This window comes from Triticum aestivum, chromosome 6B (assembly GCF_018294505.1).
Source record: "Triticum aestivum cultivar Chinese Spring chromosome 6B, IWGSC CS RefSeq v2.1, whole genome shotgun sequence".
In the NCBI taxonomy this organism is placed as follows: domain Eukaryota; kingdom Viridiplantae; phylum Streptophyta; class Magnoliopsida; order Poales; family Poaceae; genus Triticum; species Triticum aestivum.
Window position 1 is genome coordinate 472,740,288 of NC_057810.1, and position 72,089 is coordinate 472,812,376.

Consider the following 72,089-nt stretch of genomic DNA (forward strand, 5'->3'; position numbering starts at 1 on the left):
GTCCCTTCATCATCGACCAAGTGCTGACTGGCGGAGCATACCCTCTACGTAACGCATCTGACAACCGACTCGAGCCGAACCCATGGAACGCAGCCCGTCTCTGAAGATTCTACGCCTAACGCCGGACTCAGAGTTCGTCTCCCTCCTCCGTCCACCTTTTACATTTTCACTATCTCTTGTCCCCCTCCTTCTTCCCACTTTTTTTTTCAATGCCTTTGATATGCTGATTTGCGCATTGTTCGCACACACTTGATGTGCTCCTAGCACTCATTATACCTGGGGGCTTCTTTAACAGAAGCTTATTTATACGGGCTTCATGCCCAACACATGTGTCATACTTCCGCATGTACATTTTATTCACCATTATATGCATCGATATGACTTAAGTTTTGGCCAAGCTGGGTTGCCTGGCTCTTGTGCTTACCCCTACGTTCCCGATTGTTCGGCTAGGAGGTAAAGGGAGCACCTCTGGGATTGTTACTGCCGGGTCAGCCGGATGTGTACCTCAGACTGGGTGAAGCCGAAAGCTAGCATTCTTAAGGGAATATTGGGTCGGTGACTTGAAAGATGATTTATTACTTATTTAACGTATCTGCCCCCAGATGCTTTTTCTGCTCTTTTCGTAGTGTGGGCATGCACTTTAGGGCATGCCTCCCATGGAAAGGAACCCCTAACGGAACTATTCTCCCTGGAAGATGTTTCTTACTAACCATGTAATATAACATAACTAGTTGGGCACTTGTCTTATAAAGCACTAATGACCCTTACGCCTGTTCTCCATGCATGCCCCGGTTTTTTCATAACTGAGAAGGTATTCGGACACACTCCGGACTCTAGGGTCCCGAGGTTGAAGCGAAAAGGTCGGCAAAGACAAACGATCTACAATCCGGCTAGAAGGCATTTTACATGTCATTTTAAAATACATCATCAAATTGACTCATTGTACTCCTCTTCAATCCTGTCTAGCAGGCTGTCTAATTTACAATCCTGTTGGGAATACTTAGCGGCCAACTCTACTTGGCCATACATCAAGCTCACAGGGATCTCCTTCCCATTGGGCCCCACAGGCCCTACCTCGGCCATATGGTTCGGATCCGCCTTCTTGTACCACGTCTTCACCATGGCCCAGGCCTCCCTGGCGCCTTGACGGCAGGCCGATATCTTCCACAGACGGAAGCGCTGCCGTGCTCCCTGAAGCTTCTCGGCAAGCCCTTCAAGGCTTTCGGGTAGGGAGACGGATGGCCATAAGCCCTGAGCGACGCCACTCATCGCTTGCCGAACACGTTCGTGCAGTTGCATCAGCTCGGGGAGTTGGTCACCCGTTGAACCGGGCATTCCCTCCGCAGGGCGACCTGTGAGCACACCTAAAGACACATTTCTGTCAATCGACTTCCTCGCCGAATTCTTCTTTTCAAAGGAATTTGCTCAAGCACTTACTATAAATGCCGCGACGAAGCCGCTGATTCTCCTTCACGGAGCCAGACAGCTGGGCCCGAACATCTTTCAGCTCTTCTCCTAGCTGGGTCTGGGCATCTTGGAGCTTGTTCCTCTCCTGCTGCACCTTCATAAGCACCCTCTCGCTGGCCTTTAGCTGACACAGTAGCTGTTGCTTGTTCAGATCTAGTCCGGCGCCCTCTGCAATATTATTGTCCGATTTACACACACGCTGCACTTTGTCAACTACTTATCTTTTTGAAGTATGTATTTCCAGTGGGGGTCTCTATGGCTCCCCCTGTGGCGGCCAGTGCGGCCTCAAGTTGGGCCTTGCACTCTTGAAGCTCCTGGGAAAGCTGGGTATTCTTCTCCGTAAGATCCTGCATAATAAATGATCCTTAAATTAGTTATTTTAACTATTTTAAGTCTCGGGGGCTACTGGCATATATAACTATTAAAATTACTTACCCGTATGTCCTTCACATACTGCTCCGTGGCTCTGGTTAAACCATCTTGAGCGGCACGAAGGTGCGCGTCTCCCGCATCAAAGGCATTCAACGCCTCCGGGGAGAAACACGCGTCACGAAGAACTGTCCGGCGACGCCTGTGATTCATGGCGCTCTCCACCTTAGACCGGGTGGCGGACAGCCTGTCGGCATCCTCCGTTGGAGGAGCATCCGGCTCATGCCTTGTGTTCGCCTCCCCTTCCGGACCACGCGTTGGAGCATGGCTGGCGGAGGCTTGATTGGCAACCTCTTCGGACACTGTCCGGCGAGCGCTCTTTCTCCTGGAAAAGTTATGAGCATTAATATACCTCCTAGGGATCCTTCCCTTAAAAACAGTGGTGCGCCGTACCGTTGCGGCGACGTTTCGATTCGCGTCGCACTCCTCTTCCGCCTGCTGGGCCGAATTGACCCTTGCTGGTCAGCCGCCGCGGGTTCGGCTTCCCGCCTTAAAGGCGCCTCCTGCAATGCACCATTGGTATAGGATGGTCATAAATGAGCATGGATTAAATGATGGTGTCAAGACCTCGGTCGTAGTCACCTAGGAGGCCGGAAATAAACCGGGGTAGTCAACCGTGATGGCGACTAGAGCATTGTCCATGCAAAGTTGGTGGAACACCCCGTCAATCAGCTCCACCTTTATGTCCGGATCCTCTTCGGAGGCCGGATCAAGGGATCGTTCTGGATCCTCGGGCTGTGGAGTTAGGCTTTGTATGCCCTCCACGTCCCGGCGCAACTCCTACATCAAAATCACAAAGTAAGATACTTGACTTTGGAAATATGGATCGGATAGATAAATGTCCGCTTACCCAGCTCCGAGGGTTATTCATGGAGAATCCATTCAATGGACTCATGCGGAGGAAGTCCTCCTCCTCCCCCTTGTACAAGCCGGACAGGATCTTTACCAGATCGCCTTCTTCGGGGTGCCGGATAGATATCCGGTCCCGGTGATGCGCCATATTTTTGCTCCGCCCACTTGATATATCGACCCCTCGTGAGAACGGGATACGAGGCAAAACAATCTCTTCCACAGCGCAAAATGGGGCTCGATGCCCAAGAACAGCTCGCAAAGAGCTACAAAGCCCGCGATGTGCAAAATGGAGGCAGGTGTAAGGTGGTGAAGCTGGAGTCCGTAGAACTCCAGGAGCCCCCAGAGAAATGGATGTATGGGAAAATACGAGTCCCCTTATTAGATAAGGGACGAAGCATACCCGCTCTCCTTTGGAAGGGTTGGGGACACTCTCCGCCTGCTTTCCACCCCTGAAGGTGGCCAGTCTGGCTCAAACCGGAACCATGAAGGCTGGGGGAAGATATCCCTCGGTTTGGAGCACCACTAGCTCACTGTGTGCACCTGAGCATCTCCCCCAATCTCATGGCTGAGGGCTGGGAGCGTGAGAGGAGGAGCCGCGTCGACTATCCATGATAGAATGGATTTTTGTCAGAAGCGCTTCGATGAGTACTTGCGGAAGGAGGATGGTGTGAGTTGGATCTAGATCCTCGCCTCTCTTATAGGCGGCTCGTTCGCACGGCTAGGGGGTAAAATGTAAAAATACCCTAGCTTTTCGCATTCATACGACACGTGAAAGAGGGCCATTATTGGATGTAGAAGCCAAGGAGCGCAACATTTATAAGGAAGCCGAACATTATTCGATAGGAACATGAAGTTTGAACGAGAACCCGCCTTGCAACTCCGGAGACAATATACGCGCCGGACTCGTCGTCACTGAAGCCTGGTTCGGGGGCTACTGAGGGAGTCCTGGACTAGGGGGTGTCCGGAATAGCCGAACTATCATCATCGGCCGGACTCCAAGACTATGAAGATACAAGATTGAAGACTTCGTCCCGTGTCCGGATGGGACTTTCCTTGGCGTGGAAGGCAAGCTTGGCGATACGGATATGTAGATGTCCTACCATTGTAACCGACTTTGTGCAACCCTAGCCCTCTCCGGTGTCTATATAAACCGGATGGTTTAGTCCGTAGAATGATAACAATCATACCATAGGCTAGCTTCTAGGGTTTAGCCTCCTTGATCTCGTGGTAGATCTACTCTTGTAATTCCCACATCATTAATATCAATCAAGCAGGATGTAGGGTTTTACCTCCATCAAGAGGGCCCGAACCTGGGTAAAACATCGTGTCCCTTGTCTCCTGTTACCATCCGCCTAGACGCACAGTTCGGGACCCCCTACCCGAGATCCGCCGGTTTTGACACCGACAACAGTCCTCAAAGGTTACAAGCGTCGGTTCCACACAGGAACAATCTCTTCAGTGATGCTCAATCACTTCCGGTTTGTAGGTTTCGGTTTGGGATTTGGGTTTTCCTCACTTGATAATTTTCGCTCAAAGTTCTCGGAGGATGGGATGCTCTCAATTGACAAGTGTCAGTTTCTCTTGGAGCAGCCAACCAGCTAGTGGTTGTAGGGGGCGGCTATTTATAGCCTAGGGAGCAGCCCGACATGATAAGACATAAAGGCCCTTCAATGATATGACCGTTAGGTGATAGGATATTTTGGACAGCTGGCGTGTGGCACAGCAACTGTCGGATTTGAGGTTCGAATTCCTCAAGGCTATCATGTTCCTTACTGTGTAGGCAATTCGCACTAGTGAATTCCTAACTCCTCAGTCAGAACAAATTCCTTAGAGACCATAAGATCTTTGTCTTTGTCACTAAAGAAATTGACTAAACTGATATGAGATTTCCAATGGCTTTACTCGAAAGGATTGGGTAGGTGTAGGATTTTGAGATGAGCATCACTTGGAAATCAGTTTCCTTAGTATTACCTCGACCCCCTTTAACAGTATGGTGTTTCCTATGACTCCAGAAGAAGAAAATGAAACTACGAAAACAAAAGTCTTCACACTTCATAGTTCTCGCATGAATATCCAAGTCTTCACGGTCACACCAATTTCTTCACTTTCAAAGTCTTCAGGAGAACCAAAGTCTTCAGCTGAAGACATTCATTTTTAGGGGTCGACTTTCACTGTAAATATCAAACTCCTCATCGACTAATAGAACCTTTGTACACTCACAAACATATTAGTCCCTTAACCTATAAGTCTTCAATACACCAAAATCACTAAGGGGCACTAGATGCACTTACAATCTCCCCCTTTTTGGTGATTGATGACAATATAGGTTAAGTTTTCAACGGGGATAAACATACGAATTGAAAGTGCTCAATATTGAGGACTTTGATTGCAAGATATAGAAGAACTCCCCCTGAATATGTGCATAGTGAGGAATTCGCTTTTGAAGCAATGCACATTTGAAGAGTGGAATCATGCAGATCTCCCCCTATATCTTGTAATTCATACACGCATTTAACATATCGAATGATGAATTTGAAATGCATGATGAAATGTGGTGACTGATGTAATTCAACATGCGTGCATAGCATATATGAGGAAATAGCATGTATATAAAAAAAGCAAAAGTATCAAGTCACCACCAGACTTAAGTTTACAACTCAATCAACAAACACTTCAGAAGAGCGAGAGTTGCAACTTAACAAAAAAACGGCCATATAGATAGACCCGCTTGAAGACTAACTCAAATTTCACCCCCTTTGTCATCAAATGACCAAAAGGGACGAAAAGTGAGGACTAACGCCCTTGAAGAATTTCATCACGAAGTTGATGGAGGAGTGCCAGCATTGTTGGAGTCAGTTGTTGGAGTAGGGCCTGCCGCAGTGTCGTCCAAGTCTTCATTTTCATTAGTCTCGTGCGATGAGGAATATGAACTGGGCACCAAAGGAGGAACTTCAACCTTCTTGAATTTCTTTGCCGGAGGCTTAGACCAGCTGAAGTCCTTCTTGAAGCCCATCTGCTTGAGATCTTCATCACCGTAGAGATGAGTCAGAACAGCCCAGGTGCGATCAAAAACTTCATTGGGGTAGTAGTGGTTCTTCTTCACTGAATTGTATGTGGCAGTCATGTTGTGAAGAATAGCACCAAACTGACGCTTGACCCATTTATGATTGTGATCCACCTTCTGATGAAGACTGAGGAGAAGCTCACGATTAGTCATCACCCTTGGAGATGTGGCTTGAGGAGTCATGAGTAGCAGAGTCATCATTGCTGGAATATGAGGCAGCTTTGCGAAACTGTCCATCCAATGGATGAATGCCCACATCAATAATTGCAGTGGCCTTGCCCTTTTCATCAGCTGAGGAGAATATCCGCTTGAGGACTTCAATAGGGGGCAAGAAACTGCCATGGTTGAGTGTGTCAGCTTTGTAGTTGAGTGAAAACCTTGTGAGGAATATCATAATCCAGGGAGCGTAAGGCTTCAACTCAAAGGGAGACATTGCAACATTTTCTAGAGTCCTCATGAAGAAGTCATGGTAGTTCACTAGAATACCATGCATGATATTGAAAAGCAGATTCTTCATGATGCCAACAGCTTCTTCATCATTCGAGTCGTGGCCTTTGATTGGACTTAGTGTATTGGTCAGAATGCGGCATTCAGTCCTAGGCACATATTGCAATTCCTTCACAAGGAACTTTGTCCTTGAGGCTTGACCAGGCTTCAATGGCTTCATCAGGACTTGCATGAAATGATCAGACAGTTTGGTTTCATTGTAGATAAGACGCGCACCTTCTGGGGGAGGACTAGCAGGCATGGCATGAAGCAATTCAGTGGTCGGTGCTTTAAAGTGAGTATTTTCTGTCATCCAGTCCAACACCCAAGAGTTCACATCTTCAGCATTTCCAGTGATGTGCAACATTGCTTATAACTGAAGAATGAGTTCTTCATTCGAATCGCAGATGTCAGTGCAAAAGTTAAGCAATCCAGCATCATGAATAACAACAGTGAGGACTGGTGCGAAGCATGGCAGTGATTCCATATAAACATGAGGAATGTGCTCATGGTCGAAGACTTTGTCTTTGTTGAAAAGCACTGAAGAATAAAAGTTTGCTTAGCTGGCAGTCCAGAAACGCTTTCTTCTCAGACTAGCAGAGTCATAAGGATTGTAGTCAGTGAAGAACACATGCTCATTGAAGAAGGCATTAGCCTTGAATTTTGGACTCTTGGAGAATGGATTCTTCGGCTTTGGCTAAGGAGTATCAGTCAGTTGCAGCACAACCTCAGGAATCTCAATCTCTGGAGTCGCGGGCTGAGGAATTTCATCTTGTGCTTCAGTAGCAGCCTGGGTCTCCAATTCATCAGCAACTTTGTCATCAGCACTAGTGGCTGGAATTTCTTCATGAATGGAAGGGGCATTATAAATTTCACTAGAGCCCATCTGAACTTCTGTAGAGACTGGGGACTGAGGAATTTGTTGAAGTGGTGTGAACAGAGGAGACTTGGGGTGCTAATTGTCTCAAAAATCATCGTTCATCACAGGTGTGGTGCTCCCAATGTCCACATCTTCATCTTCTTCCATTTCTTCAATGCCTGCCACTTCAGCTGTGAACTGAAGCATTGGCGATGATACCATGGGAGTTGAAGTGAGAGTGTCCACTTCAATTTCTTCATCCATCTGCTCTGTCGAAGCAGTAGAGGGATTTTCTTCATCATATTCATCAGGAATCTCATAATCCTCACCAAAAGGAATGAGTTCCTTTGATGGCATGCTTGAGAGAGGAAAAGCATCAATAAAATTCTCAATTGAGCTTGTCAAAATCTTCGCCTTCTTGGGTGCATAAGATTCTGAGGAAGCAGATGCTTTCCTTTTCTTCAAAGCGGCTCGCTCCACAGCTTTAGTTTTCTTCACTTCCGGAGCAGAAGGAAGAATTGGGCTTGGTGTTGGTACAGGAGGAGCAGAGGAAATTGGATCAATTTCTTCAGGCACAACTGATGCAGTTGGCCTGTCTTGTGCAATTTCTTTAGGTGCAACTTCAGATGCTTTAGCTGGCCTGGCTTGTTCTTCAGGCGCAACACTAGTGGTTGCCCTGGCAGTTTCTTCAGCGGCTGGTATTTCTTCAACTCTGGTGCTTGCAGTTTCATCAGCAGCCTGATTTTCATCAGCGGTGCTGGCATGTTCTTCAGTCGGCTGAGGTGATGCTTCAGCCGAGGGAATCTCAATGTGTGACGGGTCAGCAACATTGGAAGTGAATTTCTTCGCCATTTTTACGAATCTGACCTTGGCTCCCAGCCATTCTGCCTTATAGGCGTCAAATTCATCACCGAGCTTCTTGATCTTAGTTTGTATTGCAATGAGTTGCTCAGGCGATAACCTCAGAACGTTATCCTTCAGATAGCGCTGCTTCTTGTACTGGGCTTTCTTCGCAGCTTTGGCTTGATCATATTTCCATTTTTCTTTAGCTATGAACGCCTTCAACATGTGACTTTGTCCAGGAGTGAGATCCAGCTCTGGCAATGGAGTGTTCAGATCTTTGTACCAGAGGTCAATGAAATCCGGGATCTTCTTCGGATCCAATAGAAGAGGCACAACACTTCCCTTGGCTCTAGCGGCCTTTTGTTGTCTATCTTTGATGATATCAGCTAATTCATCATCATCAGCCTCATCATTATCAGATGGTACTTCAAAAGCAACTTGTTTCTTGTGAGGACTTGGTCTAGTGCCTCGTCCTGCAATGGCCTTGGTCTTCAACAAAGTTGGGCTCTTTGAAGACAGATGAGGAACTGAAGAACTTGCAGAAGCTCCTGAGGCAATGGAGATGCATGTGGTCCTTTGGCAAGTGGCGAGACGCACGGGTGCTGAGGACTGATACATCTCCAACGTACCTATAATTTATGAAGTATTCATGCCATGTTTACAATAGTTTTATATGATTTTGGTATGACTAGATTAGAACTAACCCAGACTGACGCTGTTTTTAGCAGAACTACTGTGGTGTTGTTTTTGTGGAGAAATAAAAGTTCTCGGATTGCGCTGAAAATCAATGGAGATTTTTTTTGGGAAAATATAAAAAATACTAGAACAAAAATCTACCGGAGTGGAGTCCCGTGAGCTCCACGAGGGTGGGGGCGCGCCTCTGTGCCTCGTGGACTCCCTGTAGGGCCCGTTGACTTGTCCTTGACGCCAACCTCTTCTATAAATACCCAAACCTCCAGAAAATAACCTAGATCAGAAGTTCCGCCGCCGCAAGCCTCTGTAGCCACGAGAAATCAATCTAGGCCCTCTCTGGCACCCTGCCGGAGGGGGCCATCATCACCAGAGGCCATGGGGAAGGTTCTCGGAGGGGCCGTCATCGCCATGAAGGCCAAGATCCAGAGGGAGAACCTCTCCCCATCCAGGGGGGAGGCCATGGAGGAGGAAGCACAAGGGGGAGAACCTCTCCTTCTCTCTCTCGGTGGTGCCGGAGTGCCATCGGGAGGGGAATCATCGCCGTGGTGTTCGTCTTCATCAACATCACCATCATCATCGCCATCCTCATCTATTTTACGCAGTCCACTCTCCCGCACCACACTGTAATCCCTACTTGAACATGGTGCTCTATGCCACATATTATGATGCAATGATGTGTTGCCATCCTATGATGTTTTGAGTAGATATCCTTTGTCTTTGGGTTGATTGATGATCTAGATTGGTATGAGTTGTATGTTTTATTTTGGTGATATCCTATTGTGCCCTTTGTGTCGCGCAAGCGTGAGGGATTCCTGTTGTAGGGTGTTGCAATATGTCCATGGTTTACTTATTGTCTGCATTGCTTGAGTGACAGAAGCATAAACACGGATAAGTGGGTCATGGTGTATGGGAAAAAAGGGGACTTGATATGTTAATGCTATGGTTGGGTTTTACCTTGATGATCTTTAGTAGTTGCTGATGCTTTCTAGAGTTCCAATCATAAGTGCATATGATCCAAGAAGAGGAAGTATGTTAGCTTATGCCTCTCCCTCATATGAAATTGCAATAGTGATTACCGGTCTTGTTAACAATTGCATAGGATAATTCTGCACATTGACCCATCATTATTCAACACTCGCTATTTATAATATTTAGTAATATATTCTAAATTTATGATAACAGCACCTACTTTTATGTTTTAGCTCTTCGATGTCATGCAAACTTATCCTCTTCATACCCACAACGTAGTTTTATTTCTCGTTTCTAGTTGGAAGCAAATGTTCGGTGTACGTAGAGTCGTATCAGTGGCAGATAGGACTTCAGAGAATATTGATCTTACCTTTAGCTCCTTGTGGGTTCGACACTCCATACTTGTCACTTCCACCTTTGGGAATTGCTATGATGATTCCCTGCACTTGGGGTGCAGCTTGAGGAATTGGAGCAGCTTGAGAAACTGGGGCTGCTTCAGGAATTTTCCTTGATGGCACAGAGGAGTTTGGCCGTGAGGGCATTGCTGAGGACATTGGTTTTCGAGCAGGCTTCTTGGGCATAGCCTTCTTGCTTGAAGAAGCCTCAGCAGCGACAGCGGCAGAATCTTCGTTGAATTTCTTCACTACTTCTTTGGCTTGCTTGGCCAACTTAGCTTGCCTCCTGGCCCATTCATCAGCATAATCCTCACCACATTTAAGGCTTGTTGGATCATCTCTTTGGCCAAATGCCAAAGGAGGTCTTTTTCATATATTTAAGAGTAACATATCTGTACTCCCTCCATTCTCGTGCCCATCTGTATGCGCACTTTGCGCTGATTCTTGGTTGCTTTCCCGTGAGTTGCCTCATCAGGCGTGCAATACCCTGCGTAAATGTCATCAGGGATCTCAAACGCGGTGTTGACTTCCAGTTTCTTTCCTCCTTTCCAAGGTCTTTTACCATCTACCATTTTCTTCAGCTGAGGAATTTGAACGATAGAGTTCTCTGAGGAAGTATGCAGCTTTTCTTCGAGGAACGCTGCAAATGAGTTAAGTTGATGAGAACCAAGTGATTCAGCTGCACACATGTGTACCTATGAATAGAGTATAGGTGCGAAGAATTTGGAGAGGTCATATGCATTCTCAGAAGTTTTTGCAAAACTGAACAAGTTTGAGGAAATTGACCAGATGTGTCTTGAAGAATTTCACTAAGCGTTCTTTGACTTAGGTTCCAGAGTTGTGCGAATTGTGAGATTCACACAATTGAGGAATCATGAAGAAAAACTTCACTTAGAGAAGCAGATCAATAGCAGAAGATTGTGCTAGGTGTTTAGAGTGTGGAAGTTGAAGAATAAACACCTTTTGAAGATTTGATGAAAATCATCAGTAGTAACAAAGGCAGTAAAAGTAACTTTTAATTACACTTGATGAAGACCACGACAAAAAGGAAGTGTAGATTGAGAAGTTCGTCTGTCCAGATCTTCCACGCCCTAACTTGGCGAGGGAAGACGGCTACGGCGGCGGCGGAGAGAAGATGTCCGCGGCCGATGAGAGTACGATGGCGATGAGGTCGAGGCAGTGAATCTCTTCCTCACCAGCGACGATGAAGGTAGCGGTGGCGCTAGGGCTTGAGAGCTCGAGTGAGGGGAGTGAGATCGAGCGGGGTAAATGCAGTCTGAGGAGGGTGAGGGTATTTATAGCCACAGTGAAAAATCGTTCGCCCGAGGAAAATGGACGAACATGCCCCTGACCCTTCTCATCCTAGCGACATGTGTCACCCACGTACAGTGTGGTGCAGATCATGTAAGATTGTGGGTGAATAGATAATTTTTATCGTGGGATGTGTAACGGTTTGTGCGGCAAAAGCCGAAAATTCAGATAAGAATATTTTTAATGTTTTGTTCGCAATTTCTTCAGCTGACAAGGACACAATGAAGATTTCGAACGAATTTCAAATAGAACGCACATGAAGAATTTGTGAATAGAGTGGGTTGAGTTTATCATATAGGGGGAAAGGGTCTGATCACATTCACTTAGCAGAAAAAGTCAACTTGAAGAATTAGCAATAAGTGAATGCTGTAGAGGACATAAAAACTCAAGTATATATAGAGTCAATGAAGAACAACGATGGAAAGAGTGAAGACAATGCAAAGTTGAAGAATTTGAAAAATTTAGGAATTAAAAAAACGAAGAAAAAACTCAAATTGAAGATCTTCAACTTTGGTTGGTAGCGTAACCCGCCATATAAGAATGATGATTTTAGACACCGCGTACAATTGTCGTAGGGTTCTGAGAATCAATTTCTTCATTAATTTCTTCACATTTAGAGGGTTAGTCTTCATTGATTGAAGAAAAACATTACTTCGTGTGTTGCACATCTAAGTCATCAAGTCAGCATAAGTGTGAGGATGTGTGTCCTTTTCAAAGAACATTTGAAGATTCTAAGATATTTATCTCACACTACAACTTGCTAAATCTCTTCTCATCCAAGGGCTTTGTGAAGATATCGGCCAGCTGGTCTTCAGTATTTGCATGGTCGATGGAGATGTCGCCCTTCAGCACAAGGTCGCGAAGAAAATGATGACCAATCTCGATATGCTTTGTCTTCGAGTGCTGAACTGGGTTGTGAGCAATCTTGGTAGCACTCTCATTGTCATAGTAGAGTGGCACATTCTTCACATTGATGCCATAGTCCTTGAGGGTTTGCTTCATCCATAGCAATTGAGCACAGCAAGATCCAACAACAATGTACTCAGCTTCTGCAGTAGAGAGTGATACGTAGTTCTACTTCGTCAAGGACCAACATACCAAGGATCGTCCGAGGAAATGACATGTGCCTGACATTGACTTGCGGTCCTCCCGATCACCAGCATAGTCAGAGTCTGAATATCCAATGAAACCAAAGGAAGAGCCCTTGGGATACCATAATCCAAGTGTTGGTGTGTGAGCTAGATATCGAAGAATATGCTTCATAGCCTTATGGTGTGATTCCTTCGGTGTAGCTTGAAATCGGGCACACATGCAAACACTAAGCATAATATCCGGCCTATATGCACATAGGTACAATAAAGAGCCAATCATGGAGCGGTATACCTTTTGATCAAAGTCTTTACCATTTCCATCAGTGCATAGATGGCCATTTGTGGGCATAGAGATTTTGACGCCTTTGCAATCTTGCATGCCGAATTTCCTCAACACATCCTTGAGGTATTTCTCCTGAGATATGAATATGTCGTTGTATTGTTGACGAATTTGAAGACCTAAGATGAATTTCAGTTCTTCCATCATAGACATTTGATATTCTTCACTCATCATATAGGCAAATTCATCACTGTAATGTTGGTTAGTACATCCAAAGATAATATCATCAACATATATTTGGCACACAAATAATTCATCAGCATATGCTTTGGTGAAAAGAGTTGGGTCAAGTGAACCGGGTTTGAAGCCTTTCTTCATGAGGAATTCCTTTAGTGTGTCATACCATGCCCGAGGTGCTTTCTTGAGGCCATAGAGGGCCTTATTGAGTCTGTAGACGTGATCTGGAAATTTTGGATCCTCAAAACCTGGTGGTTGAGCAACATATACTTCTTCCTCAAGCTTACCATTGAGGAATGAACTTTTCACATCCATTTGATGTAAGATGATATTATGATGGTTAGCGTAAGCAAGCAATATGCGAATAGCCTCAAGTCTAGCAACAGGTGCGAAAGTTTCATCGAAATCAATTCCTTCAACCTGAGTGTAGCCTTGAGCTACAAGACGAGCCTTATTCATCACCACGAGGCCATTTTCATCTTGTTTGTTGTGGTAGATCAATTTGGTACCGATGATGTTGTGCTTGCGTGGGTCTGATCACTTGATAAGCTCCCACACATTGTTGAGCTTGAATTGATGCAATTCTTCTTGCATGGCTTGAATCCACTCAGATTCCATGAATGCTTCATCAACTTTTGTGGGTTCTGTGATAGAGACAAATGCAAAATGCCCACAAAAGTTAAATAAGTGTGAAGCTTTTGAGCGCGTGAGAGGACCTGGTGCGTTGATGTCATTGATGATCTTCTCGATCTGCACTTCATTTGCAGCGCGAGGATGTGCGGGTTAACGACTTTTCTTAGGCCCAACAATTTCTTCAGGACCAGTTTCTTCAGCAGCACCAGCGTGATTTTCTTCACGATCCGGAATGACTTCTTCAGCAGATTCTTCGGTAGGAATGATATCCTCAGTAGCTTCGAACTTGATGGATTCCTTGGGTGACATTTCATCTAGCACAGGAGGTAGGTGCTCTCTTTGCGAGCCATTAGTTTCACCGAATCGCACATCTATAGTTTCAACAATCTTGTGATGATTGATGTTGAAGACTCTGTAGGTGTGCGAGTCCTTTTCGTAACCAAACATAAAACCCTCATGTGCTTTCGGTGCAAATTTAGAGTGATGGTGAGGATCTCTAATCCAGCATTTAGCACCAAAGACTTTGAAATAACTTACATTGGGTTTCTTGTTAGTGAGGAGTTCATATGAGGTCTTTTTGAAGAATTTGTGAAGATAAACCCTGTTGATGATGTGGCACGTAGTATCAATTTCTTTAGGCCAAAAGCGCTGAGGTGTCTTGGATTCATCAAGCATAGTGTGAGCCATCTCAACAAGAGTTCTGTTCTTGTGCTCCACGACACCATTCTGCTGAGGAGTATAAGGAGCAGACAACTCATGAGTAATACCAAGTATATCAAGATATTCATTGAGGCCAGTGTTCTTGAACTCTGTTCCATTATAACTCCTGATATGCTTGATCTTCACACCGAAGTTAGTAGAGGCTCTTGAGGAAAATCGTCTGAAGACTTCCTGCACTCATTTTTGTAAGTGATGATATGCACCCATGTGTAACGAGAATAGTCATCAACTATGACAAAGCCATATAATGATGTACAGCTAGAGAACGTGGCATAATGAATAGGGCCAAAGAGATCCATATGAAGTAATTCAAAGGGACGAGAAGTGGTCATGATAGTCTTCGAGGGATGCTTGGCTTTGGTGATCTTTCCAGTCTCACAAGCCCCACAAAGATGATCTTTGAGGAATTTGACACCCTCAATGCCAATGACATGCTTCTTCTTCGCGAGTGTATGCAAGTTCCTCATCCCAGCATGACCAAATCGTCGATGCCATAGTCAGCATTCTGAAGCTTTTGCAAGTAGACATGTGGCAGGCTATGGTCCTGAAGAGAAATCAACAATATACCAGTCTCCTTTCCTAAAGCCTTCGAACACTTTGGAATTGTCAGATTCCATTAGCACAATGCAACGATATTTGCCAAAGACGACAACCATATCAAGATCACAAAGCATTGAGACAGACATGAGGTTGAATCCTAAGGACTCGACAAGCATGACTTTGTCCATGTGTCTATCCTTTGAGATTGCAACCTTACCTAGACCGAGTATCTTGCTTTTGCCTTTGTCAGCGTAGGTGATATGCTTCAGATGATATGGTGACAAATCAGTGTCCATCAACAAGTTCCTGTCACCGGTCATGTGATTTGTACATCCACTGTCAAGGACCCACTCAGTAGCTTTGGGTTGTTCATCCTGCAGATGAATTAGTGCAACTTACAAACCCATATACTTCATCAGTGAAGAATATGATATCAATTTCATCAACGGTAATAGACATAGTAATATGAGGACGTGAGAAATGAATGATTCATTTCTACATGATTAGCTTGCGTCCTTTCAAGTGCATTCAGGTCTCCAGCAATTTCTTCATACGATCAAGTTCGTCTGGAGACCTGACCCTGCATAAGAGATTAGTTCTTTTTCTTCACCACCCACATCTGGAGGGGTGGCAAAGAATTCATCATTCTGCGAGCTCCATAAGAAAAAGATGGCATAGAAGCCAGTGCACTTTGTTTCACAGAAGAGTGGTTAGGATAAGCATATGAATAAGCAGAGAAATTCTTCGAGGACTTATGAACATAATGGTTTGAAGAATAATGCACATATTCATGGCCCTTAGACTTTCCCTGCAAAACAAAAGTGTTAGCATGATGATGTTCATATGAGGATTTTGATCCATGTGTGGAATTTGATCCATATGAAGATTTTGATCCATATGAAGAAATTGATCTGGGGTTCCTATTCTTCATGGGTGGTGTCATGATGACATTCACCTGAAGATTTTCAAGGCATCTTTTAGGAACCCAGATTTTCTTCATAGGGGGGCCGTTCCTGCAGTTAGTTCCAACATATGGAGCAAATACTTCACCATTCTGATTCTTAAACAGTTTATAGTTGGAGTCAAATGACTCATCAGAGGAATATGAAGAATCAAAAGTAAAGCCAGATAGAGTGCATGGATCTACAAGAGGTCCTTTTGTAGCAACCCATGAGGTTTTGGGATACTGCTCAGGTTTCCAGTAGGTCCCATCAGCATTGAGTTTCCTCTCAAAGGCAATACCCCCTTTCCTAGGGTTCCTGTTCAAGATCTGCTTTTTGAGCACATCACATAGAGTCTGATGCCCTTTGAGGCTTTTGTAAATGCCTGTCACATACAATTCCTTCAGCCCTGCATATTGTCAGTGATACTTGTGGGATCCTCAGATGAGGAATTTGTGACCACAGAGACAGTTGAAGAATTTTCAGCAATAGAAGCATTTGAACATTCAGGTGATGAATTAGCAGATTCACGCTCAATGCATTTCAGACATGGTGGAATAAATTCTTCCTGAGCGGAACTAATCTGTTGAGCAAGCAATGAATCATTTTCCTTCTGAAGATCTTCATAACTCACTTTTAACTTCTCAAGATCTTGCTTTCTTTGAAGAAATTCATAAGAAATCTTCTCATGATCAGTTAAGAGGGTGTTATGATGATTTTGAAGGTAGTCCAACCTAGTTTGAAGTCTCTGAAGATTATCTGTCAGAGTCTTGGTTCGATTCAATTCCTCACCCAATAGGTTATCGCTTCTGTCTAGTTGATTTTGAATGTTTTCTAAAGCCTTCTATTGTTTAACAACAATTTTAGCAAGTTTGGAATAGCTAGGCTTGAGATTGTCATCTGATTCATCCTCACTAGAGTCAAAGGGCAAATGTTTGAGTACCTTGGCACCTTTTGCCATGAAGCAGTAGGTGGGAGCATAGTCATCGAAGCTTTTGTCAGCGGAGTTGGGGAGGTCATTTTCTTCAGTGTTGAAGATGGACTTGCTGACGTAAGCGGTAGCGAGGGCTAAGCTTTCCACACCAGAGTCTGATTCCTCAGATTCCTCCTCCTCCACATTGTCCTCAGATTCAGCTTCAGAGTCCATTTCCTTGCCAATGAATGTTCGGGCCTTCTTGGAACTGCTCTTCTTGTGACATGAAGAATTTGAAGATTTTGATGATGAAGACTTTGAAGATTTCTTCTTCTTCTTTGAGTCATCAGACTCGTCATCTTTGTACTTCTTCTTCTTTGATTCCTTTTCCCACAGAGGACAATCAGACATGTAGTGACCAAGTTTCTTGCATTTGTGCCAAGTTCTCTTTTTGTAGTCATGAGGCGAGAAATCATCATTTCTTGAAGACTTTCCAAAGCGACCGCAGCGAGAGAACTTCTGGAATTTCCTCACGAGCATTGCTAGCTCCTGGCTCAGTTCTTCAGGATCACCAAGGCTGCTACCAGAGTCTTTAGCTTCAGACTCAGAGACTGCCTTGGCCTTCAGTGCATGTGATCTTCCGTAGCTCGGTCCATAGAGATCTCTCACTACAAGAAATATGTCAACTTGTGACCTTGACTATTGGTCACTGAAAGGTCATTGTTTTTCATTTGCGACCTTTTTGTGACCAAAAAGAGAAGGTCAAAAGCTAAGGGTCGTTAACTGACTATAGCGACCTTTCTTCTAGAATGGTCGAAGACGTTTATGACCAAAATATGTCCACTATGGCGTTTTGGTCACTAGAAACCTCCCCAGGACATGTAGGCATCCAGCGTGGCAAGCTGATGTGGCACAAGATTCAGCCCGGTCCAATTCAGTTTTCTACATGGGCCTAGCCCAACAATTCGGCCTTTTTACTGTATATTTTCCCTATTAATTTGGTTGACTACATGGGCTAAGCCCACATTTTAGCCTTTTTATTTCTGGGCCATGGCCTCTTATAATGCATTTCTTATCCGTTTTTGTCCTTCCAGAAAAATATTGTTTGGACCATGGCCTTTTCACCCCAGAATACTATCATGGCAATTGAGTAATTTTCACAATCTGGCATTAAAGCAACATGTACACAGGGAATACAAAATTTCATTACACTAGAATTGTTCAACACGCAGATTTGGTACATCTGGCCCTGTCCTAACAATGTCCTAACAATGTCTACATAATTTTCCTTATCTCACTACTACATAACATTGTTCAACACGTAGGAGCACATCTGGTACTGTCCCTGTCCTAACAATGTCTTCATTGCTCCCTCTGATGGGCAAGTTCTCCAGGTGCAACAACTTGCCTTCCTACAAGAACAGAACATTACATGAATAGATCAATCGAGGAGGAAATAGTAAAACAGGCTGAAAGCATCACAGATACAAATAATAACAGCATACGTTAATATAAAAAATAATAAAAGTATCTATAACCAGGGCTATTTCAAGCCAACCTGTGTACATGAATCATAATAGATCAAGCAAAATACGTATAACCATCAGCAAACATCAAATATTAGTGAAAGGGGACAATTTCTAGTACTCGTCATTTTTGCAAAGTGAGCAAGAATGGTGATATTTTCCTACACATACTTTTTGATTTTCCTTAGTCCTATAGTGATCTGCTCACTCCAATTCTATCTACTCAACCCATTCACATGCAACATGGATAATCAGGAAGCATCTACTCAAATAAGGAATTAGAATGCAACATGGATAACTATGCCCAATGAAACAATTCACGTATCAAGAACCATCAAAGTAAATAAGGAACTGGTATAGAACACCAACTCAATCACCTTCACAGCAATGAAATAGTTCAGAACAACTCAATCAACTGAAATAGTTCGATGTGTGTTGGGTGGCCTGGCAGTAGCGTGGCGGCCGTGGCAGCGGACCTGGACATGGACCAATGAAGAATGAACACTGGTAATGAGATACAGCAAATGCAAACAGATCAGAATAACACCAAGACATTCAGTAGATGGTACTGCAAGAAATTTCTAAAACTTCAGTTGCAGTAGTTTTCAAACAAAATATCAGTCCAGTAACCTTCAAAGTATACTAACTGTGAGATTAGCACGACAGGGGAGATGGGGCACATGACATATTTAATGCACAATGTTTTTTATATTTTAACTGCATTTGGAACTACTAGTATTTACAATGTTTTTATTTCAGTAATTTAGAAAGAGGGGAGATGGGGCACAGAACTTTGAGGCACTGTTAGTGTCTGATGAAGATCAAGCATAATCACTTTAGGCTATAATTATGTACGATATGAGGTGCTGGAATACTGTTCTAAAAAGAAGAGTACAGCAGTTGCAGACAATTCCCAACACCTAGCAGTTTCAGACTTCAGCAGATTCAGTTAACTATTTTTCAGACTACAACAATTTCAGTGAACTATTTTAACACCTAATAGTATCAGACTTCAACAGATTAAGACTATAGCAATTTCAGTAAGACAAGTAGATTAACGCCTAACAGTTTCAGACTTCAATAGATTCAGACTAGAGAAAAAATTTATACACATTCTGCTACACAGAACCAAAATCCTTGGCGACCAGCTCCTGAGACGGCCGCTACTGGATATAATCCTGTGTTCCCAGAACCAAACTAGAGAGTTTCAGCAAGCCAGTGGACTGAAAACATAGCAGGAACCAATGGCAGAATCAATGGAGAGAGGGGCTTGGCAGGCCAATGAGCGCACCAGAGGGGGGAAGTAGTCTTCGGTGGCACGGCGCGGCACGGAGAAGCTGCCGTGGGTGCTGGTGTTGGAGGCGGTGAGCGTCCTACATCCATCGACTGTAGCTGCTCATGCATGGCAGGAAACCACATCACATGTCAGTCAAAGGAAGTATTTGTGAAGTCAGCCTTGCAATCTTTTGTAATGCACAAAACATAAGAGTCTTTCAGAGATTTGATGTGTTGGATTAGGAAGCAAGTGAACATAAGATTCAGTGTTCCTAATGCTGGCTAGCTGCTTCTCTAACTAGCTTTTACGGTCAAGGTAACTAGACTAACAGTAGGGCAATTCATGGTTTCGACTAACAGTTATACTGCATGTGTACTAAATTAAATTAAATCAGTACACACTTGAGCTTTTATGTTTGGAGGATTAGGTTGGTTAAACAGATACAGTGGATGGAACATAGCAGAGATAGGGTAGTATAGCTACAGTTTAATGGTCCAAGTTGAGGTACAACAGAAACCCAGAAATTAAATCGGCTAGATGTCGACTGAAACCTGCTGAGACTAACAAGCTGCAGCCAAACTGACAAAGTGGTCTCGCTATTGTGTTACTCACGATGCAGATGTTGAGAATTTAATGTCCGACAACCCCTAACTGAACCCAAACCTGAATGGTCTTGACACTTCCTGACTAAACCTAAACGCAGTGTGGGGGTTAGGAGAGGAGGCATACGTACATAGCAGGTCCGGTGAGCAGGAAGGTCTTGAAGCCAAGGTCGCGTACCTCCCTGTAAAGGCAGAGGTTGGAGGGGATCACCGGCGCCTCCCCCGTCTCCACCCACCGGTCGAACTCCCAGTGGTCGAACAGCTCCAGCCTGCAATCGAATAGCAAATTAACCGCACGTGTTAATAGCAGGCCCGCGATCTCGGAATGTGACAAGCGTGGGTCGCCCACCCGTATCCGTGATGCGTGTAGTAGGAGAGGTTGTAGAGCAGCGTCTCGTCGATGTCGAAGACCCAGGCGCCGGTGGAGGCGGCGGCGGCGCGGGCGTAGGCGGAGGCCTCCCGCGACGAGGTCAAGGTTAGAGCGGTAGGTGGGGCCGGTGAGGTATGCGTGCACGTTCAGCACGCAGTCTTGCGGCACGGCGGCCCACGGCGCCAGGTTGTTGGCCTCCCCCGCCATCCTCCAGCTCGCGCACCGCAGGTCCACGATAGTCTCTGTGGACGCGGTGGGTGGCGCGCTCAGGTGGCGGGAGGACCAGGGGTGGGCCGACGGCGAGGTTGGTGTAGTGACGGGAGGAAGGGGGCGGTGGACGAGGGGGACTTGGATTGGATCTGGAGAGAATGGGGGCGGCGGCTGGCGGGGAGAGGAGAGAGTGAGGGAAAGAAAGGAGGCGGGGGGGGGGGTGGATGGAAAATGACCACAGGACAAAGCTAGGGTTTCAGGGATGGTGTGGAAGGGCTGCCGTTGGATCCCCGATCATCCGACGGTGTTTGATGCACGATCCGCGTGACACGTCCATGAACCAATTAGATTACAGTATGATGTTATGACCATCTAAATTGGTCATGGTTGACTAAAATTAACGTGTTAAAATCATGTCAGCTATTTTATGACCTGAAAAATTCAAAAAAATGAAAAAACCTTCTCATTGTGTCACTAAATATGAACAAGTTTTCAGGAAAAATAACAAACAAGAAATAAGATAAATATCTTTTAAAATGTGTCTTGAGAAATGAGTTTTTTGGCAAAAAAAAACATTTTTTATTTTTCGAGTGTCCAAAATGAATTTTTCTGTGACGGACCTACCATATATTTGTTGCAAAATTCTATCAAGTCAATTTTCTAAAATACTAGGACATATTTAATGCACAATTGACAAAATGATTGGGTGTCAAAAGTTTTGATCCACCTCTGGTGAAAAAGACAAATATCCGCCGATTCAGCTGGAGGTGGGTCAAATTTGAACTGTAGCTCCCTCGTAGTTTGCTCTTTATTTTTTCCAAAAATCATTTCTAGGTACATAAGTATCTATTTAATCAGAGAAACATCAACAAAATTCCAAAATTCAACCACTAGCTAGGAACGGTCAAGCCCGCCGTTTTGATCACATTTTGAAACGGGCATAAAAAATTCAAAAAATATAAAAAAATTGGAAAACCTTCGTATTGTGTCATTATATGTGGCCATGTTTCCAGGAAAAATAATAAATTTGTAATACGGTAATTATTTTAAAAAAGTGTTCTCAGAAATGAGCTATCATGTGTGAAGATTCATGGCTTTCAAGCCAAATCATCAATCTTATGGCCACATTCATGGCATAGTTTGTTCAAATGATATCATATTGTGCACAAGGGTGCATCTTGGAATTCTAAACAACGTTTCCTAAGGAAGTTTTCTTTTTCTTCGGACGAAAAAACCATTTTCCATTTTTCGAGTGCCCAAAAGGAGGTTCTTTTGTGAAGGAACTACCAAATAATTGTTGCAAAATTGGAACAAATCATTTTTATAAAATACTAGGCCATATTTAATGCACAATTGACAAAATGGTTGGGTGTAAAAAGTTTTGATCCACCTCTGGTGAAAAAGACAAATTGTCGTCGATTCAGGTGGAAACGGGTCAAATTTGAACTGCAGCTGCCTCATAGTTTGCTATTTATTTTTTACAAAAATCATTTCTAGGTACATAAGTATCTATTTAATCAGAGAAACATCAAAAAAATTCCAAGATTCAACCACTAGGTAGGAACGGTCAAGCCCGCCGTTTTGACCGCATTTTGAAACAGGCATAAAAAATTCAAAAAAAAATCAAAAAATTGGAACACCTTCACATTGTGTCATTATATGTGTCCAAATTTCCAAGAAAAATAATAAATTTGTAATACAGTAATTATTTTAAAAAAGTGTTCTCAGAAATGAGCTATCATGTGTGAAGATTCATGGCTTTCAAGCCAAATGATCAATCTTATGGCCACATTCACGGCATAGTTTGTTCAAATTCTCTCATATTGTGCACAAGGGTGCATCTTGGAATTCTAAACAATGTTGCCTAAGGAAGTTTTCTTTTTCTTCGGATGAAAAAACCATTTTCCATTTTTCGAGTGCCCAAAAGGAGGTTCTTTTGTGAAGGAACTACCAAATAATTGTTGCCAAATTGGACCAAATCATTTTTATAAAATACTAGGCCATATTTAATGCACAATTGACTAAATGGTTGGGTGTAAAAAGTTTTTATCCACCTCTGGTGAAAAAGACAAATTCCCGCCAATTCAGTTGGAAGCGGGTCAAATTTGAACTGCAGCTGCCTCATAGTTTGCTATTTATTTTTTCCAAAAATCATTTCTAGGTACATAAGTATCTATTTAATCAGAGAAACATCAAAAAATTTCCAAGATTCAACCACTAGGTAGGAACGGTCAAGCTCGCTGTTTTGACTGCATTTTGAGACAGGCATAAAAATTTCAAAAATAATCAAAAAATTGGAAAACCTTCGCATTGTGTCATTATGTGTGACCAAGTTTCCAGAAAAAATAATAAACCATTAATACGGTAATTATTTTAAAAAGTGTTCTCAGAAATGAGCTATCATGCGTGAAGATTTATGGCTTTCAAGCCAAATGATCAATCTTATGGCCACATTCATGGCATAGTTTGTTCAAATGATCTCATATTGTGCACAAGGGTGCATCTTGGAATTCCAAACAATGTTGCCTAATGAAGTTTTCATTTTTTTGCACGGAAAATTCATTTTTAATTTTCCGACTGCCCAAAAGGAGGTTTTTTTGTGAAGGAACTACCAAATAATTGTTGCAAAAATGGACCAAATCATTTTTATAAAATACTAGGCCATATATAATGCACAATTGACAAAATGGTTGGGTGGAAAAAGTTTTGATCCACCTCTGGTGAAAAAGACAAATTGCCGTCGATTCAGCTAGAAACGGGTCAAATTTGAACTGCAGCTGCCTCATAGTTTGCTCTTTATTTTTTCCAAAAATCATTTCTAGGTAAATAAGTATCTATTTAATCAGAAATACATGATTTGATGGTGAGACATCGAGGTTTGGATGGTGGCCGAGGGCCCCAACTCTAGAGCGCGTAAGCTCGCATGCCCGCCGCGTGGTCACCGCGTGACCGTGGCGTTGCCATGTGTTCTGGGCGGCCTAGGCATGTCTAGTGGGTTGGGCAGTCCCCAGGTAGGTGCTAGGAAGAAAATCACAACATAAGATTCTCACGATGAGACCGATCGATGCTCAAACATGAATAAGCAGCCAAGTGTTTGATTAGCGGTACAAGAAATGTACATGGATAATGGGTGTGAGTTTTGGCTGAGGATGATCAGTTACTAAGAAGACCGTCTTCACAAATTTTCAGCTCAAAAGGAGGGGCCTAGGTGGTACTTGCATTGCAAACTACCACACTGGACATAAATATGAATGTTGAAGCTCGGTTCAAAATAATAAATGGATTGAGCTGGCATTTGGTGGAGGATGGTTATTTGGGCATAGGAAAGCATTGTAGAAAATGGATACTATTTGGACATGCCAAAGTGGTACTTCCTTCACAAACTATTGTTCTGAACAGAATAGGAAAATGAATATTTTTGAATTATTTTTGAATTAGGCAAGGAAGGTTTTTACATATTTGAGGAAGATATGACCCGAAGAATTTATGAGATTTTTTTGGGAATTTTGGGAATGACAGAAATATAGGTTGCTTCACAACCTAGGGAAAAAACTGCCACATGGACATGACACATAGGCAAAACTGATGAGGTGGCGCCTAGTCATAGCAACCCACCACAATTTACAAGGCTATGACCATCTATATTGGTCGTTAACAACTAGAAGTAAGGCAGCGGACTAGCCCTGTTTCCTTTATGACCTTTTTGTGTAAGCAAATTACGACCTTTCTGACCAAAATGGTCGCAATGGTTTAGGGTTTGGAGCCCCCGGACAGCTTTTGACCAATTGGTCTGAAATGGTCATAGATCTATGACCAATTCTTCCAGGGTCACTGACAGAAGGTCACTAGTTGACATATTTCTTGTAGTGTCTCTTCTCAGCAAGCTGGAACTCCTGTGTGTTTAGCCTCTCGAGGATATCAGCAGGATCAAGTGACTTGTAACCAGCTCGCTCTCGAATCATCAGTGCAACGGTATCAAATGAGGTATCAAGTGATCTCATCAATTTCTTCACCACCTCATGATCGGTGATGTCGGTGGCACCAAGTGCTTGAAGCTCATTTGACATGTCAGTGAGGCGGTCGAAGGTTTTCTGAATATTTTCGTTGTCGAGTCTTTTGAAGCGGTTGAAGAGATTGCGAAGAACATCAACTCGGGAGTCATGTTGAGTTGAGACTCCTTCATTGACCTTGGATAGCCTGTCCCAAATCATCATGGCAGTTTCCAGGGCACTCACTCTTCCGTACTGTCCTTTGCTTAGATGGCCACATATGATATTCTTCGCTTGAGAATTGAGTTGCTTGAATCTCTTCACATCAGCCGCATACACAGACGGAGTGACTGAGGGAACGCCATATTCCAACACATACCAGCGATCGTTATCAATTGCCTCAAGATGCATGCGCATCTTGTTCTTCCAGAAGGGGTAGTCCGTCCCATCAAAGGTAGGACACCCAGCCGAGACCTTGATCATACCTGCAGTCGACTTAACTGAAACTCTAGGCGGTTAAACCAAAATCACACAAAACAAGGGAGTACCTTGCTCTGACACCAATTGAAAGTGCGTTACGTCGACTAGAGGGGGGTGAATAGGCGATTTTTACGAATTCTTCACTAAGGAATTTCAGGGTGAGGAAATTCCTAAGCGAAGAACTACTTGCAGCAGAATACGTACTCAGGTATAAGCATAACAAAGCAATAGCACAATCATCATGATGAAATAAAAGACAAACACAGAGTACAAAAAGAGTAAACACAGGATAAGCAGGATGAAGACAAACTGACTGAAGAAATAGGTTTGAGGAACTAGAGAAAGTCTTCAGTCAAAGTCTTCAAACAGTAATGATCAGGTTCATCAACACAAATTGGGGAAATGAAAGGGTTGAGGAATAGAACCAGTAGGCTTGGTGAAGACAATGATTTGGTAGACCAGTTCCTACAGTTGTGACAGTTGTACGTCTGGTTGGAGCGACTGAGTATTTAAACTCAAGGACACACAGTCCCGGACATACAGTCCTCACCGTATTCTCCTTCAGCTAAGATCACACAGTCCTCGCCCAACAGTAGTGGTAAGTCTTCACAGGTGACTTCCAAACCTTCATAGACTTGGTCACTCGGCAATCCACAATTCCTCTTGGATGCTCAGACCATGACGCCTAACCGTCTGGAGGATACACAGTCCTCAAAGGTAACAAGCGTCGGTTCCACACAGGAACAATCTCTTCAGTGATGCTCAATCACTTTGGGTTTGTAGGTTTGGGTTTGGGATTTGGGTTTTCCTCACTTGATGATTTTTGTTCAAAGTCCTCGGAGGATGGGATGCTGTCAATCGACAAGTGTCAGTTTCTCTCGGAGCAGCCAACCAGCTAATGGTTGTAGGGGGCGGCTATTTATAGCCTAGGGAGCAGACCGACATGATAAGACATAAAGGCCCTTCAATGATATGACCGTTAGGTGATAGGATATTTTGGATAGCTGGCGCGTGGCACAGCAATGGTCAGATTTGAGGTTTGAATTCCTCAGGGCTATCATGTTCCTCACTGTGTAGGCAATTCGTACTAGCGAATTTTGAACTCCTTAGTCAGAACAAATTCCTCAGAGACCAGAAGATATTCGTCTCTGTCACTGAAGAAATTGACTGAACTGATATGAGATTGCCAATGGCTTCACTCGAAAGGATTGGGTAGGTGTAGGATTTTGAGATGAGCATCACTTGGAAATCAGTTTCCTTAGTATTACCTCGACCCCCTTTAACAGTACAGTGTTTCCTATGACTCAAGAAGAAGAAAATGAAACTACGAAAACAAAAGTCTTCATGCTTCATAGTCCTTGCATGAATATCCAAGTCTTCACGGTCACACTAATTTCTTCACTTTCAAAGTCTTCAGGAAAACCAAAATCTTCAGCTGAAGACATTCATTTTTAGGGCTCGAATTTCACTATAAATATCAAACTCCTCATCGACTTATAGAACATGTGTACACTCACAAACATATTAGGCCCTTAACCTATAAGTCTTCAATACACCAAAATCACTAAGGGACACTAGATGCACTTACACGTACTGCCATGACGTTGGTGGCTCCCTACTGTCATCCTATCCATGTATAGTCATCTCCTTGTTCCTCTGGTTGTTGACAATGTTGACAACACAAGAGGGTGGCGCACCATGCATGGCGAGCGAACCAAGGCCGCAAAGCGGAGGATGACGGCGAGGCCTCAGATGGAACGAACAGGAGCCGTGGAAGATGCGCCGGTCTAGTCGCAGGCGAAGGGGAGTATGAGGGCTGACTGGTTCGGGTGCGAGTGCATGTTGGGGCTGACGTCCCTGGTGAATAACAGGATGTGTGGGGGAATAGAGGGAGGGACTGGCCAACATTGGATGGTACGGTAGGGCGGCCGAGGCATAGCCAGCCATGGGAGGTAGGAGCAGGCGGAGCTGACGGGGTGGTTTGGTTTGGGCGGCTAGAGGAAGAAGAGGAAAAGAGATAGAAGATACACGACAGAAGTTGGATGTCAATCCAACGGCTGGTAGGCAGAATCATTTGTTGACTGGCTAGTAAGTCGACACCACCTTGGATAGGCTATTTCCTCGCGGGTCCCAAATGTCAGAATCCAAATCTGTCATGGTCATGCAGCCTTTCCTATGAAAATTTATAGCCCATTTGATGTGCTAGTTCGAAATAAGTTTGTGGGTGCTTGTGGGAGCTAATCACTAGGCTCCTATAATGCACAGTGAGCTCAACCAGCCGGCGAGAGTGATGTTATTTCCCTTGGTTGGGATTTGTTACAATATTTCACTTTAAATTAAATGAATTTCAAGCCATTTGCCTTGTTTCAAAGAAAATATGACAGTCACAGCCGAGTTGAAAAGGGCAAGAACATCTAACTCCAGCTTACAAACTGTACAAAAGCACAAGGGTTAATTGTTTATCAGGTTTACAAAAAAACCAGGTTGAAAAGGGCAACAACATCTAACTCCAGCACTGTTTTCGGCACTCACAGTCAAATGGATCAGTCAGGTCCATAGAATGAACATCCTGGGTTGTAAAATTTATAAGATTATGACCACAATATGTTGTAAATAGAAGTCTGGCACGTTCAGAAGCTCTTTTGCCCACCTGAAACTCCTTTTTTGCTCTTTGACACCATCCGTCAAAACCATGTTGCTGATAAACTTAAGCCTGATGGACAATAGTCGTAACCTCGCATTCAGCAGGAAGAATGTGACAAATCTAGTGTTTGCACGGTTGGCTGCATATCGTTCTAGCGTTATTGTCTTCAATCGAATCTCATGAGAAGTGAGAAAATCCTGATGCTTACTAATCCACCAATTGGTTATAACTTTCTTACCCCGTCTTGTTGACTTAATAGACATGAAGATTGAAAACAGTTAAGGTCTGAAAAAAGAGTCGAAAGAGCAATAGTTGAACGGTTAATTCTAGTACACTATATGCGGGCTTCTAATGTGCGTGAAATTATCGCCTTTATATACAACTTCTCCAGACATGGAAAGCATTAGAGCAAGCCAATAATCTTGTTCAGATCAAAACTATCCATTTGGATATATAAGATCTTGACAGAATCCAGCACCATTGATAGGCCATCCATGAAGAAACTCTTCATTGAGCATAGAACATAATATTAGTACAAAATGTGTACTCCAAGATGATATATAACTTATGCACAGAAATTTAAAATGCAGCTTATGGTTACAAGTGTAGATGATAATATAAAGTACCTGAAGAACTATGGAGCCAAACACCATATTGTAATGAGCACAGAGATCATGTATTACACCCAAGGTCTCCAGTTTAGGTGCAGAGAGGACGGTTATTTGCAATGGTGAATAACTAGAATCAAGGATCAATGTTTTAAGTGAAGGGGCATCTTGGATGATGAGATGCCTTCCGTCAAAAGAAATTCCAATTCTTACAAGGTTAGGCGACTTTATTTGGAGACAACCGATTCTAACTGTGAAAACAACCACCAAGCACTCCAGGGCAGGGCAACTGGAGTGGATGATGTTGTGAAGTGAGGCCTCCGATATACAAACCCGCACAACTGAATGTTTCTTGAGAAATGGGAGTCAAAGGTTTAGTACCAGATTGTCTGGTAGGTAGGAATGCACAAAGGTGGCGGTGTGGGGAGAGAAGGAAACCTGTGAGATGGACATCAATGCTGAGGGCACAAGTACATGGCATTCGGTATGTGGTATGTGATTTCCAGGGGAATAGTAGAACTCAAGCGGCTGTAGTTCTGTGAATTCATGGGATTTCAGCCAGGCATCCACCGTGTAGGGCATGGTATGCTTGCTAAGGTAGCATGACGGGATGCAGAGGCTTTGAGCAGAGCCCTGGTGGGAGGAGATGATGGCTCTGGGGATTTCAAAATCATTGAAGAGAGATAGCTGATGATTGAGATTAAGGGGCACGGCATGCTATAGAGGGCACCACCAAATTGAGGGGACTTGGGTGCGGCAGCAATCCTTGGTGGGGAGAAGCGAGATGATCTCCCCAAGGACGGCGTCCGGGAGATCGCTGATGTGGTCCACTGAAGATTCTATGGGTTCCTGGGATCCGGTGGGGGCGGGGTTGCCGCTTCTCCCGGCGCTATCGCTTGCGGGATCTACAACAGGCGTCGCCGCTGGTGTGAGCCTCATCTTCTTGGCGCTGGGGTCAGCCGACTCCATTTTCCTCGAGGGCATCGCGTCATGCACACGGATTTGAGCAGAGTAACGAATGACAAGCCTAGTTGTAGTGCGAGTGAAGAAGAAGGGGAGCTGGGGTTTTTCTGTAGTAGTGAGGAAGAAGGGGAGCTGGGGTTTTCTGTAGGAGTGAGGTGAGGAATTTGGGGGTACGAGTGGAGCGAGCTGACGTGAGGTGGGTGGGAGTGAGGAGACAGAAGAGCACCCAGGTTTTTTGGGGGGCAGTGTGCTGGGTGTGGGTAGCGCCTCTCATTCAGTAAATATATGGGCTTTGAATTGATTTTACTATTTACTAGGGTGGATGGGCTGTTTTGTGGTGGTCCCAGAGAAACAATTACTACTAGTACAGTGGAGACACTCTACAGCTACCCAGAAAAACAATTACTAGTACAGTGGATACAATACCTCTTCTGGCTCCTCCTAGGTCATTGAAATGTCTCCCTCTACTAAATTCCGTTATACTTTTGTTCACCGACATGCGAGCCATGCAGCGCGCGGGCCCAAATGCCATCCAGCAAATCAGAAGGCAGTATGCAGGCGAAGAGTCACCCTGGTATAGCGCGGCAGTAATGAGCCGTCGTATCACAAAACCCACCTCCCCGCAGTCTAAGTTTGACAGACGAGGCAACCATCATTTCACTCTTCGCTGAATCCCCTTCTCCCTCACCGTCTTCAAGAAAGGAAACAACCGCATCTGCCACTGTTCTTCTCTCCCAACGAAGGGAAGGTAAGCGGATCCATGATGTTCGTATATTTTCGTTCAGAAAAAAAAGAACTTTTGCAAAGCAGTAACCGGTCGTCACTCTCTTTTTTGTTTCATTGTCATTGCGATTGTGTTTTCCTTTTAGTGGTCTCCTAGTATTCGTCAGTTTCATGATGGACAAAGGAGAACCAGGCAAAGATCTGCCGATATTGGAGCAGACGCGGGAGGCTAATCCCCACGAGACAGAGAGCTCCAAGAAGATGGAGGCAGCCACCGAGCCGACCCTAGATACGCTCACGGCCACTACTGAGATGGTCAACCCCCCTTTTGAGGTTACAACCCCCGTGGCACAGCAGGAGCAGTTTTCCCCATTCGAGGATGTGTCCCCCCCCCCCCCCCCCCCCCCCCGCTGAGCTGCCCAAGGTGATTTTCTTCTTTGTTGATCTCGATTGTGGTTTTTCATCTAAGTATGTGGTGATGAATAATGCAAAATTTTATTAGCTTCGATGCCATGCTATACATAGTTTTAAATAACTTGTGTTTCTTATACTAGAAAGTAATTCAAAATTTGTTTCTGTTTCAGTTAGAGCCTTGATGCTGACAAGGATTGTGTGGTTGTACATGTCACTCAATATGAGGCGGATAACCTGAATATATGCACTGGGAAAACATAGTTCCTAGGCTGTTGGATCCTAGAAGCCATTTGCGCTTATACCAGTGTCGAGTTGTATTCCAGCCTCACTGTTGTCAGGCGTGTTGTCCAGGGTGTACTGAAGAACAAGAAGTTCAAAGCTACTCCTTCGTTTGTGAGGCATACTATTCTTGTCAAGCTTATGCAGGAAGATGACGTGGCATGCATCCACAAACAAGTTTATGAGTGGTAAGGCCACAAGCTTGTCTTCATGAAGGTTCACGGGATTGAGCTGCTGCCGGACGTCCTCGATGATGTTCATGGCAAGGTCTGTCTTGTGTCCAGCCCAAATTAGATGGAGGCATGAAATAGTTGCCCCATCTAGTGTTTAATAGTAGTTAGGATTGTGTCTAATTATCCGAACCTTGCCTGTTATAGAGCCCTCTGGGGCTAGTACTCTGTTTGAATCCGTCAATGGGAACTGCTACTACTTTTGTGTGCCCATGAATCATGTGAGAACCACCGTAATTGTTGCCGAAACAGATGCGTCCTCACTAGTTTTTTCATGAATATGGCATGATAAGACACAAGTTGTCACGGTTTATCATACGAGCAGTGTGTGTTTGATGAAATAGAGTACTCGTTCGAGAATTGTGCGCCAACATATACATAAGTACTTGTAAACACTGTTGGTGCTACCCCACTTGTGAGCAGTTGTGCAAAACACGACACATTCTCTCAGCTCGCTTCAACACTAGGCTATCGACCAGCTAACAATCAACAATCTGCTGTCTGACATATAAGCAACTATTTATCTTGTTACAGTGGTTCATGCAGTTAACTGAGGCCACAATGTAAATTCCAAATGTTCACACGCTAGTCCAGCGTTCATGTGGACACTCACATTAAACTCGGCTTCATGAAAAACTTGAAAACATAAGTTAAGCAATTTTATACATCTCAATGATTCATAGAACATAACAAACATATACTAGTTCACAACAAAAGACAAAGTTGTGAGAAGGTTTACAAATCAGGAAAAAACAAGCAAGGCTTCCCTGAGCAAAGAGCCTCCCGGCAGGCTTAAATTTCCTGGAGTTCACTCTGGTTTTTTCTTGGTGCCACCATCCAGGGTTAGGTTCTCTAATTCCAGAATAAGCAATTATAATTTTGGTCTTAGCTGGAATGCTGAACTGAACCATGCAGTGTACTGACCAGCTGAAATTCTTGTGCATTCCACTAAATTTAAGCACTGCTATTTGCAGAAATATGCAGACTAGGATGCCTCTTGTCCATGCACCTGTCCAAAAAATCACCCTGCAGCCATGCCAGCTAGTCCTGGGTCCATGGATGAACTGGTAGAAAGTGCATTCCGAACTAGGATGCAGTTATTTTCGCTCGTCCCTGCAGTGCAATCAGGAAATAAACGTACGAATCAGCTTCTTTTAGATTGCATTGGTCATTCTACCTAGTTACTACCAAAGTAGGAATACCTTGAACACTAGAGGTTAGAGGATGGCAGCTAGGAATAGCCATCTCATTTTGTGCTGTTGTACTAAAACTGAGGTGTGTACTTTTGATTGCGCAGACAAGAAACAATATGGAGACAGACATCCCTGTTTGCGCAAATATGAAATACGGTTATTTAAAGAGTGACAGATATTTGCAGTGGCGTATGATTAACAACAGCAAATATTGTGTTATAATTGGCACTAGATTGACAGTATGAAAAGTGCCCTTAAGTAAGTAGCATCACATCACATCAACACTGCCACTAGATTAACATGCAGAGCAATAGCATTACTATTATTGTCATGAGAGTAGCACATGGTTAGTAAATGTGCAATCAAATTTGTGCAGTTCCACCGGGATGAAGCAATGTTAGTGGTGTGAGATTTAAGTGTAACTGCAAAAACACAATTCATGGGAAATAAAGCAAGACGGAAGCACTTCATAAAATTGTGGTGGCATTGCTTCAATTTATCGATGGCACTAGACCATTACTTATAGTGACATTAGGTGGAATTGCTTAATGCTTCATGTGATTTTACATTAACGGTAGCGATATGGGCATAGGGACAGTAGGGGCATAAAGTAGTGAGGAAGATGTGGTTGCCGAGAGCGGCAAACACTCAGGCAGCATGTGTGCATTTGTCCCATTTTTTATCTCCTCGGCGACATTTTCCTTTGTGAGGACAGGAAATCTAGACCTGCTCATTCTCATTTGCATTGTCCCCCAACACCCATCACTTTCTTTCCTTTTTCAACCAAGAGACAGGTCCACTTGCCCCCACCCTTCGCCATCCACCATGCTTTCTTCGTCTTTTCAACCAAGAGACCGGTTGGGTAGCCAGTATCTACTACTTTCCCCCGTTTCCTCTTAGAACCAAGTCCTAGATTCATGCTACAGCTTTCCCACTTTCTTTCCTATTTGAACCAACTCTTAGAGTCGACTATATGAACTAGCTTTACCTCTAATAATAGTAAAAGTCTAGGTGGCTTTGGAACAGCGGACGGAAGTAGAAAAAGATCCACACGAAGCCAACTGGGGAGCTGGGGCAGTAGAGCAAGGCAGGTTTCGAAGGAATATATACCTGAGGGTCGTCGGCATGTGGCAAAGACGGTGTCGGGAGGCCGCATCTTGGCCACAATACCGCAGGGAGGAAGAAGGGGTCGGAGGCCCTCCCGAGCCGGCGCTCTCTCGAAGAGAACGGCACGGCCGCCGATCGGGATGCGCGGGTAGCTGTTGGTCTCCTCCCTCGCTGCCAATGACAGCGTGAACGATGCACCGACACCCATGCCCCGGTCGAGGTTGTCCGGGCGGATTTGTGACCAGCCATGAGCTAAGAGAGACTGTGGCCACCTATGTCTTGCTTAGATCTGGAGAGCATGAGAGAGTGAACGAGAGGACCCCTAGTAAAGCGAGCGCTAAGGCTCCTGCTTATATATATAGTAGAGTGATTTTGTTGTACCAGCTTCAAAAAAATGCGCTCCTACGTGTAGCTGCGAGTGGGTGTGAGAGAACTAGTGTGTGCGTGCACCGCTTCTCTTCATGAGAGTATAAAATACTATGCCCAAAGAACATTCGCCACAAGAGTAATAGTATAAGTGTGTGACGAGTGAGCTAAAATAAATTGTGCGTGACGTCTTTTTTTAGAAGTTCCGAGGGTAGGGTGTGAAGAGCACATATATGTGTGACGTCTGCCTGCAGATAGACGGTGGGTGTGAGAGGACTCGGGAGAGTCATGACTCGTGAGGGTGCGTGTGCATGAGAGAGAGGGGCACGTATCAATGCAATTCATGTGTCCGTAAACATTATCCGACAAACGTTCGCCACAAGCCTTTTCCTGACGAACGCCATAAGAACCGTTAGATCTGCATCCGATAGTGCAGTTTGGCCATGTCATTTACCAGAACAACCACTCCCCCTACACACAAATCTTCCACGTGAGTGTTAGCAACTGTCGTATGCTCCCTCCATTCCAAAATGCAGTGCATATAGCTTTATTGAAAATTAGAACCTCGCAAACTTTTACCGAGTTTTCGTGTACCAAATTGCACATGTAGAATACCCAGTATATATAATTTCATTCATCTTCGAGAGGTAACTATAAAGATGGGGGAGGAGTCTACAAAGAAAGACCATCGTATCACCTGTAGCAATTTCAACCTCCTTTGGTGTGAAGGAATATCATAGGAACTCTATATGATATGATTTTTATAGGATTTTTTCCTTTAGAGCCAATTGGTTCATAAGAATAGATTCATATACTCCACATTTCAAAGGAAATAAACATGATATCATTTTTATAGCTTTAGAGCCACTTGGTTCATATGAATGGATTCCTATACTCCCATAATTTCAAAGGAAAATAAACATTAGCATATATTCAATAGAAAAGTTCCTATGATATGAACCAAATTACATATCTTTTCTAATCCCTCCTCATAGGAATTGAGATACATGCCATCTCTAGATTCAATAGAAAAGTTCCTATGATGGGAACCAAATGACATCTCTTTTCCAATCCCTACTCATAGTAATTGAGATACTCCATGTCATCTCTTTCCCTACAACTTGCATGTATACATCTTCTATTCCTAAATAGCTAGTACAACCCACTAGTAGCTTTTTTCCAAAACATGCAACTATGGCACAAGAACTATATAGGGTGCGAATAACTTTGAAAGATGGTCGCTGGATGAAGCTAATCCGACAGTGCAGAGATGGCAATTCCAAGCACTACTGGCCGTTGTATATCATCAACATTCAACCAGATCTGCCAAATGTACAATTTAGAAGACTCCATGGTTGAACTTAAGCATAATGCACAAACCTCAAAACACAAGCACTTCTCCTTTTTTCTAGAATCTTCTGTATCATAATTGATTTTTTTTTCTAAATGAACTGACATTATTTGTTTTTTACTTTATGCTTTACAATGCACAACCCCATGAATCGTAACATTTTTTATAAAACTAATTGATTTTGAATGAGATGAACTATAAGAACTAAACAAACATCTACATCATGCATATATGACTCAAAGCTTTACATGCTATAGTGTGTATTTATTCATAATTTGGTTTCCAAATCTCATGCGTTCAATGCATGTGTACCTTACTAGTTTTGAGTAGAGTAGCAAATTTTGCACGGCCCCAGGTATATCAAAATGCAGGGCCCATGCATCATTGCCTTTTGGTCGAACCTACGTCCACAATTTTTTGTACGTACTATATCTCCACTGGTCCCCGAACCCAAAATGCTGCCTCATTCCTGTAAAACCAATCAGCCCACACATATTTAAGGCGTCGACTCAAACCAATCCCTCTCCCGTTTACTATGATGTGGCCCCGCACGCTGTAGTACTCCTACAAACCCTACCGCCACACGCATCATCGGTTTTCTTCAAGAGGATGAGGGAGAAGCCGATTTGTAGTGGAGGCGCTTTGAAAAAAGGATCTGTAGTGGAGTCCCCTACCCTAGTGTGCCCTAGGTAGCTTGATGCGGAGCATCCTTCCATCATCCCCATGGACTCTACACCGACACATCCAACCCCACGAGGACCCATGACAAGAGCTAGAGCACGCACTTTGGAAACCGAGGTGAATTCCTTCCTACTAGACTTGCATATGGACACGAACGGAACATGTTTACTACCTCACCAAAATATGATATGCCTCCTTAGGTATGAAGAGGAACATCACGAAGAAGCTCAGGAGCATCACCAAGGAGAAGGAGGACCACCCCAAGGCCGTGCGAACCAAGAAGAAGGACAACCGCAGCAGCATAGGAGGCTCCAGGCGACCCCGTGTGCACGGGCCCCTGAGACCCCGTGTGCACGGGCCCCTGAGACCCCGTGCCCACGGACTACATAGGAAACTGGCGCTGGAGCACCCCGTGCGCACAGGCCTATACCGTGCCCACGGGACCCCCGTGCGCACGGGCCCAAGTTAACCCATGCACACGGGCCTCCCAAGATGCCCGGCTGAGATTGCATCTTCGGCTCCTCTTCATCTCCTTCAACCCCAATGCTATATATTCCGTACCAAGGACCATGTCTAGGGTTAGCAAAGTATTAGATGAGATATTTGTGAGCTTTGCTCCTTCACCTTCCCTCTTGGAGGATCAAGACCCCCTAGGGAAGAATCCTTGTGGATTTCAAGACCTCCATAAGGAGAAGACTACCTTCAAGCCCCCATCTCCTTTGAATTTGGGATTAACTTTGCTATTGTATATTTCCTTTGATTGTGTTTGTGACTTGTGGATCTTGTGTTGTTACCCTAGTGGATGTGTAATTGGGAATTGTTGGAGTGATTGCCTCTTTGTGTTCTTGTTGTTTCTCTCCTTTTTCCCCTCCAAGTGTGAAAAGGTCCCTCTTAGGGTTCTACCCTACATCATCTTGGTATCATGAGCCATGTTGATTCACATCTTGGAGTCCCTACCTTCCACTTTCTAGCTTGATTTTGTTGTTTTTCGTCCTAATCCAAAAATCCCCACCAAAAATATCCCCAAAAAATTTTCTTGCAATTTGTTTGATCTTGTGAGATTTGGTTGTTTTGATCCATGAATTTGGTGTTTGGCAAGTGGATCTACCCCTCCATCTTCGTCCCCACCCTTCCACCATTTGAATTTGGCCAAAAACTTGGAAATCACCACAGGATCCGAGCAGTTCTTCTGCTCTTAGAAGACAGTGTGCACACGGGCCATCGGGACCCCATGCACATGGGACCCCGTGCACACGGGCCTCACTTACCCCGTGCGCACGGACTATCCAGGGAGTTTCGGCCATTTTCTATTTTTCCTCATTTCGTTTCACCACCACCTCTTGAGTTCTTCCACACCATTCCACGTGTTTGTTTGAGTGTTCGGTCGCGATTTCTCTCGTGTCCTAAGGTGTTTCGGCTACTTAGGCGAGAATTGGTATCATCATCATCGCCACCAATCATCGACTCGGACAACACATCGGCTTCGACAAGATCATCTTCATCTCTACCGTAATCAAGGACGGTAACCTCGACGACGCCTTGTACTCCCTTGCCATTAACTTGATAGCTTCGAGCCCTTTTGCGTAGCTTACCCATTGAGACTAGCTTGTTGAGTATTGTCGGGCCACGCCTTAGTGCACCATTTAGTGTTCCGTCCCTCCCGTGCATTTACTACTTGTTACCTCGTTGTGTGGCTCGTATATCAAGCTTCGTGGCATAGTCAAAAAAAAGAGGAAAAAAAGCTTTTAAGCAAAAGAGAAGCGAAGCAAAGAGCTTATAAGCAATAGCATCGAGCCTCTTAGCATACGTGCATCATCTTGGTCATCACATACATAAGCATACTTGGGATAGTGAGACGAGTGATTTCTCTATTAGGTTGGTGCACTAGCGTATCTAGCCCATTAGTGCAATCGAGCTAGCGTCTCTCTAGTATCCGTACGACAAGAGCTTTTCCCATGGTTCGACATCTTCGAGCTCACCCCTTGGTTGTGCGGATCCCATTTATCTTCCGTGTGTGTGTTCCTCGTGTTATCTTTGGAGGTTGCTCTATTTGTATTACTTGCCATTTGTGAATCTTCTCAACTTTATCAACATCTTGACTAACATTTGCTTGAATTATTTGGGCCTTTCCTAACCAAGCTCCTCCATAGACCATTTACTTGTAGGTGTGAGAAAGAATCCCCGGTACCAATTCCCCTATTGTAACATCACGTGGGATCGTACTTGTTACATCCACAATCTTCGGCAAAGGTACCTTTGGTTTTGTTCTCTCATTTTCCTACTCACCACCACTTTCATATGATGGATAGGCCAAGTTCCTCTACCAACCCACTCTTCATCGAACAAGACAACGACATGTCATGATTCGTCACCAAGAGCCACCTCTTTGGTGCACAACGAGCGCTACATCAAGAGCAACAAGCAATGAGCGACCGCATTGACAACCTCTCCACCGACTTGCGACTCTCCGAGCAACGTACACGAGACTACTTCGACAACAAGCTCTACGCGCACAAGCAAGAGAACGATGCAAGAATGGACGAGATCCGAGCTTTGTTGGTCAACCGGCCTCCTTCAACTTCTTCCTACTCAAGACGGAGCCACTCAAGTCGACACTCCGACGACAACTTCTCCGGCTCAAGTACACCATCATCGAACACTCTTCGATGAGCCACGCATCAAGACCGTCATGCCTCTCGCAGCCCGCTACACGTCAAGCATTCACAAGAGCAAGTCGATGAGCAAGTTCCTTGTCCTCAATCAAACCAAGTTGCTTTTGCACAAGCTCAAGAACGACAATGTTTTCGTCATCAAGAAGAAGAAGAACAAGCGCGTCTACACCAAGAGCAACAACAACTATGTGAAGCACAAGCTCTTGAGGCGCAACGTGCCCTTCAAGAATCAAGTCAAGCCATCGCCAACCGCAATCGCTAACGGCGCAATCGAGAGGAAGCACTTCGAGAAGAAATCCAAGAGAGGAACTACCAACCACGTGTGCACCGTCAAGTCCCTCAAGCTCCTCCACAAGCTCGTGAAGCTCCACCTCAACCTCAAGTTCAACAAGAGCAAGTTGATCATGGACTTCCTCCACGCCAAGAGCAATATGAGGATGATTACCCTCCACGTCAAGGGCGTCATCATCACCATCGCCAACTACACAATGAAGAGCAATGCTATGGAAAGCTCAAATTCACAATGCCCAAGTTCAATGGAAGCAATGATCCGGAAGAATACCTCTCATGGGCATTGAAGGTCGACAAAATCTTTCGTTTGCACAACTATGAGGAAGACAAGAAGATCACAATGGCATCACTTGAGTTCCTAGACTATGTGCTCATATGGTGGGAACAAGTCCTTGAGCGCCGAGAAGCAAGAGGTGACCCTCCAATCACCACTTGGGCTCAAATGAAGGATGTCATGCGAGCTCGATTTGTGCCCACCTACTACAACCGCGATCTCTTCAAGAAGCTACAACTCCTCAAGCAAGGTAAAAAGAGTGTTGAACAATACTACATGGAGATGGAGATAGCCATGATTCGAGCCAATGTCAAGGAAGATGATGAGCAAACAATGCCACGATTCTTGAATGGACTCAATCATCCAATCAAGAAGATCGCCGACTTCCAACCCTACTCCAACCTCATCGAGCTCGTGCATCAAGCGACCAAGGCGGAACGTCAAGTGCAAGATGACTTCAAGTACGCCAAGTACTCATCCAATACATACGGCTTCTCCAACAATCAAGCTTCAACAACTCTTCCAACATCTACATCAACCAAACGTTCTCCAAGCAACGACGACAAGCCAAGCTACAAGAAACGTTCGTCAAGTTCAAGTCGTCTTCCTCCTACCACAAGCAACTACAAGCCGCGTGCTTCTTCATCTACTCCGACCGATGAGACCGTCAAGACGAGCTCCTTCAAGTGTTTCACTTGCGGTGGCCGAGGCCACAAGTCCTATGAATGCACAAACAAGCGCACCATGATCCTCAACGACGATGGCACCTATGACTCAATGAGTGAAGATGAAATGGAAGCTCTTGAGCAAGTGGCCATGCACCGGCGAGTGAACAAGGATAAAGATGATAGAGTCTTTTGTGCTGAGGATTCGAGCCCCAGTCTCATTGTCTCCAAGGTCTTGACTCTTCAACATCAACAAGAAGAAGACCAACGATGCCACATCTTCCACACCAAGGCCAGCATCAATGGAAGGTCCATCAAGGTCATCATCGATGGAGGTAGTTGCCACAACTTGGCAAGTGAAGAACTATGCTCCAAGCTTCATTTGGTCAAGAGGAAGCACCCGCACCCCTACAAGGTTCAATGGCTGAGTGACTCCGGCACTATACAAGTTGAGCATACGGTCCAAGTCTCCTTCAAAATTGGTGAATATGAGGACACTTTGGAGTGTGATGTGGTCCCAATGACCGTTTGTCACCTCCTTCTTGGTCGACCATGGCAATTCGATCGGGGTGTCATCCACAATGGGCGTACCAATCACTATAGCTTCAAGATGAAAGGGAAGGAGTATGTTCTACGACCTATGTCTCCTAGTCAAGTGATAGCCGACAAGCAAGCCACCCATCATGGAGAGAAGAGTGTGAAAGTGAGCCACCCAAATGTGAGTGGGAGCCACAAGCCAAACTTGAGCGCCTCTTTGCCTAGAGAGAAAAACCTCATACTATTTGCCACAAAAAGTGAGATGAGAGAAGTGTGTGAGAACCCATCGAGTGTGATGCACTTTGTCCTTGTGTGCAAGGATGGAGAACCAAAAACTAACACCATCACAAGCTACCTTTGGTGTTTCAATCTCTTTTGCAGGAATTTCAAGATGTTTTCCTTGATGAGCTACCTCTGAGTCTCCCTCCTCTTCGAGGCATTGAGCATCGAATCGACCTCATCCCCGGCGCTCCTCTTCCAAACAAGGCTCCCTACTGTGTCAACCCCCACGAGACAAAGGAGATTCAACGACAAGTACAACAACTCATAGACAACGGTCATGTACGTGAAAGCTTAAGCCCTTGTGCCATTCCCGTTATACTTGTGCCCAAGCAAGATGGTAGCTATCGCTTGTGTTCCAATTGTAGACCAATAAATACTATTACCGTTCGCTATAGGCATCCCATTCCTCGATTAGATGATATGCTTGATGAACTTAGTGGAGCCAACTTTTTCTCAAAAATTGATCTTAAAAGTGGCTATTATCAAATCCGCATACAAGAGGGTGATGAATGGAAAACTGCTTTCAAAACAAAATTTGGCTTATATGAGTGGTTAGTTATGCCTATGGGTTTATCGGAGGCTCCCGGTACTTTCGTGCATCTCATGCATCATGTACTTCGCCCTTATCTTGGAGTCTTTGTTGTGGTTTACTTCGATGATATTCTTGTGTTTAGCAAAACCGTGAAAGAGCATCTTGATCACATTAGGGCTATTTTGCAAACACTTCGCAAGGAAAGTCTTTATGCCAACATGAAAAAGTGCACATTTGGTGTTGACAAAGTGGTTTTCTTGGGTTTCGTTGTATCTTCCAAGGGTGTCCATGTTGATGAAACTAAAATTGAAGCAATTAAAACTTGGCCCCAACCCACCAATTTGCAACAAGTGTGTAGTTTTCTTGGTCTTGCGGGTTTTTATCATTGCTTTGTGAAAGACTTTAGCACTATTGCCGCTCCTTTGCATGGAGAAAGAAGAATGCTCCTTTTGTTTGGGGATCTTTACAATCCACCGCTTTTGATGAGCTCAAGTCTTTGCTTACTCATGCTCCGATTCTTGCTTTGCCCAACTTTGACAAAACTTTTGAGGTTCATTGTGATGCAAGTGGTACCGTAATTGGCGGAGTTTTGATGCAAGATAAACGAGCAATTGCATATTTTAGTGAAAAAATCTCCGGTTCTCAACTTAACTATCCCATCTATGACAAAGAATTGTATGCTTTAGTGCGTGTGCTACATGTTTGGGAACATTATCTTAGACCTCATGAGTTTGTCATCCATACCGATCATGAAACACTTAAGTACTTAAAAGGCCAAACTAAGTTGAACAAGCGTCATGCCAAATGGAGTGAATTTATTGAATCTTTTCCTTATGTGATCAAGTACATAAAGGGTAAGGAAAATGTAGTTGCCGATGCACTTTCACGTATATGCACGCTTGTCACCAAACTTGAGTTGAATGTTATTGGCTTTGAGCACATGAAAGACTTATATGCTAATGATCCATCTTTTGCAACTCATTATGCTAAATGTATTGACGCATACATCTTGGGAACAATATTACATCGAGGATGGTTATCTTATGAGAGCTAACAAACTATGCATTCCTGAGTCTTCTCTTCGTTTGCTCCTTTTGCAAGAGGCTCATGGAGGCGGACTCATGGGACACTTTGGACGCGACAAGACATTTTCCACGCTCTCCAAGAACTACTTTTGGCCCAAGATGTTCCGCGGCGTCTCACGCTTCACCACCCGATGCTCTACATGTCGCAAAGCTAAGTCTAAAGCTCAATCCCATGGTCTTTACATGCCTCTTCCTATTCCTTATCAACCTTGGGAAGACATTAGCATGAATTTTGTACTTGGTTTGCCTAGAACTCAAAATGGAAAGGATTCCGTATTTGTTGTTGTGGACCAATTTTCTAAGATGGCACATTCCATTCCTTGCAACAAGATAGACGATGCTTCACACATTGCAAATCTCTTTTGTAGGGAAATCTTGTGCCTCCATGGAGTACCAAAGACAATCGTCTCCGACTGCGATGTCAAGTTCTTGAGTTACTTTTGGAAGACGCTATGCGCCAAGCTCGGAATCAAGCTCTTATTCTCATCCGCATACCATCCTCAAACCGACGGCCAAACGAAGGTGACGAACTGGACACTATCCACTCTACTTCGCGTGTTGATCAAGAAGAACATCAAGGAGTGGGAGGCGTGTCTACCCATCGCCGAGTACGCCTACAACCGTGCAAGACATTCGACCACCGGCAAGTCCCCCTTCGAGGTCGTCTATGGCTTCAACCCATTGTCCCCTTTGGACATTCTACCTCTTCCTCTACAAGAGCGCACCAACATGGATGCGAGTGCATGAGCAAGCTACATCAAGAAGATGCATGAAGATACAAGGAACATCATCGAGCGCCAAGTACACCGACTAGCGACCAAGCTCAACGTCAACAAGCAACCCATGATCTTCAACATAGGCGATCTCGTGTGGCTACACCTTCGCAAGGACCGCTTCCCCAACGAACGCAAGTACAAACTTCTCCCTCGAGCCGATGGACCCTTCAAGGTGCTAGCACGCTACAATGACAACACCTACAAGATTGAACTCCCATGAGACAAGTACAACATGAGCGATATCTTCAACGTCAAAGACCTCTCGTGTTTCCATGGTGATGAAGATTTTGATCCGAGGTCGGATCTTTCCCAAGGGAGGGGAGATGATGCGGAGCATCCTTCCATCATCCCCATGGACTCTACACCGACACATCCAACCCCACGAGGAGCCATGACAAGATCTATAGCACATGCTTTGGAAACCGAGGTGAATTCCTTCCTACTAGACTTGCATATGGACACGAACGGAACATGTTTACTACCTTACCAAAATATGCTATGCCTCCTTAGGTATGAAGAGGAACATGACCAAGAAGCTCAGGAGCATCACCAAGGAGAAGGAGGACCACCCCAAGGCCGTGCGAACCAAGAAGAAGGATAGCCGCAACAGCACAGGAGGCTCCAGGCAACCCCTTGCGCACGGGCCCCCGAGACCCCGTGCCCACGGACTACATAGGAAACTGGCGCTGGAGCACGTTGTGCGCACGGGCCTCCCAGGATGGCCGGCTGAGATTGCATCTTCGGCTCCTCTTCATCTCCTTCGACCCCAAGGCTATATATTCCGTACCGAGGACCATGTCTAGGGTTAGCAAAGTATTAGGTGAGATATTTGTGAGCTTTGCTCCTTCACCTTCCCTCTTGGAGGATCAAGACCCCCTAGGGAAGAATCCTTGCCTTCAAGCCCCCATCTCCTTTGGATTTTGGATGAACTTTGCCATTGTATCTTTCCTTTGATTGTGTTTGTGACTTGTGGATCTTGTGTTGTTACCCTAGTGGATATGTAATCGGGAATTGTTGGAGTGATTGCCGCTTTGTGTTCTTGTTGTTTCACTCCTTTTTTCCCTCCAAGTGTGAAAAGGTCCCTCTTAGGGTTCTACCCTACATCATAGCTGCCGCACGCATCATTGGTTTTCTCTTTTTTTATGCTCTTGCGCCCAAGAGTGAAATGATGGTTGCTTCGTCCGTCCAGCTTAATGCGGGAAAGGTGCGGCTTTGTGATTTGACCCCTCATCGCTCATTTTCTACTACTGTGGCGCTACGACCGGGGTGCCTCCAATTCCAACCGCTGCTCCGAACTATAATTTGGTGCATCGCACGTGGAACAAGACGGTATATGAGCCACATGTCGGCCAAAGGGGTCCTGTTAAGTGTGTCGCCATTTCGTGTGCAGACTGACCCTGCTTGAGTTGCTACGCCAACACGACAGGAGCAGCCTACCACTTGGTTTTGCTCCTTGGTGAATCCTGACTATATTGATCTAAACAGATACATACTGAACTACCCTCTACGTCTCATTTTTAGGCGTCACGGTTTATAGGGCGTGCACGTAGTTCTAGATCATCCATTTGACTAACTAAATATGAGTTACTATGTTACAAAAAGTATATCATTGGATTCTTAAGCAGATATAGTTTCTAAACATATAATGTTCATCACATATATAGCCAGTTTTATTCTCAACCTAGAACGACGTTCATGCCATGTAAACCGATACGGAGGAAGTATAGTAAAAATGAGGTGATTTTACCAAGCGATCGGCAGGGGATCATGGCCTGTCATGCGGTCCCACGTGTCATGATGTACCAAGGCGATGCACGTGTCCCTCTTGAGGCAGAAGCAATACTACGTGGTTTGAGATGATGGCGAAAGGAAGTGTGAAATAATGGTTGCTTCGTCCATCTGGGAAGGTGCGGCATTGTGATTTGACGTCTCATTGCTCATTACTACTACTGGGGCGGTACGACTTGGGTGCGTCCCCCCTACTGTTCTACACCGTTATTTGGTGCTTGACACGTCGACCAGGTTTCTATATGTCCCACATGTTGGCGACAGGAAGTACAGAGTTCATGAAAGCGAGCGTCAACGGAGGAGTACAAGACACGACTTGGGTTTTTGCTGCTTCGCGCGATCCATCATTACAAACGCGGACTAAAAAAGGCGAGCGCGGGTCTTTTCCCGCGCGGCAGGCAGGGGAGTTTGGCATAGTCTGTTCGGGGCAAGGAGGCAGGAAGGGAAACAAGCAAATAAAGGTTGAGCGACTTAGTTTTGGGAAAATCTGATTTTATGGAGTACATGCCCACTAGGGTTTATAGGGTTCATCTAAAAACATTCATTTTTCCGTTTTATAAGTCTCAATTCTACTAGTAGTAGTAGTACCATCACATGTTGTATTTCAAGGTGTGTTAGATCACCCGACGCAAGCAGTGTCAAGAGAAAACTCACCAATGCATGTAGAAGTTCATGGAAATTTAGTGGTCATTCATTCATTTGTTCTAATTAATGCCTCGGTAAACATAACTTCTTGAGAAAAACGAGCGTACTAATTACATGTGCAAACTACGAAATTAATTCAACCACTCACCGTCTATCTTGGTTGGAGAGATTTTGAAATTGAGCCATAAACTGGAAAGGAGGGAGTAGTAACTTTTGTCTCGATTACTATTTGTGGCCTTGTATAGATGCAAAATGTATTTTTTTCATAGTGTCCTTGTATATGTAATTGGACGGAGTACTAAAGGACAAATATATTCCAAACAATATGATAAGGTAGCAAGGACGAGGAGTAAACGGAGGGAGTAGTAATTTTCTCCTTGTCCAGCGAGCCACCGCGCGCATGGGAGAGGGAGCGGGCGTAAGGCATACAATACTACTACTTGTAAGCAAGCTTCACCTCACTATGCGAGTCACCGTGCCCGTGGGCGGGGGAGACGGCGTACTAAGCAAGCTTCTCCTCGTTTTGCGAGTTGACGGGACACATCAAAAGTACTCCAATGTATAGAGCCTTGCCTCTAAGGCAGGCCCCACATGGTTTGCCTCTTTTTTAACATAACGCATCAAGTCGCAATTTGTTTGTTCACCCGTGGTAGACGATCCTCCCTCCATCAAGTGGAAAACTAGTACATGTGTCAAATTACCACGTGGGCTGCCTTTTCATACAGAAATGAGCTCCACCATGTACCCACGCGGATGTGGTTGGGAAAGAGACGGGGGTACGTGTGTCGTGCGTGCACCTCTTCTCTTTGTGCACGTCCCCCACCTATGTGGGTGTGTGAGAGAGATATACAAACCTAGACATAATGCGCCATCCATCCCCATGACTCCGCCCAGTCCGACCACCCGTCACCACCACGCCCTACTCCTCCTCACCTTATCTCTCATCTTTCTCCCTCCATTTTTATATACAAGGCCACTATCAAAATTACAATTTGCAGATATACAAGGCCACTAACACTAATCGATGCAAAATTAATGGTGTTTGCCTCGTAGTATTAGCAAAGGAGGACATTAATTATCCCTTACATGCATGCGGGAGTGTGAGCATTGGCTTGATGTGCATGAAAGAGAAGAATACACATTAATTTACACGACAAACAAGGAAACAAGGTGGCTTGCAACATTGACTTAGAAGACATTAATTTTTGCCTTGGTACCTGTAATATGGGTTTGTGGCCTTGTATACAAAAATGGAGTCCGATAAAATTCTCGAGATACCATTTATCCGATAAAATTCTCGAGATATCATTAGTTTTTACAAAATGGGATAACTCCTGCATGGGTCAATCACAACGGGTGTTTTTAAAAAAAATGCATCTTGATGTTTCATGCAATGCACGGGCATCTTGCTAGTCCATGAAAACAACACATGGCAAAATTCCACGACGGACGAGGGATTTGAATCTGTTGGGAGGGGTTGTTTGGATCTTGCCCATGGTAGCCAAAATATTGGCTACCCTTTTGTCCACCGGTGCCTTTGCACCGATGAACGAGGAATGGCTCGAGTGCTCATGCATCCTCCAGTGCGCATGTTGGAGACGAGCTCGCACGAGCTGTGTTTTTTTTGTCCCACCACGCTGCCCGAGCCGCCCGCAGACCGATCGGCGACCCGCAAATTACGCCATCCAACCGTAGCTGCACACATTATGACAACAACTCAATCAACCGGACAAAATTCACGTAAACATGGCGATATTTCATATAAACAATGACGGAAATCATATAAAATACCAGATTTTCATACAAACATGATCGATTTCATTACATTCAAATGAACTACGCGGTGCTAGTTCTGGACAGCACAGGTACATAATACCTGGCCTAAATGGTCGCCCGACGATTGATTTGTGTTCCTCATGTCCAGCAGCACGATCACCAGACTGCCGGGAGCCCCGGAGGTATATGCTTCAGCGCAAAGGATGGCTCACTTCCCCACTGCCCAACTGATATCATTGGCTGATGCCGAAGACGATGGCGGAAGGGGGCTTCCCCGCTTCCGTGGAGCCCATGTGGGTTCAACGAAGGTCCTCGCAACAAAAGGATCTGGCAAGACACCAGTTCTGTACGCCGGTGTCGCCTCCGCAGTGGCCTTCATGGGACCCAAGCGGCGGCGGCCTCCCATGTTCTACTTCTCCTTGAAGATGGCGGTGGACGCGGAGGCGCTGGCCACCGACACGTCGCTCTCTTTGCACCCGGCTTCTGTCGCTGCTTGCATGGCGCGGCAGCCGGCATGGGAGTCTCGGCCACAGAAACGGGAGATGCGGTATGAGGCGGCGGCGTGGACGGAAGCAACGATGCTCGTGCGCCACTCCTTGTTGAGCTGGCCTCGAGCGGCGAGTTGCTGAACCGCGCGCCGGCTTGGGGCGGCAACTGGCTCCGTTGGGTGAGGGGAGGGAGGTGGATCAGCAAGCTGCATAGCTCATATCCGGCGGGCTCGGCGGGCCACCCACCCGGCTTGGATGCGGGATAACTACTCTTCGTAAGCCATTGTAAGAGTGGACAAAATGGTGAAGGAGGAGATAGGGGGAGGTGTGCGATTCTTGGTCGGTGTTTGGCCTCATTTAAATACGAGATTAAAATAGACAGCCGACGGGAGGAGCTCGGCCGGCGTTGCGTTTAATGTCGGCCCGGTAATGAACGAACGTGTGTCCAGAGTGGATTTCTCGGCTTCCACACGGGCGGGTTTCATGGAGGTGTTTAAATGCGGCAAGGAGGCGTGTTCAGCCGGGCGTGCCGCGAGTGGTGCCCTCGACTCTGACGTACGACACCACACCGTTCTTCCACTCACGTGTGGGCTGTTTGCTACATGGACTGCATGTTAGTGACCCAACGCAGGCAGCGCACAGCAGAGGAAGCTTTGGCGGGCCAGGGCGGTCAGAAGTGGGCATTTCATAAACCGATGATTGTACATTGAGTGTGACATCGTCTTTATCATGTAGATAAGCCTAGTATGTTGATAGCCCATTCGATACGTTGTGATTCATAAAGACCGCTCCAAACGTCAATGTTGTGCTTATCACATATAAGATTGATTAATGCCCGTAACAATCCATGTCCTTAACAAACGGTGCATGCACGTATAGGTTGAGCGTGTGTCTTGCGTCGTGTGCTTTGTGCATGCAGGCGTGCGAGTGTTGCGTGCGTGCAAGGGTACATTTCAGTGTTGCATGCATGTGTGCCTACGTGCGTGTGTTTGTGAGTGCATGTGTATGTGCCAGTGTTGCATGCCTGCATGCGTGCGTGTATTCGTTATGTGTACGTGTTAGTGTTGCACGCCTGCATGCGTGCATGTGTATGTGCGGGGTGAGGCTACATGTCAGTCGCCTGACTTTTTCATCTCTGGTCATTAGATTTTCCAGCTGTTGGATATGAAATCAAGGGCCTGCAGTTTATTATCAAACTCCACCCCCCTGAGCCACCAACCACCACTGGCCGAACCACAGGCCCCCGCCACCCGCGACCGTCCGAACCATTTATGTCGTTCATATACGTGCTGACGGGTGTGCCCTATGGTAATGTGCGCTGCTGAATATGGACCGTTTGACTGGTCAATTGATCGTGTCATCAAAAAATTACGGAGTTATATGGTGAGCTAGTGATCGTATGATCACCCAAAAATGAATTTTATTAACACAGTACAGACACAAGCTACCATTTCTCTCTTTCATATACGGGCTGACAGGTGGCCCCATGGTTACTTACGCGCCCCGATGGTCCAACACTAGTTGCGCCACGTGGAACGTTTGACTGGTCTATTGATTGTGTCATCAACAAAATACAGAGTTGTACGAGTGAGCCAGTAACCGTATAATCATGGCGTGTATTTTTTAAACACGGTACAGGCGCAAGGGCTCATATGTACACACAAGCACTCACCGCTATAAGCGCACACACGTAGACCCTACCCCTATGAGCACCTTCGAGAGAGTGAGCCAGCATATGATCTTGAGATTTTACGAAGTCACCATAGGTGCCTCGTAGTCGAGTGGAACATCTCCTCCCACTGAACGCACATCACCGGAAAATACTGAAATTAACCCAGGATAAATGCGAGCACCGGGACTTTAACACTGGTGGGCTCGAGAAACCACTGTCCTCTTAACCATCCAACCACATGTTGGTTAGCACGACAAAATGTATGTGGTAACCGTGATGAGCTTATTCTGAAGTCGAGTGGCCATATCGTGATTTCGCTTCAAATACAATGACCGTAAGTGTCATCAACAAAATACGGAGCACGCATCAAATTCAAAATCCGTTAGTGTCATCAAGAAAATACGGTGACGTATCATGAGCTAGATACCGTATGATCACCACGAGAATGTATACGGTGACCGTAATGAGCATATTCTGAAGTCTAGTGACCGTATAGTGCTTTAGCTTGAAATACAGTGACCGTCACGCGTGAATGTGTCGTGGGCATGCATACTTTTAGAGGGCCGAGAGATAGTTTGTGTGCGTACGTGAAAGTGGTGTAGAAAGAGGGGGTGTCCGGTGGAGACAAGGAGAGATATGCCCTTCGTTTCTCTTTCCCATGACTAATATTTTAGGAGAATATATAAACATTCACAATGCAGAACAAATATTTTTGGATGCACCATGCAATTAACTTTCATGTATAACATTGTACTATTGTATATGCTTATTTTCTTAGTGGCCAATTGCGTGTGTGGTGTGGTGAGCACATCATTTCTAGTTGTGGTGGGTCAACATGAGGACTCATGGGTTGGTTCCATCCTGCGCCACATAGGTTGGACTGAGACGCGTTATACGAAGACCCATGTGGAGGACTCGACGTACAACACGAAGCTACCAGAGTGGCGTAGGACTCTATCTCCATTGGTGATAAGCCGACTATATATGATTTGTAACCCTAGGCCCCCAGTATGTTATAGAAGCTTGGGGACTAGTTCGTCGATAGTATACACACACGCACAATGTCTGGTATCCACGTGTGCTTTGTACACACCCCTATCACTAATATACAGTACCAAGAGTAGGCTTTTTCCTCCACTGCAAGTGTCCGAACTAGGGTAAAACTTTGCCTCATATTACCATCCAGCCTAACAGTAAGGGATACCCTACCGAATGATATGATGGAATCATATCTGCCAACTACTAAGAGAGAGGTGTATCTGGCGGGGGGGGGGAGGGAATTTGTGCGAGAGAGGCCTAAAGATAATGTGCGTGTGGGAGACACGTAGGCACATATATGTGCGTATAGAGGGCTAGTAGAGACCGTGCGTGTGTGTATATGCATGTGAGAGAAATAGTGTTTTCCAGCTGAGATTAGTGAAAAGAGTGGTACATAGTAGTCAGAAAGAGAGAGATAGAGATAGAGAGAGCATGTATGTGAGACACCCCGACACCCCGAGAGAGATTGTGAGCATGTGTGAAAGAGAAATGTCGATGCATATAAAGTGTGTGCACTTATGCGTTAGATAGAGAGATATATGGTGTGTTTGTGAGAACACGCCGAGGCATAGTGCATCTACGTGTAAAATTCGGTTCTACGCATTAAATTAAAATATAATTTGGATGAGATCATGAATTTTGCAAATTGCGTATGGACGAAAATCGGTCTATCAGACACCCATACTCTATTGAATTCTAGCATGTGCATGTGTTTATTTCATATTATCGATCCATAGAGTGAGAGCGGTTTGAAATATAGGCAATGGATGCTTTTGCAATTCATATATAAACATTAATTAGTGCACTCCATGTTGTTAGTGTGAAGCACTTTATACAATTGTCACTTGCATGGATACAAACCAAATTGCTAGCTACGAAATAGAATACATGTCGAATTCAACATAAAGGGGGTTTTGAAGATTCGAATTCATAGGAAGTGCATTCATCTATTTGAACCTGAGATAATGGCATTTGTAAATCAGATGTAAAAGGGGGCATCAATCTTTGTTGTGTGTTTGAACATGCTATATATATTCATACGCATGTCTAACTTTTTTTCAACCAAGGAGATTATATGTGGAACCATGCATGAACTGAGGTAAGTTTCATATTTTTAATATATACGCGTGTACAATGTATATTCAAATGTACCCCCTCCAATCCAAAATAATCGTAGCTTTAGGATTTTCAAGAGTAAAGATTTCTGAAGTTTGACAAATCCTGAAAGTTCAATTCAAGAGAACCGAAAACGTTAATGCTTCTGCTCCCAAATATTGAACGAAGCGCCAAATAGGCCTCTGGTCACCCAAAACTGCACGAGACTAATGTTTGGTGGTAGGAAATTACTGTCCTGACTCTGGCCCGTGTAGCCTCTCGCCCGATGTCCAAAGGTCTAAACTGGGGTAGGTTTGTAACTTCACCAAGACGCCAGTCTCAACCGCCTCTGAGAAGCATTCATACGCCGTGGGCGCCTAAACACCCATGTGCTCGGCCTAAATCTATCCCGCCCACATTTGGGACACCTGAGATTACTCTCCTACCCCCAACCCGCAATATGTTTGAAATTTTAGATGGGGGTAAAGTTTGTAACTTTCCCCAAATTTCAAATAATCGCATCCCAAACCGAAACATTGTTCCCCCTTAGTTCCCTGCCTCCCTCCGTTTCCCCATTCATACTCCGTGGGTGCCAAAACGCCCTCTCCACCAGCCGCTAAACCCTAGCCTCCTTCGTCCTCCACCCCATAGTGCCCAATCCAGCGCCGCCCTCCTCCATCACGTCGGAGCTGGTACCCCGACGTCGTCATCCAATGCAACCGGAACCGCAACGCCCTCAAGGACTTAGCAGCTGAAGCCGATGTAGAGCTGCCTCCAAAACGCCGACGCCGATGTGCATTGTACCAGAACCACTCCGACCACGCCGTCCTGCGCCTCACTACTGCCGCTCCACTGTTGCAACCATCCACCGCACCAGAGCTGTTCCCGGTACGCCATTGTTCGCCGCCTAAGATCTGGTTCCCTGCCGCCGACAGACAGCCACCGCACCACACTCAACAACTTGGCCATGGGTTCGTCCAAGGCTCCACCGTCCTCCACAACTTCTCGTTTCCAGCGAACCACAAGAAGATCGTTGGAAAAACAGAAGGAGGACACAACACTGCCATCAGAAAGAGGTACTCCTCTTCCCTTATTCGTGCAAATCTTACATCTCTGCTCACACCGTATTCATCCCACGAAAGAAACTAGTTGAGTGCTTCTTACTGCATATTCTTCGTGATACTAAATGCACAAGGTTTCCTGCCTTTACTATTTCACCTTTGCTAGAGGCCAGTAGCCCGCCTAGATTTCAATTCAGGGTCAGTCGAACCGCAATTAAAAGAAGCAGCACCCGCTTAGGCACACGGAGCACCTAGTCCGCCTATTCGCCGGGGAAGTGGAACATCAGTGTCTATCATAGGGGTGTGGGGAGCAGGAGCTGCTTGCACCCGATCTGGAGGTCGGTGGGGCTTGAATGGATGGCCGGGGGCGGTGCCAAGCACGATGGTGCGGCGAGGTCGAGGGGAGGGCGCAGGCAGGGGACTGGGGCCAGTGGTCGCTGGCGTTTCGAGGAAGATCGTCAACACTGACTGGCTGGAGGTAGATGAAGGCAATCTACCCGTTCTTTGTACATCGGACGGTGCAGAAAAAATGGACTGGCCTATTTGTTTTCAGTCGACTGTTATTTTCATAGAATCCTATAGTAATTTAGTGTGCCATGCATGTTGTTGAGCTATCATATGTCTCCCACCATTTATTTCTCACCGACCTGCTATCTGCTACCTTTACACTGTATTAATTGTGCACACACTTCACCCATACTCACACTATTGTTTTTTTATGCATGGGTATTTTAGACTCTGACGCAATGTTGATGAATGCAGAAAAGAAAAGACAGAAGTCGCTACAGTGTAATTCGAAGATAATCACTAAGCATTTCAGCGCTCTAAAGGGTGAGTGTCAGCAGTTGGAGACAGTAAACGTAGCTCTGCAGTTGATGATCTCAATTGCCACACAAAACCATCCCAGGTGCTTGCTTTAACTTCGCGTTGTCAAATGTGGTTGCATGTTGCATATGGTGTCTAGCTTGTATTGCTTCCAATTTGGTTAAATTGCATCTGCTTACTTTACACATTATACCTTTGATAATGACATGCCTTCCTGTTTTTGATACATACTACATATATCTATTAACCATGTTCGTACATCAAACTAATGCTCTTTTGTATCCCTCGTCAATCACTTATGATGAGACAGTCACCCCAGTGGGTCCCCTATTCGTTTAAAGAGTGTAGTGTCATCCTCCCCAGATGATTCTCAAGAAACAGCAAGGCGAAATGAAGATAGTCAACGTAGCTCTCTAGTTGATGACCGCAATTCCCCCACACCACCATCGCAGGTGCTTTCTCTTACTTGGCACTGTGATATGTGGTTGCATGTTGCATATGGTGTCTACCTTGTAATGCTTCTAATTAGGGTAAATTGCATCTGCTTAGTTAACACATTATACCTGTGAATATGACATGCCTTCCTGTTTTTGGTACATACTACGTCTTTCTTTTAACCATGTTCTTACATCAAACTACATTTCTTGTGTATCCCTCATCAATCACTTCTGATGATACAACTTCAAGTTGGCAGTGTAATATTGGTTGCATCTTGCATATCATTTCAAACATGTATTTCCTCTAATTTGTTGAAGTGCCACTTATAATGAGACACATCTAACTTGGTAGAGTGATTTTGGTTGGATCTTTCATATGGTGTCTAGTTTGCATTGCTTCCAATTTGTTGAAATGCCTTCTGCTTAGCGTTTTTCATACATATTCCATCCTCCTACAATGTGGTTGCCATACATAAAAGTTGTGTTCGTCAGTATCATGCATCAACGAATTTGGAAGTGCAAATTTCATTCCTTTTTCTTGTGTGTTTACTTGACAAGGAAAAATCTGAAAGGACGAAGGCACGGAATGATGGTGGTCCTCTGGAGCAACCGAAACAGATGATCTCTGCAGATTCTCCTACTACTTGTACTGCAGTGCTAGTTCCAAATCTCATCTCCCCTACTCCACAACCCAAGGTGCTTTCTCTAACATGGCAGTGTGATATCTGGTTGCATGTTGCATATGGTGCCTAGCTTGTATTGCTCCTAATTTGTTAAATTGCATCTCCTTAGCTTACACATTATACATGTGATGACATGCCTTCCTGTTTTTGATACATACTACATCTGCCTATCACACCATGTTCTTACATCAAACTACTGTTCTTGTGTATCCTACATCTATCGCTTATGATGATACAGTCATGCACATGGGTTAATATGGGACGCGCTACTCTTATAAAGAATGCAGTTTCATCCTTCCCACATAATTCTCAAGAAACAGCAATCCTAAATGAATATATTGAATGTAGCTCTATACTTGAAGACCGCATTTCCCCTACACCACCATCACAGGTGCTTGCTCTAACTTTGAAGTGTGATATGTGGTTGCATGTTGCATACGGTGTCTAGATTGTAATGCTTCTAATTAGGGTAAATTGCATCTACTTAGTATACACATTATACATGTGAATATGACATGCCTTCCTATTTTTGGTACACACTACATCTATGTGTTAACCTTGTTCTTACATGAAACTACCTCTCTTCTGTATCCTGCATCAATCACTTACGATGAGTCACCTTTATTCGTTGCATATTGCATATTATTTCTAGCCTGTTACCATGTATTGCTTCTAATTTGGTCAAATACATTTGTTAGGGCACCCTTTTAATTTGGCAGAGTGATCATCTTTCATATGGTTTCTAGCTTGCATTGATTCTAACAAGTTCAAACACCTTGTGCTTAGTTTACACTTTATACATCATACATGTCAATATGTCACGCCTTCCTGTTTTTCATACATATTCCATCCTCCTATCATGCGGCTGCCTTACATGAAAGTAGTGTTCGTCAGTATCATGCATCAATGAGTTCTGAAGAGCAAATTTTATTCCTTTTTCTTGTGGGTTTGACTTGACAAGGCAAAATCAAGAAAGAGGAAGGAAAAGAGTAAGGAAGGCGATGATGGTGGTCCTCTGCAGCAACGTAAACGGAGCATCTGTACGATTCTCCTTGTACTGATAGTGCATTACAAGGTCCAAGTCGCCACTCCCCTACTCCACCATCCAAGGTGCTTGCTCTAACTTGGCAGTGTGATATCTGATTGCATGTTGCATATGGTGTCTAGCTTGTATTGCTCCTAATTAGTGTAAACTGCATCTTCTTAGCTTACACATGATACGTGTGAATATGACACGCTTTCTTGTTTCTGGTACAAACTATATCTGTCTATCACACCATGTTCTTACATCAAACTACTCTTCTTGTGTATCCTGCATCAGCCACTTATGATGGGACACCTTTAAGTTGGCTGTGTGATATTGGTTTGCGTCTTGAATATGATTTCTAGCCCGTATTGCTTCTAGTTTGTTGAACGCCACCTATGACGAGACAGTTTTAACTTGGCAGAGTGATATTGATTGCACCTTCCATATGGTGTCTATTTTGCAGTGCTTCTAATTTGTTGAAGTGCCTTCAGCTTAGTTACCACATCATAGGTGTGAATATGTCAAGCTTTCATGTTTTTTGTACATATTCCATTGTCGTATCATGACTTTGCCTTTCATCAAAGTAGTGTTCGTCAGTATCATGCACGAATGAGTTCTGAAGAGCGAATTATATTCCTTTTTCTTGCCGGTTTGACCTCACAATGCAAAATCAATAAAGCTGAAGGAAATTGGCAATGCATTGGATGATGGTGGTCCTTCCAAGCAACTGAAACAGAGGTTCTCTACAGATTCTACTCCGCCATCCTCCGAACAAGATTTGCAAGACAACGCAAGGCTAGACAATCAACGTAGCTGTGTAGATGATGAACACATCTCCCCTACTGCACCATCATAGGTGCTTGCTCTATCTTGGCACTATTATATGTGGTTGCATGTTGCGTATGATTTCTAGCTTGTATTGCTTCTAACTTTGTTGAATTGCCTCTACTTACTTTACACATAATGCCTGTGAATATGACATGTGTTCCTGTTTCTAGAACATACTATATCTGATCAGACGATGTTCTTACATCAGATTAATGTTCTTGCATATCTCGCATCAGTCACTTATGATAAGGCACCTTTAAGTCGCCACTGTGATATTGGTTGTGTCTTGCATATGATTTCTAGCATGTACTGCTTCTAATTTGTTGAAACGCCATATAGTTTGAACTTGGCAGAGTGATATTGGTTGCATCTTTCATATGGTGTCTAGCTTGCAGTGCTTCTAATTTGTTGAAATGCCTTCTGCTTAGTTACCACATCATAGGTGTGAATATGTCACACCATCCTGTTTTTCATACATATTCCATCCTCGCATCATGTGTTTGCCTTTCATCCGAGTAGTGTTCATCAGTATCATGCATGAATGAGTTCTGAAGAGCGGATTTTATTCCTTTTTCTTATCGGTTTGACTTCACAATGCAAAATCATTACAGCTGAAGGAAATTAGTCCGGCAGTGGATGATGGTGGTCCTTCGGAGCAACTCAAACAGGGGGTCCCTACAGATTCTACTCCGCCATCATCCAACAAGATTCGCATGACAACACAAGGCTGGACAGTCAACGTTGTTGTGTAGATGATGAGCACATCTCCCCTACTCCACCATCACAGGTGCTTGCTCTAACTTGGCACTATTATATGTGGTTGCATGTTGCATATGATGTCTAGCTTGTATTGCTTCTAACTTTGTTGAATTGCATCTGCTTACTTTACACATAATGCCTGTGAATATGACACGTGTTCCTATTTCTAGAACATACGTGTAATTGATGAGCACATCTCCCCTACCCCACCATCACAGGTGCTTGCTCTAACTTGGAACTGTTATATGTGGTTGCGTTTTCCGTATGATGTCTAGTTTGTATTGCTTCTGATTATGTTGAATTGCACCTGCATAGCTTACAACTTATACCTACAATGATCACTTACCCATAAGACACAGTTAACTTGGGATTGTGATGTAGGTTGCATCTTGCATTGTCTTCTAGCTTGTACTGCTTCTAATTTCTTGAAATGGCACTTACGACGAGACACTTTTTACCTGATAGAGTGATATTGGTTGCATGTTCATATGGTGCCTAGCTTTCATTTCTTCTAATTTTATTGAAATGCCTTCTACTTACTGCTTTTTCATACATATTCCATCCTCCTATCGTACGTGTGAATATACAACACTGTCTTTTTTGTATATATTCCATCCTCCTATCCTGCACTTGCCTTACATCAAAGTAATGTTCATCTGTATCATGCATCAACCAGTTATGCAGAGCTAATTTTATTCATCTTCTTGTGGTTTTGACTTCATAAGGTAATATCAGAAAATAGGAAAGAAAAGAGTAATTTAGGGGATGTTGGTGGTCCTCCACACCGACGCAAACAGAGATTCTCTATATTTGCCACTGCTACTGCTAATGAAGTTGAAGTCCCAAGTCTACATGATGAGTTCATCTCCTGTACTCCACCATCGCAGGTGCTTGCTCTAAGTTGACATTGTGATAATTGGTTTCATGTTGCATATGTTGTCTACCCTGTATTTCTGATATTTTGATTAAGTTGCACCTGCTGAGTTTATACATTATACATGACATGGCTTTCGGTGTCTAGAATACACTGCATCTATCTATCATACCATGTTCTTACATCAAGGTACTGTTGTTGTGTATACCGCATCAGTCACTCATGATTGGACGCTGTTGTTCTTACATAATGGCAGTTTGATAGTGGTTGCATCTTGCATTTTATTTCTACGTTGTAATGCTTCAAATTTTTTGAATTGCCACTTATGACAAGACACTTTTAACTTGGTAGAGTAATATTGGTTGCATCTTTCATATGGTGTCTAGCTTGCATTACTTATATTTTCTTGAAAAATCCTTCTGCTTAGTTTACACATCATAGCTGTGAATATGTCATGTTGTCCTATTTTTCTTACATATTCCATCCTCATACGGTTGTCTTACATCAAAGTATTGCTTGTCTATATCATGCATCAATGAGTTCTGAAGAGCGATTTTATTCTTTTGTGTTGTGGGTACGGCTTGACATGGCAAAGTCAAAAAAGAGCAAGGAAAATAATATAGTAGGGAGTTTTGTTACTTGTCAGGTGAAACAAAAAAGGATCTGCCGTCGAGATTCTGCTGGTACTTATAGTGCAGTAGAAGGTCCAAGTCCACCAACTAAATCTACAAACATAGTATCACCTGCTCCACCAGCAGCAGCATCCGCTTCAACTGTACCAGCATCTCAACGAGTTACTCGTTCATTTGCTCCAGAACTGGCTAGTTCCCAAGCTGCCTTCACACCTAACACTACTTCCGAAGCACTGCTGACACAACAGGACTTGGCAAGATCAGATGAACCTAATGAGCATAAACACCAAGACGGTACCTGACCGAGTCAAGTTGCAGTTGCATGCTCCATTATATGTACTCTCATAGTTTGATGTACGCTAACACTTTCCATAAACGTTGTTGAACTAGCACCACGGCGCAAGCGGAAATAGACATCAGGGATAATGCTTGACAGGTTAACAAAATCTAAAGGAGGAAGAATGGATATCCATTTTGAGGCAAGTTTAAAAAGGCCACGTGATGCTACAGTGTCAGCCAAGTTAGTATCAGAGGCAGCCATTGCCGTTAGGTGTCATGCACGTATCCTCCCAATGTGGATCTAGTATAGGAATGAGAAAGACAATACCCAGTTTAACACCTTCCTTGACCATTTATCCGTAAGTAATGTTATTCATCGCAATTAGTATATTGTCTTGCTCTGTCCCATACTTTCTAGCTTCCTCCTAATAAGACTCACTTTCTTTTTTCAACAGATGAGGTTCAAGTTGGATCCGAAAGATGATGCAACTAAACAAGCATGCGCTCATGTTTTTCAGTCTGCTCCGTGACAGTATCGGTACCACCTTAGAAAATCTCACTTTGAAGGCAAGGCTAACAATGAAATCACCCAAACATCTCAAGTGGAATATATTACAAATGAAGACTGGACAGCCCTCGTTAAACACTGGTCTGATCCAAAGTATCAGGTAGGCTATATGTATTTGATCAGACCACATACTGAACTTGTATTTATGTATGTGCCTTACAAGTGTATCTTCTTCTAGGCTAACTGTTTGAAGAACAAGACCAACCGTTTTAAAGTGAAATTCCAACAGACAATAGGATCTCGTAGCTATATTGCACACTGCGAGGCTCTTGTAAATAGCTGCTACTTCCTTCTTTTTTATGCCATATTATCGTATCTGTATTGACTTGTTCCAAATATAGAGGAAGGCCCGTGCGGACCAAAAAGAACCTGAACCGAATGTAGTGCAAATTTTCAAGGATTGCCACACCAGCAAGATGAAGGGCATGAGCACACCAGTTCAAGCCGCTGTTGTAAGTCCTTACTAAAGGAAATATGCCCTAGAGGCAATAATAAAGTTATTATTTATTTCCTTATTTCATGATAAATGTTTATTATTCATGCTAGAATTGTATTAACCAGAAACATAATACATGTGTGAATACATAGACAAACATAGTGTCACTAGTATGCCTCTACTTGACTAGCTCGTGAATCAAAGATGGTTAAGTTTCCTAGCCATAGACATGAGTTGTCATTTGGTTAATGGGATTACATCATTAGGAGAATGATGTGATTGACTTGACCCATTCCGTTAGCTTAACACTTGATCGTTTAGTATGTTGCTATTGCTTTCTTCATGACTTATACATGTTCCTACAACTATGAGATTATGCAACTCCCGTTTACCGGACGAACACTTTGTGTGCTACCAAACGACACAACGTAACTGGGTGATTATAAAGGAGCTCTACAGGTGTCTCCAAAGGTACATGTTGAGTTGGCGTATTTCGAGATTAGGTTTTGTCACTCCGATTGTCGAAAAGGTATCTCTGGGCCCTCTCAGTAATGCACATCACTATAAGCCTTGCAAACAATGTAGCTAATGAGTTAGTTACGGAATAGTGCATTACATAACGAGTAAAGAGACTTGCCGGTAACGAGATTGAACTAGGTATTGAGATACCGACGATCAAATCTCGGGCAAGTAACATACCGATGACAAAGGGAACAACGTATGTTGATATGCGGTTTGACCGATAAAGATCTTAGTAGAATATGTAGGAGCCAATATGAGCATCCAGGTTCCGCTATTGGTTATTGACCGGAAACGTGTTTCGGTCATGTCTACATAGTTCTCGAACCCGTAGGGTCCGCACGCTTAAGGTTTCGATGAAAGTTATATTATGAGTTTATGAGTTTTGATGAGAGTTACGGGAATTCACTGGGGAGAAGTATTGGGCCATACGCGAATGAGAGAGGGGCTGCCTAGGGCAGGCCGCGCGCCCCCCAAGGCCTAGTCCGAATTGGACTAGGGGGAGGGGCTGCGCCCCCTCCTTCCTTCCCTTCTCTCTTCCCCTTCCTTCTCTCCTACTCCTACTAGGAAAGGAGGAGTCCTACTCCCGGTAGGAGTAGGACTCCCCCCTTGGGCGCGCCTCCTCCTCCTTGGCCGGCCCTCCTCCCCTTGCTCCTTTATATACGGGGGCAGGGGGCACCCCATAACACACAAGTTGATCTTCGTGATCGTTCCTTAGCCGTGTGCGGTGCCCCCTCCACCATATTCCACCTCGGTCATATCGTTGCGGTGCTTAGGCGAAGCCCTGCGTCGATAGAACATCATCATCGTCACCACGCCGTCGTGTTGACGGAACTCATCCCCGACACCCTGCTGGATCGGAGTCCGGGGATTGTCATTGAGCTGAACATGTGCAGAACTCGGATGTGCCGTACGTTTGGTACTCGGATCGGTCAGATCGTGAAGACGTACGACTACATCAACCGCGTTCTCATAACGCTTCCGCTTACAGTCTACGAGGGAACGTGGACAACACTCTCCCCTCTCGTTGCTATGCATCACCATGATCTTGCGTGTGCGTAGGAAATTTTTTGAAATTACTACGTTCCCCAACAGTGGCATCCGAGCCTGGTTTTATGCGTAGATGTCATATGCACGAGTAGAACACAAGTGAGTTGTGGGCGATACAAGTCATACTGCTTACCAGCATGTCATACTTTGGTTCAGCAGTATTGTGAGATGAAGCGATCCGGACCGACATTACGTGTACGCTTACACGAGACTGGTTTCACCGTTACGAGCACTCATGCTTAAAGGTGACTGGCGGGTGTCTGTCTCTCTCACTTTAGTTGAACCGAGTGTGGCTACGCCCGGTCCTTGTGAAGGTTAAAACAACACTAACTTCACGAACTATCGTTGTGGTTTTGATGCGTAGGTAAGAACGGTTCTTGCTCAGCCCATAGCAGCCATGTAAAATTTGCAACAACAAAGTAGAGGACGTCTAACTTGTTTTTGCAGGGCATGTTGTGATGTGATATGGTCAAGATGTGATGCTAAATTTTATTGTATGAGATGATCATGTTTTGTAACCGAAGTTATCGGCAACTGGCAGGAGCCATATGGTTGTCGCTTTATTGTATGAAATGCAAACGCCCTGCAATTGCTTTACTTTATCACTAAGCAGTAGCGATAGTCGTAGAAGCAATAGATGGCATAACGACAATGATGCTACGATGGAGATCAAGGTGTCACGCCGGTGACGATGGTGATCAGGATGGTGCTTCGGAGATGGAGGTCACAAGCACAAGATGATGATGGCCATATCACATCACTTATATTGATTGCATGTGATGTTTATCCTTTATGCATCTTATCTTGCTTTGATTGGCGGTAGCATTTTAAGATGATCTCTCACTAAAATTATCAAGAAGTGTTCTCCCTGAGTATGCACCATTGCGAAAGCTCTTCGTGCTGAGACACCACGTGATGATCGGGTGTGATAGGCTCTACGTTCAAATACAACGGGTGCAAAACAGTTGCACACGCGGAATACTCAGGTTAAACTTGACGAGCCAAGCATATACAGATATGGCCTCGGAACACGGAGACCGAAAGGTCGATCGTGAATCATATAGTAGATATGATCAACATAGAGATGTTCAACATTGAAACTACTCCATCTCACGTGATGATCGGACATGGTTTAGTTGATTTGGATCAAGTGATCACTTAGATGACTAGAGAGATGTCTGTCTAAGTGGGAGTTCTTAAGTAATATGATTAATTGAACTTAAATTTATCATGAACTTAGTATTGGTAGTATTTTGCAAATTATGTTGTAGATCAATAGCTCGTGTTGTTGCTTTCATATGTTTATTTTGATATGTTCCTAGAGAAAATTCTGTTGAAAGATGTTAGTAGCAATGATGCGGATTGGATCCGTGATCTGAGGTTTATCCTCATTGCTGCACAGAAGAATTATGTCCTTAATGCACCGCTAGGTGACAGATCTATTGCAGGAGCAGATGCATACGTTATGAACGTTTGGCTAGCTCAATATGATGACTACTTGATAGTTTAGTGCACCATGCTTAACGGCTTAGAATCGGGACTTCAAAGACGTTTTGAACGTCATGGACCATATGAGATGTGCCAGGAATTGAAGTTAATATTTCAAGCAAATACCTGAGTTGAGAGATATGAAGTCTCCAACAAGTTCTATAGCTAAAAGATGGAGGAGAATCGCTAAACTAGTGAGCATGTGCTCAGATTGTCTGGGTACTACAATCGCTTGAATTAAGAGGGAATTAATCTTCCAGATAAGATAGTGATTGACAGAGTTCTCTAGTCACCATCACCAAGTTACTAGAACTTCGTGATGAACTATAGTATGCAAGGGATGACGAAAATGATTCCTGAGCTCTTCGTGATGTTGAAATCGATGAAGGTTGAAATCAAGAAAGAGCATCAAGTGTTGATGATTGACAAGACCACTAGTTTCAAGAAAAGGGCAAAGGGAAAGAAAGGGAAACTTCAAGTAGAATGGCAAACAAGTTGTCACTCCCGTGAAGAAGACCAAAGTTGGACCAAAGCCTGAAACTGAGTGCTTACACTGCAAAGGAAATGGTCACTGGAAGCGGAAATGCCCTGAATATTTGGTGGATAAGAAGGATGGCAAAGTGAACAAGGGTATATTTGATATACAGGTTATTGATGTGTGCTTTACTAGTGTTTATAGTAGCCCCTGAGTATTTGATACTTGTTCGGTTGCTAAGATTAGTAACTCGAAACAGGAGTTACAAAATAAACAGAGACTAGTTGAAGGGGAAGTGACGATGAGTGTTGGAAGTAGTTCCAAGATTGATATAATCATCATCGCACACTCCCTATACTTTCGGGATTAGTGTTAAACCTAAATAAATGTTATTTGGCGTTTGCGTTGAGCATGAATATGATTTGATCATGTTTATTGCAATACGGTTATTCATTTAAAGTCAGAGAATAATTGTTGTTCTGTTTACATGAATAAAACCTTCAAATGGTCATACACCCAATGAAAATAGTTTGTTGGATCTCGATCGTAGTGATACACATATTCATAATATTGATGCCAAAAGATGCAAAGTTAATAATGATAGTGCAACTTATTTGTGGCACTACCGTTTGGGTCATATTGGTGTAAAGCGCATGAAGAAACTCCATAAAGATGGATTTTCGGAATCACTTGGTTATGAATCATTTGATGCTTGCGAACCGTGCCTTTTGGGCAAGATGACTAAAACTCCGTTCTCTGGAATAATGGAACAAGCTACTGACTTATTGGATATAATACATACCGATGTATGCGATCAAATGAGTGTTGATGCTCGTGGCAAGTATCGTTATTTTCTGACCTTCACAAGATGAGTTGAGCAGATATAGGTATATCTACTTGATGAAACATAAGTCTGAAATAGTTGAAAGGTTCAAAGAATTTCAGAGTGAAGTGGAGAATCATCGTAACAAGAAAATAAAGTTTCTACGATCTGATCGTGGTGGAGAATATTTGTGTTACGAGTTTGGCCTTCATATAAAACAATGTGAAATAGTTTCGCAACTCACGCCACCTGGAACACCACAATGTAATGGTGTATCCGAACATCGTAATCGTACTTTACTAGATATGGTGCAATCTATGATGTCTCTTATCGGTTTACCACTATTGTTTTGGGGTTATGCATTAGAGACAGCTGCATTCATGTTTAATAGGGCACCATCTAAATTTGTTGAGACGACACCGTATGAACTATGGTTTAGCAGTAAACCTAAGCTGTCGTTTCTTAAAGTTTGGAGTTGCGATGCTTATATGAAAAAAGTTTTTCAACCTGATAAGCTCGAACCCAAATCGGAGAAGTGCGTCTTCATAGAATACCCAAAGGAAACTGTTGGGTACACCTTCTATCACAGATCTGAAGGCAAAACATTCATTGCTAAGAATGGATCCTTTCTAGAGAAGGAGTTTCTCTCGAAAGAAGTGAGTGGGAGGAAAGTAGAGCTTGATAAGGTAATTTGTACCTTCTCCCGAATTGGAAAGTAGTTCATCACAGAAATCAGTTCTAGTGATTCCTACACCAATTAGTGAGGAAGCTATTGATGATGATCATGAAACTTCAGATCAAGTTACTACAAAACCTCGTAGGTCTTCCAAAGTACAGTTCGCACCAGAGTGGTACGGTAATCCTATTCTGGAAGTCATGTTACTTGACCATGACGAACCTATGAAGTATGAGGAAGCGATGATGAGCCCAGATTCCGCAAAATGGCTTGAATCCATGAAATCTGAGATGGGATCCATGTATGAGAACAAAGTGTGGACTTTGGTGGAGTTGCCCGATGATCGGCAAGCCATATTGTATAAATGGATCTTCAAGAAGAAGATAGATGTTGATAGTAGTGTTACTATCTACAAAGCTCGACTTGTCGCAAAAGGGTTTTCGACAAGTTCAAGGTGTTGACTACGACGAGATTTTCTCAACTGTAGCGATGCTTAAGTCCGTCCGAATCATATTAGCAATTGCCACATTTTATGAAATCTGGCAAATGCATGTCAAAACTGCATTCCTTAATGGTTTTCTTAAAGAAAAGTTGTATATGATGCAACCAGAAGGTTTTGTCAATCCTAAAGGTGCTAACAAAATGTGCAAGCTCCAGCGATCCATCCATGGACTGGTGCAAGCATCTCGGAGTTGGAATATAGTCTTTGATAAGTTGATCAAAGCATATAGTTTTATACGGACTTACGGTGAAGCCTGTATTTTCAATAAAGTGAGTGGGAGCACTACAACCTTTCTGATTAGTATATGTGAGTGACATATTATCAATCAGAAATGATGTAGAATTCTTCTGGAAAGCATAAAGGAGTGTTTGAAAGGAGTTCTTTAAAAGAAAGACCTCAGTAAAGCTACTTACATATTGAGCATCAAGATCTATTGAGATAGATCAAGACGCTTGATAAGATTTTCAATGAGTACATACCTTGTCAAGATTTTGAAATAGTTCAAAATGGAACAGTTAGAGAAAGAGTTATTGCCTGTGTTGCAAAGGTGTGAAATTGAGTAAGACTCAAATCCCGACCGCGGCAGAAAATAGAGAAGAGAATGGAAGTCATTCCCTATGCCTCAGTCATAGGTTCTATAAAGTGTGTTATGCTATGTACCAGACCTATTGTATACCTTGCTCTGAATTTGGCAAGGGATTACAATAGTGATCTAGGAGTAGATCACTGGACATTGGTCAAGAATATCCTTACTAAGGACTAATTAAGGAAATATTTCTCGATTATGGAGGTGATAAAAGAGCCCGTCGTAAAGAGTTACATCAGGTGCAAGCTTTCACACCGATCTAGATGACTCTAAGTCCCAATCTGGATACATATTGAAAGTGGGAGCAATTAGCTAGAGTAGCTCCGTGCAGAGCATTGTAGATATAGAATATTTGCAAAATACATATGGCTCTAAATGTGACAGACCCGTTGACTAAGCTTCTCTCACGAGCAAAACATGATCACACCTTAGTACTCTTTGGGTGTTAATCACATAGTGATGTGAAGTAGATTATTGACTCTAGTAAACCCTTTGGGTGTTGGTCACATGACGATGTGAACTATGGGTGTTAATCATATACAGATATGAATATTGGTGTTAAATCACATGGCGATGTGAACTAGATTATTGACTCTAGTGCAAGTGGGAGACTGAAGGAAATATGCCCTAGAGGCAATAATAAAGTTATTATTTATTTCCTTATTTCATGATAAATGTTTATTATTCATGCTAGAATTGTATTAACCGGAAACATAATACATGTGTGAATACATAGACAAACATAGTGTCACTAGTATGCCTCTACTTGACTAGCTCGTGAATCAAATATGGTTAAGTTTCCTAGCCATAGACATGAGTTGTCATTTTGTTAACGGGATCACATCATTAGGAGAATGATGTGATTGACTTGACCCATTCCGTTAGCTTAGCACTTGATCGTTTAGTATGTTGCTATTGCTTTCTTCATGACTTATACATGTTCCTACAACTAAGATTATGCAACTCCCATTTACCGGAGGAACACTTTGTGTGCTACCAAACGTAACAATGTAACTGGGTGATTATAAAGGATCTCTACAGGTGTCTCCAAAGGTACATGTTGAGTTGGCGTATTTCGAGATTAGGTTTTGTCACTCCGATTGTCGGAGAGGTATCTCTAGGCCCTCTCGGTAATGCACATCACTATAAGCCTTGCAAGCAATGTAGCTAATGAGTTAGTTACAGAATGATGCATTACATAACGAGTAAAGAGACTTGCCGGAAACGAGATTGAACTAGGTATTGAGATACCGATGATCAAATCTCGGGCAAGTAACATACCGATGACAAAGAGAACAACGTATGTTGTTATGCGGTTTGACCGATAAAGATCTTCGTAGAATATGTAGGAGACAATATGAGCATCTAGGTTCCGCTATTGGTTATTGACCAGAAACGTGTTTCAGTCATGTCTACATAGTTGTCGAACCCGTAGGGTCCGCACGCTTAAGGTTTCGATGACAGTTATATTATGAATTTATGAGTTTTGATTTACCGAAGGAGTTAGGAGTCCCGGATGAGATCGGGGACATGACGAAGAGTCTCGAAATGGTCGAGACGTAAAGATCGATATATTGGACGACTATATTCGGACTTCGGAAAGGTTCCGAGTGATTCAGGTATTTATCGGAGTACCGGAGAGTTACAGGAATTCGCCGGGGAGAAGTATTGGGCCTTATTGGGCCATACGGGAATGAGAGAGGGGCTGCCTAGGGCAGGCCGTGTGCCCCCCAAGGCCGAGTCCGAATTGGACTAGGGGGAGGGGCTGCGCCCCCTCCTTCCTTCCCTTCTCTCTTCCCCTTCCTTCTCTCCTACTCCTACTAGGAAAGGAGGAGTCCTACTCCCGGTAGGAGTAGGACTCCCCCCTTGGGCGCGCCTCCTCCTCCTTGGCTGGCCCTCCTCCCCTTGCTCCTTTATATACGGGGGCAGGGGGGCACCCCATAACACACAAGTTGATCTTCGTGATCGTTCCTTAGCCGTGTGCGGTGCCCCCCTCCACCATATTCCACCTCGGTCATACCGTTGCGGTGCTGAGGCGAAGCCCTGCGTCGGTAGAACATTATCATCATCACCACACCGTCGTGCTGATGGAACTCATCCCCGACACCCCGCTGGATCAGAGTCCGGGGATTGTCATCAAGCTAAACGTGTGCAGAACTCAGAGGTGTCGTACGTTCGGTACTCGGATCGGTCAGATCGTGAAGACGTACGACTACATCAACCGCGTTGTCATAACGCTTCCACTTACGGTCTACGAGGGTACGTGGACAACACTCTCCCCTCTCGTTGCTATGCATCACCATAATCTTGCGTGTGCGTAGGAATTTTTTTGAAATTACTACGTTCCCCAACACTTACTCCTCCTGCCTTTGAACTGATTGGTACTGTGATGTGTTCATTTAACTACTTGGTTTGCAGCCAATGTTAGTTACTCTATTCACTTTTATACACAGTTGTCTTAACGTATCATTTCACCTTACATGGTTTAAAAGAGATGAAGGATATTCTTTTGGTCTTGATCTGTAATCTAGTTGTGATGTTCACGTACGCACACAATGATAGAATAGTATGTTTGTTTTATATCTGTTTGCCCATGATATGAATGATGTCATACTATGTTCATTTTACTTTAAACCATGTCTTTTTATCCTTAGATGTCAATGAATGTGAGGAAATAGAAAATACAGTAGGCATGCTACATGGACATATGTTCCGAAAGTGATTTTATTATGTAGTTGGCACTACAATACATGCTAATGTATTACAGTAGTTCACCAAAATAAGTTATGTATAAATGTGTAACCTACTTTGTTTGTTTTTGTCTCATTAGTAACTTATTGGGTACACTAATCTACAAGTTCAAACTTTTAGGAAGCTATGGAACAAATGATTGAACAGCCACAACCACCTGAAGGTGATGAGGCTACCACAGGCACAATGTCACCTCTTACTACAGTGCATCAGTATCTCTCCACTAACAGTGCAAAAAGCATCTTTTGCGTAATTCTGGGTTGGTTGTCAAGGTAATCTCGTCCAAATCGCCTACTGAATAAAATCTTCCTGCTAGACAGAGTGATATATCTGTGCTCCAGACACAAGTCCAATCCCTAATGGACGTCGTTTCGGAAACAAGAATAGTGGTTGACAAATGTCGTCAAGATATGAATGGTTTTGAAACCAGACTATCAGACATTCGCTTCGTTGTTCAAGAGCGATGGCGGAAAAAGGTGAAGATCGTGCTGCTCCATCAGATTCTACAGCCTGAAACATTAGCACTCAGGTCAAATGATTTGTGCTTCTATACATCTGATGGTGTTTTTATCTGCAAGGACTGTAATCCTTATGCTAACGGGCCTTTTGTTGTATGGTTGGAATTTATTTTGTTTTACAGCATTTATGATGCTGCCAAAGGCTGCAATAATTACAACGCTATTTTTGTATAGTGTAGGTTTATCTTAGTAATGTATTCGGCCGAAAGCTTCGTAGGAGCCCAGCATGCCAACATTCGTCGGGCTCATTCCAATTGGGCTAAAAACGATTATGGGCCAAAATTTGCATGTAGCCCACTAAAAATATCTGGGCCTAAACCAGCATAAGCTTTCATATTTTTCTGGTAGGCGTGTGCCCATAGTGGGCCTTTAACAGGCCTAAACATAATTTGGGCCCAGAGTAACAATAGGCCGTTTACAGGTGTAAATATCTCTAGCCCATAAAAACATGGGCCTTTAATAGGCCGAAAGTGAGATTGGGCCCTGATTGTGCCAAATAACCCACTGGTCTTAGCAGGCCTAAATGCTGGCCCATTTACGATGCAGATCTTTCACGGGCCGAAATTCGGACAGGCCGTAAATGCACCGACCTAATATACAGGCCTTTAACAGGCCGGAAGTTCGGTCGGAGTAGATTAGCGTCATTTTTATATGGGTCGTTAAGGGGCCCGATGTGACGTTGGGCCACATATGGCCCATGGATTTCGTCCGATGTTAATAGGCCAAAAATCACAACAGGCCAAAAGTGGCCCAAATCTATAGTGGGCCTCTAACAGGCCGAATGTCAGACATGGCCGAATATCAAGCAAATCCTTCACGGTCGTTTATGGGCCGAAAGTTTCAATGGCCTGTAAATGGGCCCAAATGAAGCAGGACCTTTAACAGGCCGGAAATACACCAGGCCATAATTCGGCCCAAATACATAGCGGACTATTAACGGGCCAGAAGTGACCATGGACCACGATGATGACAAGTTTAGGACAGGCCATTGACGGACCGATTTGACACTAGCCGTACGGGCCTTAACTGAGAATGTTGGGCCTTTTGCTGGGCCGGCACATTATGGTCTGCAAAATCTTGTGGGCCTTTAGCTGGACTGGCCCATTGTGGTCGCTAAATCTTGTAGGATTTTAGCTGGGCCGGCCCATTATGGTCTGCAAAATCTTGTGGGCCTTTAGCTGGGCCAGCCCATTATGGTCCGCTAAATCTTGTGGGCCTTTAGTTGGACCGGCCCTTTTAAAATTTATGGGCCACTTTTGGGCCCGTCCATGTGTCAACATATCATAGGCCATCTCGACCGTTGGATGAGTGACACCTGTGCCAACGCGGAGCTGATGCGTGGTTCCGCCGGCCAATGAGAATTTTACACGTGGAAAATCGGCTTTGGTCGTGGCTGTTAGCGGGTTATCGAATCCAAAACCGGACCCGATAGCTTAGCGGCGTCCCGTTACGGTGGATGCCACATGTTGGTCACCCTTGACTAAAGCACTTCTATGACGCGTGATTTATCATCATGGAAGTGGACACTTCCGTGATGATAATTATGGTAATGTCATGGACCACTTCTACGACAGCACATGTATGACTATCTTGATTTTTTCATAAAATCGTCATGGATGCACATGCATGACAAAAAACGTGACCTACTATGACAAACACGTATCATCACGGAAGTGTATTTTTTGTAGTGATTCCTTGTTTTTGTCCTGAAAAATGAAACCAGCCAATAGGAGTCCTGCGCAACCCCCGGAATTTGGAGCGACTGGTACAAATAATTGCGGTTGATTATATCAGCAGTTAGATAATACGTCAACCCCCGCTTCAATTGGCATTTCCTCTTCTCTGCATAACCCGGTTATGTCTCCATGATCTTCATCATCCCCGGCAGGCCGCGCTACACACTAGCACAAACTCTGCAATCTCGCTTTCTGGCGGTTTTTATACAATCACAGTGATATCGGGCGATAGCGAGGACGACAGTTTGGCCAACAGTCTGGTGCCCGATGATAGGTAAACATCGGAATCCTGCTCATCTTCCATGAGTCGGGCGTCGATCCCACACCTCGATTATATCCGGATCATGGAAGCGACGCCGCGTCTGGAGTCGTTAGACGACAACCAAACGGACAAGCAGCCGTCGAAGGACGAAGAAGAGGACGATGATGATGATGAGGAAGAATGGTCGAACAAGGAGGAGGACAACAACGACAGCAACGACGATGATGACGGTGGCGGTGATGAAAAGCGAACAGTCAGCGGCAAGAAGCGTCATCACCAAGACGATGTCGCGGGGCCATCCAACAACAACAACAATAACAAGAAGAAGAAGGACTAAATTAAGCAGACTGTATATATCTCTGTTTCTGTTCCCTCATATTAATTTGTTATCTCTGTTTATCCTGTCAATCTCATCACAAACGGTTAGTAATACATATTTGACAGAGATCTTCTACACTATCGCCCATAGGTTGGGTTGTTGAACTGTGTGCCCTGACGAGCACACAATTCACCAAAAAGACCGTATGGGTTATCTATAATGATCGCAAATTCTTTTTACCGACCTGCTTGCCGGATATCACACACATCTTGTTACGCCGAATCATTTGTGTTCACCTCGATCATCGCAAACGATTCATCGGAGAAAAATGTATGCCGCATATCGCACACACCTTGATCTGGCAGCCCGCTTCTGTTGGTCTGTCTCATCGCAAATAGTTCGTATGGATCAACTATATGCCTTGCATTGCACGCGCAACTAAAATCTGAACCGTGTTTGATGTATCATTCATCGCAAATGTTTTGCATCTTTTTTGACGGGTTTTTTTACATCACCATTTGCAATTAATGCATCACACACAGTTTCGTCAAAGGGTCTCTGATTGTAGTGTCGCGTTCGCAGCATCCTACAGTAGTGATGGTGGGATAGACAAGGTTGCTTCTT

At 44.1% G+C, this 72,089-nt stretch overlaps 1 pseudogene; it reads right to left on the bottom strand.

Moving 5' to 3' along the window:
* Nucleotides 1–18,656: 18,656 nt before the first annotated feature.
* On the bottom strand, nt 18,657–52,248 carry LOC123139274 (acid phosphatase 1-like; annotated as a pseudogene).
* Between the last annotated feature and the right edge of the window lie 19,841 nt (nt 52,249–72,089).